General features: G+C 43.9%; 1 protein-coding gene across 1 annotated transcript; it reads right to left on the bottom strand.

The window, feature by feature from the left end:
• Nucleotides 1-2,133: 2,133 nt before the first annotated feature.
• LOC145346654 (cytochrome P450 7A1-like) lies at nucleotides 2,134-45,261 on the bottom strand. Its single transcript, XM_080194195.1, has 6 exons — nucleotides 44,893-45,261; nucleotides 30,475-30,715; nucleotides 22,250-22,860; nucleotides 20,330-20,460; nucleotides 12,179-12,357; nucleotides 2,134-7,316 (listed from the first exon to the last, which is right to left on the bottom strand). Exons 1-6 carry the CDS (start codon nucleotides 44,973-44,975, stop codon nucleotides 7,020-7,022), a joined length of 1,542 nt encoding a protein of 513 aa, XP_080050321.1. The 5' UTR covers nucleotides 44,976-45,261; the 3' UTR covers nucleotides 2,134-7,019.
• Between the last annotated feature and the right edge of the window lie 26,828 nt (nucleotides 45,262-72,089).

Genomic DNA, 72,089 nt, shown 5'->3' on the forward strand with positions numbered 1-72,089 from the left:
GGAGAAGGTGACAGGGGATAACATGGTGCAAGCAGGAGGCAGCACATATAGTCGAGGCCTGAGCAGGACTTGCCATGAACTGGAAAATTTAATTGCTATTGTTCCAACTTCCATCCTCTTTCCCTTCACCTGATCCATCTTTGTCTGTTCCCATTCTCGACTTCTCTGTTACCATTTCTGGAGATAGGCTATCTACTAAAGTTTACTACAGCTCATGGATTCCGATAGCTAACTAGACTATACTTTCTCACACCTTGCTTCCTGTAAGGACTCCATTCCATTCTCTCAAGTTGCTTTTCACCATCCCATCTGTTCCGATGATGCAACTTCCACATCAGCATTTCAGACATATATTCCTTTTTCCTCAAAGAATCCCTCCCAGTGTGGCTGATATGGCCCTCCAACATGTCCAATCCATTTCATGCACTTGTTCTCATCCTTTATCTTCCCCCACAGAACCATGATAGATTCCTCACCTTTCACGTCAACAATCACAGAATTCAATGGATCTTGCTCTGCTGTTTCCACCAGCTCTTACATGATGCAACATATCTACCTTGTCCGCTGTTCAGCATTCTGTAGCTGTCGTTACCTTCACAACAAGTCCAGTCCGTTCCTTAGTCACCCAACACCACTTCCCTTCCCTATGGAATTTTTCAGTGCATGCGCAGGAGATGGAACACCTGATTTCACCTCTCGTCTCACTGTCCAAGGTCTCAAACTCTTTCGAATTAAATAGCAATTTACTTCTCTTTCTTTCAATTGAGTGTACTGTATTCAATGTGGTTTCCTCTAAACTGGGAAAAACCAAACATAGACTGGGTAATGGTGTTTATGTTCAGTCCGCAAGCATGGCCTTGAGCTTCTTGTTCCTTGTCATTTTAATCCTCCACTTTGCTTGCACACAGATCTTTCTGTCCATGACCTATTATAATGTTCCAGTGAACCAAGGACAAACCCAAGGGACAGCACTTCATTGTCTTGGCACTCAACAGCCTACTGGATTCATAATTAAGTTCAACAACTTTAGATTATAACGAATGCCTTCATCTCGTTTGAAGTTTTGTTTTTCGTTTGTTTTGCCATTCAGTTTTTGTCTTGTTTTTTCCTTTGTGCCTTCTATTTGGCTGTTGCTTATGGAAATCCTTTGTAATTTACCTGACCTCCCTTTTATTAGACTTTTGCCTTTGATCTTCCTGCCACACCCCGTTCCCCCCACCCCCTCCCTGACTTAAAAACACTTACATCTCTATCTTTATTCAGTTCTGCTGAAAAGTTATCAACCTGAAACATGAACCCTGCTTCTTTTCACAGATGCCCTCTAATCTGTTGAGTTTTTTTCATTATTACTTCAGCTTTCCAGCATCCACAGTATTTTGCTTTTGTTTCTCATTGTTACTTTGCAAGGTTATGGTTCATGGGTTTGGGTTTCCCTTCAATACTTTGCTCAAGTATCCACTATTGATTTGTGAGCCTTGATGGAGAATATTGGTTGAGGTGAGGAATTACAGTTAAGCCCGATCCAGTCTTTGCATACACGTGAACTTTTCAGCAGGAGATGCACAATCAGGAGTAGAAACTTTGACCATTTTAACCCCTTCCAAATCTCAGCTTCTTGGAATTCAATCATTACAGCCCTAGCTAAAGATAGCTAACAAAGTGCAGCCAAGAATGAACCTGGAACTTCCAGATCTAAATATGGATACATTTGCTCAGTATAAATTTTAAAAACAGTATTTCAATAACCCCTTAAAATCAGATGCTGGAGTACAGTTATGACTTTTAGGCCTTATATAACCAACATTCATAATTAATTAATTTTCCCACATATTCAATCTTGAGAAGTATATTTTCTTGATTTATGCTGATGGGAAAACCAAAATGATTAATATTAAAAACCTTATAAACTTTGATATTCTGGAATTTTTTTTAAAGTCCAATGATTCATCCTAATATTGCAATTTATTTTAATTATGCAAATTTTTAGCTTTCATGAGTTTGCTGCATCATTATTATTTCATCCATTATTGCAATGGAATATCAAGAATTAGCTACACAATTCCAAGTTCTGCCTTTCAGCTGTCAAAGTGTTGGAGGCAACAAACAATTCAAGAAATAAATGACAAAGAAATATTTTATATCTTAAGATAATCATTTAATGATTGCCATTTTGAATTACAATGACCTTATTACATATTGAACATACCATGCATAATAATAGATACGTTTCAAAATAGAGTGTACTTGCATTGCTCCTGTGCAGTAAAAAGTGAATATGCATGAATCCCAGTGTTTCAAAGCTGGCAATACAAATATTAACAAAGCCAAATTTTCATACATTTGAATTAGTTTTCTTCCTATTTTTCCCACAACAGTTGCACATCACAATGGAACATCGTTCAGCCAAAAGAGAATCAGTGTAATGCAGTACTTGATGACCACTCTCCAGATGGTTTACAGTTCCAGGCAGGCTGCATTAATTATTGTTGTTTTTCTTCCTCAGATGAAGAATTTAGCCGTACTGTAGCATTCCATCAGCAACCAAGAATTGGTAAAACTAATTTCAAGTGCAGCATACTCCATTTACCTTAAAATCCAGTGTACCAATTTAATATCCTCTGTTTTGTCCAGATCGTTACAATGCAGAAAAGAACAAAAAAAACTAGGACCCAAAGTCATACTGCAACTTTTCTATGGTTCTGCAGTGAGATAGCTAACAGTGCCAATTAGTATTAAATTAACTTCCGAACTATGGTGTCCAGGAACTGAAGTGATGAAGGTGGCAGGTGTGTAGTGACGAATAAGAAAGCTACTGAGGAGGTGAATAGTAGGATTGTAAAGGCACCAGAAAAGGGCACAGAACAGAAGGGAAATCAGTGAGTATGGTTCATATGGATTTTCAAATCACATCTGATCACATACAACTCAGGAAACAGTTGGAAAGACAGATTTAAAGCATGGAATCAACATAGCTAGGGAAATGGTGTAAGGCAGGTGAAGGGAGATGGTGTAGGGCAGGTAACAGGATATGGGTTAAAAAACAATTCTTGTACTGTTACGAATAGTGTTCTACAAAATTCTGTTAGAACTGCTTTTATTCATTTGATACATAAATTATCTGGATTTAAGAATTGAGGACAATATTCAAACTTTCTGATGGTAGCAAATTTGAGAGTGTGGCAAATTCTGACAAAGACTGTGAAAAGTTCCAGAATATATCAATGCATTGATAAGATGGGCAAAAAGTAATAGGTGCAGATGAGTGTGGAAACATGTGAAATAATGCAAGCAACAATAAGGATGGATTTTAAAGAGAGTAGAAGGATCTTGGTGTCCAACAACAGAGATGATTACAGCTGACAGCGCAAGTAATAAAGGCTAGATTTTATGTATTAATTTATTTTGCATTTTATGCCAAGGGGATAATATTTAATTTGTTCAAGACCTCAGTTAGGCTGCAAGTTAGAGTATGGCTTAAGTTTTGCATTGAGAGCAACAATAAGGCTAACAGCACTCACCATTATTACATAGTAAATGGGACTGCAATTTCTGAAGTATACACACATCTGCAATTAGAAGTAGAAATCTGGAAGCTGTGGCATCCTGCTGATTCACAAGCTGCCCTATTATGATACCTTGCTCATAAACTTGGCAAGCATGCAAAGATGTGAAGTAGTTACCCACTAACAACAGATTAAGGCAAGTGAGGTTTTAATGGCATAGTAAGCCAAGATTATTGCCAAAACAACCTCCCTGACACTGAAAATATAATTTTACAAGTATGGAGTCTCTTAAAATTATTTTGTTTTGCTAGGTGGAATTTTCCTTTTTTTCAGTGTTAGCTCAAGCGTGAAAAGTGGTAGGTAGCTCATGGGCTGCACCGCTGGCTTTTCCTTATTAAAGAATGCCACAATCTCTGAAAAAAAAATGGACCTCCCACTTCTCCATGCACATGGAGGCCCTCCTGCACATACATGGGCAATCATTCCCCCAAAGGCTCCCCCTAAGGACACGGGGTTCCCCCTCCCTCCCAGAGGGAAGGGAAATCTACCAATGGAGCGCCACTGAGGGGTTTCTTGGCACTGCCCCCGGCACTGTATTGCACTGCACTTCTCCTCCCAGGGGTTATACTTGTTTGCCCCCAGCAAGTTACCGTCACCTGGTTCTCATTTTTAAATACTTGTTATAAATGAGGGGAACTCCTAAATGTGAGGGGGACCCCGTTAATTACATGTTGATTTATAGAGGTGGGCAGGAACCTTGTTTTGCCACTGGCGAGGAGCAAAGTTGAAAAACAAGATCTCACTGGGCATGAAAAAATACCTATTAAAATCAAGGAAAACCCAAAAGATACATGAAAAGCATGAGGAGAAGTAGAATTTATTAGTGACTAAAAGGGTATCCTGTATGTTGAGGATGAAAGCTAGGGCATGTGTCTCAGGAATACTTTCCATCAGTCTTTACAAGAGTGGGGGATGATGCAGATATCAATTAAAAAGGAGTGTTAACTATGGGATGGGTTAAATATAGGGAGAGAGAAATGTTAAAAGGTTTAACATCCTTGGAAGTAGGTAAGTTGTCAGGCCTGGATGATATGTATCCCAGATAAGGATGATGCCAGAGGACTGGAAGACAGCTAATACTGTAAAGTTGGCAAAAAAGGGAGGAAAGGATAGATCAAATAATTACCGCCAGTTAGCCCAACTTTAGTTGTGGATAAATAACTAGAAAAATTCTGAGGGATTGTATAATCTTCACTTAGAAAGGCATGGATTAGTCAAGGGCAGTCAGTATGGATTTGTAAAGGAAAGCTTACAATTCATTGGCTTGATTGAATCTTTTGAGCATTAACAAGGAGAGTCAATGAAGCAAGCTTGGTTGATGTAGTAGTCTACAATGATTTTAACAAGGCTTTTGACAAGGTCCCACATAGCAGGCTGGTCAGAAAAGTAAACACTATGAAATTCAAAAAAGTTGCAAACTAGATCCAAAATCAGTTCAGTGCTAAGAAGCAAGGGGCAATGATCACCATGTATTTTGTGACTGGAAGGCTGTTTTCATTGGAACTCAGTACTAGGTCCCTTGTTTCTCATGGCATATATCAATGATTCAGACTTAATTATAGGAGTTTTGATTTAAAAATTCACATATAATACAAAAATTGGTGGTATGGTTAGTAGTGAGGAAGAAAGCTGTAAACCACAGTAAGAAACCAGTAGATGATCAGGTGAGCAGAAAAGTAGCAAATGGAATTCAATCTATAGAAGTGTGAGGTATTTGGGAGGGCAAACAAAGCACAAGAATATTCAATAAATGGGGAGATGGGGGGTGTAGAAAACAAAGGAATCTTGAATTGCATGGCCACAGATTTCTGAAGGGAGCAGGAATGGTAGATAAGTTAGTGGAAAAAGCATATGAAACATTTTCCTTCATTAGCCTAGACATAGGCCAAAAGAGCAAAGAGGCTATGCTAGAACCATATAAAACCTTAGGCCACAGATAAGAGTGCTGCATACGGTTCTGATTGCCAGAGGGGTACAGAGGACATTTACAAGCATGTTGTCAGGAATTGTATGTTTTCACTCAGAGAAAAAGTTGTATAGGCCATAGCTGTTTTCTTTGGAACAAAGGAGACCGAGGGAAGATTTAATTGAGGTACATAAAATTATCAGAGCCCCTGATAGAGTGAGCAGGAAGAACCCATTTATCTAAGCAGAGACATTAATAACCAAGGTACATAGATTTAAAGTAATTGGAAGAAGGATTAGAAGGGAGCCGAGGAAAAATGTTTTCATTCAGAGGGTGATGAGAGTTGGGAATTCGTTAGCTAAAAGTAAGCTAAAGGCAGAACTCCTCACCATGTTTTTAAAAATCCTACGATCTGAACTTAACAGCAGGGTTATAAACAAAGGATTCGATTCTCAGGAGAATGAGAGAATCGTGTGTTGGCCATTTCGCGGGGTTTGTGCATGCATTCCCGATGCATTTGCGTCTGCCACAGCCGGAGAGCAGGCACAGTTGGGACCCTGCTGGAAACTGGTGGGAAAAGAGATAAGTCATTCAAATCTATTTTTCATGAATTTTAAATATCTTTATCGGGTCTGACCCAGAATTCTCCGAACCCAATGGCATTTCCCACCCCACCAGGTGTATTTCACTCTGGTGGGGTTTAGAGTAACTCCCCACTTGCGGGGAACTAGCAGGAGGGGGGGCAATCGGGGCCACCAAGGGGGTCAGACAGCAGGGGCTGGTGCCCCTGGGCATGGGCACAGGCACCCTGACAGCGCCAGCCTGTGTCCTCTGGCACTGCCCAAGGAGCAAAGTGCCCATGCCAAGGGGGCACTTTGGCACTGCCCACCAGGCCTCAGTCAATGCCATGGTGGCAGGGCAAGGGGTGGGGGGGATAGGGGGGGTCCCACTGCCATGCTGCATTGGGATCAGTCAGGGCTTGAGGGAGGCCAAAGATCGGGACGGCCTTCAGCAGGGAGTTGTGGGGGGGGGGTTGGTGGGGGGAGATTTTGGGGCTGGCCCAGGAATGCTTGTGGGCACCACAAATTGGGCTGTGGGGGTTGTTGAAGGGACAACACTGAGGATCCAGGGCTGACCAGCAAACTGCGATCTGACAGATTGGGGCCACTGCACATACACAGAGTTCTGAAACTGTCAGATTCCAGCGTGAAGAGGCCCCACACCCTGAGCTTTTAATCAGATTCATAATTGTGACCTCTGTATTGCACAGAGTATGGGAGATGCGAGTGTGAAGGCCCACTGAAAAAACAATTGTGATTTACATCAGTTGTCCCACGAATCAGCACTTCAAATTTCTTCTGGGAGAATTAGGGCTCAAAAGTTGAAAACTGGCATAAGGCTAGATATCTCTTCTTCATCCTCTTTCCATGACTTAAATTTTCTTTGTTTCTATGTATTATTTTTCATTTAGGCTTCAATAGGGAGACACTGATTTTTTTTAGTACTTGGCATTTTGCCAAGTTTCAACTTCTTGTGAAATCATTACGCTATTATGCTTTCATCCGGTAGCGAAATTGAACATCATGACACGGTTGCAAAATTCCAAATCCAGCCCTCGAGTTATCAAGGGCTGGTGTAGGTTCTGAGGCATCAAGCAGTTCCATGTCATAATAACAGAGCAGTAAAGTCAAACACTGTTTGATCTCATTGATAGCAAAAAAACGACCAGGACACATACTGACTCCAGAACCAAAAGGCATGAGATAGTACTTCAGCTTTCTACCATTTTTGTAGAATGTAGTCTTCTCCTTTCCATTTTCATCCAAAAATCTGTCGTACTTAAATTCCTGAATGGTAAAGAATGATAGTTTAATAAATGCACTAAAAGCATGAGAAATATTTGGAATATCTCAAGGACAAAAAACCCTCTTCATATACATTTATTTTCTGTAGAACAAGAACATTATATGGGGAAAATCTCACCTTGGCATCAAAGACGACTAAGGCTAACTTGAGCCCAGTTCACCCTGCAAATCCTCCTCACTAACCTCTGGGAACTGATCCCACAGACCAGTCAGGCAATGGCCTGACATATTTTTTCCTGCAGAATCATCTTTTAGCCAATGTGTCAACTCCTCTTTCACTATTCCTGGTACCTTTATATCCATCTCATTCACCATCAGCACACATAGCTGTAATCTGCACCATCCATAGGATGCACTGCAATAACTCACCAAGTTTTCTTTGGCAATATCTCCAAGTCGCATGAACTCTATCACTAAAATGAATCAACTGCAACATTATGGAAATACCATCATCTCTAAGCCATCCTTCAAGTCACACACCACACTGATAAGTTGCATATGTTAATTTTTCTGACAACAGTACATCATCCCTAAAGCCCTGCAGAGGACCATTACAATGCTGCATACTGATCAATCACTGAAGGTGGTTAGTAGCTTCTCCATGCTAGCACATGGAGCTACTAACCACCTTAGATAAGGAAATCAGGCAGAAAGATGAGGAAGAGGACAGTTCTCACGGCAAGTGGGTGGGACCCAAAGCAGTACGGAGACAGAAGAGGAGGTTGAGGACACCACAGAAGAGGGCATGTTAAGTTGTAAAGGCAGTGTCATTAATCCTAATACCAGACAGATCAGGCAAAAGCAAGATAGAGAGCAAGTCCAGATTAAATTGCATTTATTTCAATGCAAGAGGCCTGATGGGCAAGGCAGATGAACTCAGGGCATGGATGAGTGCGTGGGACTGGGACATTGTAACAATTACTGAAACATGGCTAAGGAAGGGACAGGAATGGCAGCTCAATGTTCCAGGTAACAGATGCTGAAGGAGAGATAGAACAGGAGGTAAGAGGAGGAGGGGAAGTTGCACTTTTGATTAGGGATAACATCACAGCAGTACTGAAAGGGGATATAGAAGGGTTCGGTCACTGAGTTTGTATGGATAGAACTGAGAAATAATAAGGGGGAAATCACTGATTGGGTTGTACTATAGGCCTACAAATAGTGGGAAATTGAGGAGCAAATATGTAAGGAAATCACAGATAGCTCCAAGAAAAATAGGATGGTAATATAGGGAATTTTAACTTTTCCAACATTGACTGGGACAGGCATAGTATGAAAAGCTTGGATGGAGAGAAATTTGTTGAGTGTATTCAGGAGGAATTTCTCATTCAGTATGTGGATGGCCTGACTAGAGAGGGTGACAAAACTTGATCTCCTCTTGGGAAATAAGGAAGGGCAGATGACAGAAGTGTAATTGAGGGATCACTTTGGGACCAGTTACCATAATTCTATTAGTTTTAAGATAACTATGGAAAATGATAGGTCTGGCCCAAAAGTTAAAATTCTAAATTGGGGCAAGGCCAATTTTGATGGTATCAGGCAGGAACTTCCAAAAGTTAATTGGGGGAGACTGTCAGAAGGAAAAGGGACGTCTGATAAGTGGCGTGCTTTCAAAAGTGTGATAACCAGAGTTCAGGGTAAGCACATTCCTTTTAGAGTGAAGGCAAGGCTGGTAGAAGTTGGGAACCTGGATGACTCAGCATATTGAGGTCCTAGTCAAGAAGAAGGAGGCACACGACATGCAGAGGCAGCTGAGATCAAGTGAAGAGTATAGGGGTGTAGGAGTAGAGTTAAGAGAGAAATCAGGAGGGCAAAAAGGGGACACGCGATTCTTTTGGCTTTATCTGCCAAATCAATATCTAGGGAGAGAGCAGGGCCTCTTAAGGATCAACAAGGTCATCTATGTGTGGATCCGCAAGTGATGGATGAGATCCTAAGTGAATATGTCTCATCAGTATTCACTGTTGAGAAAAGTATGGATGTTAGGGAACTTAGGGAAATAAATAGTGGTGTCTCGAGGAGTGTACATATAACAGAGAAAGAGGTGCTGAAGTCTTAAAGTGTTATCAAGGTAGATACATCCCCAGGACCTGATTAAGTGTATCCCAGGACATTGTGGGTCCCCTAGCAGAGATATTAGTATCATCGATAATCACAGGTAAGGTACCTGAAGATTGGAATGTGACAAATGTTGTGCCTTTGCTCATGAAGGGCTGCAGGGAAAAGCCTGGGAACTACAGGACAGTGAGCCTCCCATCTGTGGTGGGTAAGTTGTTGCATGGTATTTTTAGAGACAAGATCTACAGGCATTTAGAGAATTGATTAGGGACAGTCAGCATGGCTTTGAGAGTGGAAAATCATGTCTCAAATTTGATTCAGTTTTTCGAAGGGGTAACCAAGAAGGTAGATGAGGGCAGTGCAATTGATGTTGTCGACATGGACTTTAGCAAGGTCTTTGACAAGGTACCGCATGGTAGGTTGTTGCATAAGGTTAACTCTCACAGGATCCAGGATGAGGTATATAAGTGGATACAAAATTGGCTTCTTGACAGAAGCCAGAGGGTGGTTGTAGAGAGTTGTTCTTCAAACTGGAGGCCTGTGACCAGGGGTCAGTGCTGGGTCCACTGTTATTTGTCATTTATATTAATGATCTGGATGAGAATATAGGAGGCATGGTTAGTAAGTTTGCAGATAACAGTAAGATTGGTGGCATAGTGGACAGTGAAGAAAGTTATCTCAAATTACAACGGGATCTTGATCAATAGAGGCAGTGGACAGACGAATGGCAGATGGAGTTTAATTTTGATAAATGCAAGGTGATGCATTTTGGTAAAGTGAATCAGGGCAGGACTTATTCAGTTAATGGTAGGGCATTGGGGAGAGTTACAGAACGAAGAGATCAAGGGGTACAGGTTCATAATTCCTTGAAAGGGAAGTCACAGGTGGACAGAGTGGTGAAGAAGGCATTCGGCATGCTTGGTTTGAATGGTCAAAACACTGAATACAGGAGCTGGGACATCTTGTTGAAGTTGTAGAAGACGTTGGTAAGGCCATGCTTGGAATACTGTGTACAGTTCTCATCACCCTATTATAGAAAGGATATTATTAAACTAGAAAGAGTGCAAAAAAGACTGATTAGGATGCTACTGGGACTTGATGGTTTGAGTTATAAGGAGAGGCTGGATAGACGGAGACTTCTTTCTCTGGAGCGTAGGAGGCCGAGGGGTGATCTTATAGAGGTCTATAAAATAATGAGGGGCATAGATCAGCTAGATAGTTAACATTTTTTCCCAAAGGTACAGGAATCCAAAACTAGAGGGTGTAGGTTTAAGGTGAGAGGGGAGAGATACAAAAGGATCCAGAGGGGCAATTTTTTCACACAGAGGGCGGTGAGTGGCTGGAACAAGCTGCCAGAGGTAGTAGAGGCGGGTACAATTTTGTCTTTTAAAAAGCATTTAGACAATTACATGGGTAAGATGGATATAGAGAAATATAAGCCAAATGCAGGCAATTGGGACTAGCTTGAGTGTTTAAAAAAAAGATGGAATGAACAAGTTGGGCTGAAGGGCCTGTTACCAGGCTGTAAACCTCTGGCTCTATAACTCTCCCAGAGGTCATGGTCATGCAGGGATGTGCCTAGGCTTCAAGGACAAACTCATCAATCACTTTGATGCACCTCCTTGATCATAATTTTCTCACCTGCATGCTCCTATTGTGCACCCACTTCTACAAATCTCCAGCAGGAGCTCTCTCTCATTACACTCATCCTCTACCTCTTAGAAGATCAAGGGGAGTTCACTTTTCTCATATAGCATTGGAAGAGATTGCCCCCTGATAAGGATATCAGATTTGCAGTGACATTATAGCTTCATTGACTTCAATGAGCTATCTCTCCTTTTCTTGCCATCATTGTCCAGACCGTGATTGCATGAGCATAACATCACTTCTCATGCTCACTGGTGACTTCTGCCAATTTTCCTGGAAAGTCATTCTTGGGCCAGTGAGCAGATACTGTATTGGGCAGTCATGTTGCATTGCCTTGGAAATAGAAACCATACACATTACTACCTGATAAAGCCTTATCTCTAACATACTGCCACATTGTTGCCAACAGGCAAGATATCCCTCAGTCCCCTTTATTCAGCAACAACTGTCAAACATGAAGCATGATGGTACAATATGCCCTCTGAAAGAAGGCATTCCAACACAAACATCGTTTACATAGTAATCAAATGAATAAAATATATGTTCACATTGATATTTTCTGGAGAAATGTCCTAATAAGTACAAGATAAAAAGCTTTGACAAAAAGTATTTTTCAGTAATATTGAAGTTCTATACTATCAACCAACTACTTGAATAAAATATATTGTGATATCCAAATATACGTGCATTCTATATGAGTGTCTCAGCACCCCGTCACCACTGTGCCCTCAGCACTTTTTTCTCTTTAACTCCCTTAATTTTTCCTTTACAGTCTTGTTGCAACACTGACAGCAGCTCTTGAAGAAACAGGCTGCTGAGTGCAATTTCCCACCTTGGTGATTGAACGTGTGACATGTGCCCAACACACACTTTAAAAATATGAATTGCGATTGTAGACTTTGTAGCTTCTGACATATTAAAAAGGACATGATGCCTGTTCCATCAGGAGCAGCACTCTTCTTACTAAATTGTCTCTCATTGTGGAGGCATAAGACAGAGATGTTTTGATAAAGCCCCTAAAATTGTTCTCAAAAGATTCAAATCCATGATAATACTTAACTCGAGTATGTTTTGGAAATGTAATATTCAATATTTTTCACACTAGAATTTAATGTGCACAATTTTGGTATTTTACTTACCAAGGGATCCTCATAAATCTCTGGATCTAGATGCAATTGTTGAGGATATAAACCAATTTGGTCCCCTTTCCGAATGGCCACCTTTGTACCCTTATCCATAGTTAGCACAAAGTTGTCAGTGGCAACACGCAGCATGATTGACGCACTGGATAAGCGCAGGCTTTCATTTATCAGGCTTCCTGTTCAATTATTTCAGAAGATTGTTTAGCAGAGATTCAAAAATCATGACACAAAAGAAAGCCAGAAATTGTTTCTCTAAAAAACTGGCAAGAAATATTACAAAAAAGACTGATAAAAATGCAAGTTTATTTCTAAAATTAGTTGCACTGATAAAGGATAATACAATCTAGATCTGTAATGGGCAGAATCTAGTGAAGTTCCCCAAGGCAGAAAACAGGATAGACTGGGGCACTTAGTTGTGTGGGAGGTAAAGCGTCAGCTTCTTGATGGTGGGATGAAAGTTGGGAAGCAAAGTAGATTAAAGGTGCATCAAGGTTCCTGATGGCAAGTGGTAAAACCCTATTTTTGATGCATTATCAGATCATGCATATACATTAAAACACATGGTGACTCAATCAAATTATATCTGTGCAATTAAGTTGGTAGGAAATGAGGAACAGGTACCTCACAATTAATGACTGGTCAAAAGTGTGTAGCAGGCAAAGTTGTCTTCCTTGGGAATTTGGAGTAAGTAGGAGTTGCTTTTTTTGTGAGGGGATCTTTGCTGGTGTGGAGATGCCGACGTTGGACTGGGGTAAGCACAGTAAGAAGCCTCACAACACCAGGTTAAAATCCAATAGGTTTATTTGGTAGCAATGCCACTAGCTTTCGGGGCTCTGCCCCTTCAACAGGTGAGTGGACAGAGCCCCAAAAGCTAGTGGCGTTTGCTACCAAATAAACTTGTTGGACTTTAACCTGGTGTTGAGAGACTTCTTCCGATCTTTGCTGGACCAGGGGAGAGGAGGCTGACCTGTTGCATTGAGAATATCTATGGACGTCCTGATGTGACTGTTTGAGGGAGAGAAGATGGAAGGAGCTTTAGGGATCCAATTGTGGCAGCAGTTCTAGTTCAAAATTCTCTCCACAAACCAGCAGAATGTCTGCATAGAGTGGATGCCCATCTGGGTACCATTTAAAAATGGCACACCGGCCTTTGACTCCATTATGTAGTGGCGGGTCCTGCCCACCTGCGCTAAACAATTGGTTGGGTCCTTCGACTGTGGCTGTTTGCCACATGACTGCAGATGGCCAGCCATTCCACCTCCGAGTGGACGTCCCGCTCACTTCTAATCCTGCTGCTGAAACACCCGTTGCTGCAACAAGGTTCCGCCCAATGTTTCTAATAACATTGTTACTTTAACTAAATAAGGCATCTTGTGCTTCCAGTGACATTCACAAGATTGATCTGCTGTATTAAATTTCTTCTTCACTGCTGACACTAAGCTGGATGACACAGTAAATAGTGTAGGTGTAGAAAGTTTCAAAGGGGCATTGACAGATTAGAAGGATGAAACTGTAGCAAATGGAATTCAACGTGAGGAAAGTGTAAGATCATCCACTTGGACGCAAGAAAGGTTGGTTTGAGTATTTTTAAAATGGTGAAAAACTAGAAAGATATTGGTGTCCAAATTCAGCAATTACTAATAGCTAGTTGACAATACAAAAATAATTAAAAAAGGCTCGTGGAAAGTTGTCCTTTACCTCAAACGGGTTGGAGTACAGATGGCTGGACATTATGCTCCAGCTGTATAGGCCTCTGGTTGGACCTCAACTAGAGCATAGTGCTCAGTTCTGGGAATGACATCTTGTGGTTGGAGAAGAGCAGATTGATTGGAATGATGCAAAGGTTAAATTATGAAGACTAGTTGCATTGATTAGGCATGTATTTCTTTGAATGTAGAGGATTAAGGAGTGATCTAAATGAGGTTTTAAGGTGATTGAGAGAGTTTATAGGGTCAACAGGTAATTTTCCCTATGGGAGATTTCAAAACAAGAGGGGCATAACCTTAAAGGAAAGCTAGGCACTTCTGTGGTGATTCAGAAAGCATTTTTTCACACAAAGGAAATGGAAGTCTGAAACTCTTCCTGGAAAAGCTTGGTGTGGTCAATTGAAAATTTTAATGCTGAAACTATTGCTAATGAGGGGGGATCTGATTGAGCTATATGAAATGCTAACGGGGATTGATAAATGGATGTTGAACAGATGCTCCCCCTTGTGTCACAGTCTAGAACAGGAGGTCATAGATATAGGGCTGGGTTTTCTGGCTATACTTGTCACAAAACCCTGCCCGAGGTCAATGGAGCTTTGCAGAGTGCACCCTCCACCCACTAATAATTCACTTGGCAGGCTGGACGGGAAAATTCCCCCCGTATATAGTGAGAGGAGGAAGTTCAAAACTGGAGATGATAAACTACTTTTCGCAGAAGGTTGTGAATCCATGCAACTCACTATCCCAGATTCAAGAAAGGGATAGATATGGAGAGGTGGTTGGGGGGGGGGGGGGGGGGGTGCGGGGAGGGAGTGCGATTCTACCAAAAAAAGTTTTAACTGTCGAAATTGGGTAAAAACTGGAATAAATCCTGCTTGTTTTTTCAACGGCATTTTCAAAATGAATCTCCCACACTCTGTGCATTGCAAAGTGCTTAAGCGTGAATCAAGCTGAAATTCCCACTGAAGAGGCCGGCAGCTACACATGCGCTGATCTGTCAGTGCCATGATCAGCGCATGCGCGGTGGCCCCGCACTGCTGGCTTAGTTTGTGTCTTTGTATGCCCTGTTTGTGATCAGAACTCCCATCCACCTGATGAATGAACAGCCAGTTCCAAAAGCTTATGGCGTTTGCTACAAATAAACCTGTTGGACTTTAACCTGGCGTTGGTGAGACTTCTTACTGTGTTTTCCGATGGCTGGCCAGCTCAAACTCTAACCAGTCCTGCAATCCCTCATTGACGGCCCTTCGATTCCCTCACGACCCAATCACTGCTGACCTCCCCCCACCAGGGAGCACACCTCTCTGGCATCTGACTCTCATAAGAACATAAGAACATAAGAAATAGGAGCAGGAGTAGGCCATCTAGCCCTTCGAGCCTGCCCCGCCATTCAATAAGATCATGGCTGATCTGTCGTGGCTCAGTTCCACATTCCCGCCCTCTCCCCATAACCCTTAATCCCCTCTCTTATCAAAAACCCATCAACCCGCGTCTTAAAAATATTTAGCGAGGTAGCCTCCACCACTTCAACGGGCAGAGAATTCCAGAGATTCACCACCCTTTGAGTGAAGAATTTCCTCCTCAACTCCGTTCTAAACCGCGCCCCCCTTTATCTTGAGGCTGTGCCCCCTAGTCCTACTGTCCTTTCTGAGCGGGAAGAGTCTCTCCACCTCTATCCTATCCATCCCATTCATCATTTTATACGTCTCAATGAGATCTCCCCTCATTCTTCTAAACTCTAACAAGTACAAGCCTAGTTTATTCAGCCTCTCCTCATAGCTCAACCCCCTCAACTCCGGCATCAGCCTAGTAAACCTCCTCTGCACTCCCTCCAAGGTCAAAATATCCTTGTGTAAGTACGGCGCCCAAAACTGCACACAGTACTCCAGCTGCGGCCTCACCAATGCCCTATACAGCTGCAGCAAGACCTCCCTACTTTTATATTCAATCCCCCTCGCTATGAAGGCCAGCATCCCATTCGCCTTCCTGACCACCTGCTGCACCTGCAAGCTGGGTTTTTGCGACTCATGCACAAGGACCCCGAGGTCCCTCTGCACCGTCGCCTGCTGCAGTTTTTCGCCACGTAAGTAATAATCCTTCCTACCATTATTCCTACCAAAGTGGACCACCTCACACTTGCCAACATTAAATTCCATTTGCCAGTTCCTGGCCCATTCGCCCAGCCTATCTAGATCCTTCTGTAGACTCTCCACACCCTCCGCACAATTTGCCGTTCCACCAATCTTGGTGTCATCAGCAAATTTCAACACCCTACACTCGGTTCCCTCCTCCAGATCATCTATATAAATGGTAAATAGCTGAGGCCCCAGCACCGGCCCCTGGGGCACTCCACTAGTCACCAACCGCCAATCTGAATAGCACCCGTTGACCCCCACTCTCTGCCTCTTATTTGACAACCAATCCTCTATCCACGCTAACACCCTACCCCCAACTCCATGTCCCCTGACCTTCTGCAATAACCTCTTGTGAGGTACCTTGTCAAACGCCTTCTGAAAATCAAGAAAGACCACATCCACCGGCTCTCCTCTATCCACCGCCCTAGACACATCCTCATAGAATTCCATTAAATTTGTCAGACACGACTTAAGAACATAAGAACATAAGAAATAGGAGCAGGAGTAGGCCATCTGGCCCTTCGAGCCTGCCCCGCCATTCAATAAGATCATGGCTGATCTGTCGTGGCTCAGTTCCACTTTCCCGCCCTCTCCCCATAACCCTTAATCCCCTCTCTTATCAAAAACCCATCAACCCGCTTCTTAAAAATATTTAGCGAGGCAGCCTCCACCACTTCAACGGGCAGAGAATTCCAGAGATTCACCACCCTTTGAGTGAAGAAGTTCCTCCTCAACTCCGTTCTGAACCGCCCCCCCTCTATCTTGAGGCTGTGCCCCCTAGTCCTACTGTCTTTTTTGAGCGAAACCGTGCTGCGTCTGCTCTATCAAGCAATTCCTCTCAAGATGCCTCGCTCTTTCCTCCTTGATGACGGATTCTAACATTTTACCTACAACAGACGTTAAACTAACCGGCCTATAATTCCCTGCCTTTTGCCTGGCACCCTTCTTAAACAACGGCGTAACATTAGCCGTTTTCCAATCTTCCGGCACTTCCCCGGAATCCAGTGACGTCTGGAAAATAACCACCAAGGTATCCACTATCACCTCCGCCATGTCTTTCAGAACCCCTGGATGCATTCCATCCGGTCCTGGGGACTTGTCCACAATCAGCCCCTCCAGTCTGTCGAGCACCACCTCTCTCGTAACAGTAATGTCATTAAGACCCTCCAGTCCTACCACCTTTCCATCTCTAACACCTGGCAAATTATTCACGTCCTCCTCCGTGAAGACAGAAAAAAAAAAGTTATTCAGGACCTCAGCCATTTCCCCATCCCCTACCACTAACTCCCCCTTCTCATCCTCTAAGGGACCAACGTTCACCCTAGCCAGCCTCTTCCTTTTCATATATTTATAAAAACTCTTGCTATCCTTTTTTATATTAAGCGCTAGCCCAGCTTCATAGTTTCTCCTACCCTTCTTTCTCCTCCTCCATCTGCACCAGAAACTCCACCATACAATGATCACTCTCCCCAAGAGGATCCTTCACCGCAAGGTCCCTAATTCTACCCGCCTCATTACATAGCACCAGATCCAAGATAGCTCGCTCCCTCGTCGGCTCCAACACACACTGTTCCAGGAAACTATCCCAGCAGCATTCCAAGAACTCCTCCTCGAGCCCACCGCGTCCCACATGGGTCGACCAATCTATATGTAGATTGAAATCCCCCATAACTATGGCCGTCCCATTCCTGCACGCCGCACTTATTTGCGCGTTAACAGCCCGCCCCACCTCCAGATCATTATTCGGGGGCCTATAGACGACACCCACCAGCGTCTTCCTCCCTTTGCTGTTCCTAATCTCCACCCACAACGATTCCACTTTCTGCTCCTTGGCTCCAATATCATCCCTTGCTCCCACCCTGATGCTATCCTTAATCAGCAGAGCTACGCCCCCCGCTTTTCCCTCCCGCCTATCCTTCCTAAACACTTGATACTCCTGGACATTCAGCTCCCAGTCCCTGTCACCTTGCAGCCACGTCTCTGTAATGGCCACCAGATCATATCCATTTGTGCTGATCTGCGCCACCAACTCATCCACTTTATTCCGAATGCTTCGTGCATTCAGATAAAGTGCCTTCATCCCAGCCTTCACCTGGACCCTATTTGCCGTAACGCCACCAACCTTACTCACGCCCCCTACTCCCTCTATTACAAAGAACAAAGAACAACACAGCACGGGAAACAGGCCCTTCGGCCCAACGAGCCCGCGCCGCCGTCCCATTGTCTCAGTGACCTATTCATGATTTTAGTCTACACCTAATGTGCGAGGATTATCCAATATAGGGACAATTTGTTACCCAATCAATCAGCCTAAAAGCACATCTTTGGGATGTGGGAGGAAACCGGAGCACCCGGAGGAAACCCACGCAACCACGGGGAGAACGTGCAAACTCCCACAGACACAGGCCCAAATCCATGTGTCCGCACAGCAACAGAGATAGTCTCTGAGCTGTCATGTTGCCCTCAAGATGGTCCAGTTTAAGCACACTAACGACATGAAGCAATAGGCAACTCCCGAAGCAACGTCCAAGAGCAGCCCACTACAACCTGCCGCATGCATGCCCCTTGCTGGTCAACAAGGTGGACTTAAATGCCTGTGGAGACAAAAAATTCATTATTAAACAGGCAAAGACTGTAACATCCCTGAGGCAAAAAACGTAATCCCAAGCCTACAATGTTTAGTAAGGCCTGCTATATCCCCCTATATGTAGACCGCTCATGTGGCTGTCTAAGTGTCTCTTAAACAACCCTAGCGTGCCTGCTTCCACCACCTTACTCGGCAGTGCATTCCACACCCCCACTACCCTTTGCGTGAAAAACTGCCCTCTAATATTTGTCTTATACCTAGCCCCCCTCACCCTAAGCCCGTGACCCCTCGTTCTATCCATTTCTAATAGCGGAAAAAGCTTACCACCATTTACTCTATCTATCCCCTTCATAATCTTATAAACCTCTATTAGATCCCCCCTCAGCCGACGTCTCTCAAGGGAAAACAGCCCAAGTTCGTTCAATCTTTCCTCGTAAGACAGCCCTTCCATACCAGGCAGCATCCTGGTAAATCTCCTCTGCACTCTCTCCAGGATCTCTACATCCTTCCGGTAGTACAGCGACCAGAACTGGACGCAGTACTCCAAGTGAGGCCTAACCAACGTTCTATACAACTGCAACATCAGACTCCTACTCTTATATTCTATACCCCTTCCCTTATTGGGACATCCTCAGCCTCTTCCCTTACCTGTATCCTCTCCTTCACTTTAGACCCCGTAATGTCACCTACCCTCGCACCCTCCCCCCCCCCAATTAGTTTAAAGCCCTGTCTACAGTCCTCTTTACTCTATTCGCCAGCACTCTGGTCCCAGCACGGTTCAGACCAACCCCATCCCGCCCAAACAGGTCCCACCTACCCCAATACTGATGCCAATGCCCCATAAATTCAAACCCATTCCTCCCACACCAATCCCTGAGCCACCCATTCACTTCCTTAATCCTTATTCCTTAATCTCGGTGAAGCCTCAATGGCCTCCCTTCACTTCAGCGGGTTCGGGCCACTAGCTCCCTGCAAGTGGGGAGCTATACTTAACCCAGATGGATTGAGCCAGTTCTGGCAGGTGAGGAGGTGCTTGTGGGCCCACTAACGACTATTTTAAATGTTAAAATTAAAATTTAAATAAATTATGCAACCCCTTGCCAGAAATTGGTGCAAAGCTGATGGCACCGGAAATCTGGCTGCCAGAGACTCGCAGAGACCTTGGCGTCCAATGGGGAGCCTGCGAAACAGCCTCCACTTGAGTCTCCCAGCCCGTGTGCTACAAAAGCAGCGCAGCTGGCTGGGAGAATTGCTCCCATACCTCTGATGAAATGTGGAATAAAGGGCAATGGGGAGCAGGCAGGAAAGTGGAGTTGAAGCCAGATAAGATCAGCTATGATCATGTTAAACGACAACACAGTTCAAAGGGCTAAATTGCCTACTCCCACTCCTAATCCCTATGTTCCTATGAACCATGACACAGATAATGTACCCATTAACTATAATCTCATTGAATGATGGAATAGGCTAAAGGGGTTGAATGACTTTCCTATGTAGTGAAAAGGTTTAAGCTAATTTTTTTACCATCTTAGCTATAATAGAGTGCTTGTTATGTTAATAAAAAGGAAATAAGTAAAATCAGTTGTCAAATCCCAGGCCACTTGTCTGCTTATACAAGGTTCTGTTCGCTCTAGTACCTAGTTGTCAATATTATTTCACATTATGTGCATTACTATTGCAAAGATATATATTAGAATAACAGATGTGATCATGTTCTTACCCATCACTGCCATGCTATCTAATTGCTCTCTGGTGAAGATAATCGGATTATTAATGTCCCCAGGCTTCTGATTTGTCATACAAAGCAAATCTTCAATTTCCTTTTTCACTGCTTTCATTGCTTCAGGAGACCTGCAGATTATGTAGAACCAGATAAATGATGGTGTGAATAATGCGTCAGCAAGTATGATAATTTTCTATCCAGTTATTAAAAATCTGATGCATTCCCTGTCACCAAACCTTAGCGGTCCCAGAATTTGCTACAAAAAAAAGACATGCTAATGACACATCTCATTATTAGTGCAAATTAACCAGCATCTTGTGGCGAGAAAGAATTGCAAATCGCCACAATTTGTTGCACAAGTTGCACTGCTCCATCACCAGCTTTACAGAAATGGAATCTCCCCCTAATCTCCCTGTCACTTTCATGAAGTTGCTACATTTTCAGATCAATTGAAAATCCAGTTCAAAAGGTTCAGAAATTAAAACCTTAAGCATCATCACCAGCAGTCCCTTGTTTAACATCATGATGACTGGTAATGTCTGCAATCTATCTCTCTGGCCCAGAAACTGAACAATTAATAAACAATTGGGAGGCGGTGGTGTAGTGGTATTCTCTCTGGACTGGTAATTCAGAGACCCAGGGTAAATGCTCTGGGAAGCCCAGTTCGAATCCCACCACAGCAGATGATGAAATTAGAATTCAATAAAAATCTGGAATTCAGAATCTACTGATGACTATGAAACCATTGTTGATTGTTGTAAAAGCCATCTGGGATTAACTAATGTCCTTTAGGGAAGGAAATCTGCTATCTTTACCTGGATTGACCTACACATGACTCCAAATCCACAGCAATGTGGTTGACTCTTAAATGCCCCCACGGATGGGCAAGAAAATACTGGCCCAGCCAGCACCATTGAACAAATAAGTACAGAGTTTCATTCTTCCGTAGTGAGTTGTTTTAGGATATTTTAATAAAATTATTTTTCTTACTTTTCCTGTCCATCACTTTTTATCTCACTTAATCCAATCATTCACTCCCTTTATTTATTTTCTTTAAATATCTGATTTGTCCCCAAATTCATCCTCTCTTAACTTGCCATCCTTTTCAGACCATCCTCTGTCTAGTTCTGAATTCTTAATTCCATTGGTTAGGGAGATTCACTCAGAGAAATGCTTTGAATAACTGGCTCTCAAAAGCCATAGTTCCAGCTCTTCAGTATAACTGATCAAAGGCTTTCAGCTTGTCACTGAAAAAGCCCCTTCCATTGTACATTCACCTTGGAAACTCTGGGATGTTGCTGATAAAGCTGGAAAGGCTAGGATTCAGGCTTGAAACATTTCTTAATTGCCCTTTTAACTAGTTGAAACATTTCCATATTTCCTACCCAACAGATCCAAGGCAGGATTCCCACTCACCTTCAAATCTCCCTGGGGAGAGCCAGAATTAGGTAGAATGATGTCAGGATCTTGATCCAATGTCATTTTTTGGGACTTTACTGCTCCACACACACACACACACACACACACACACTGGAATCTACCTTTAGAAGACTGGGAAAATGGTTGTGAACTTGTGGAATACCTTAGAGTTTGTGATTGCAGCAGAAAACATGAAAAAAATCCTTGTCTTCACCACTCACACAGTATTCTGGCAGAGCAGATTGCCCATCATTATAGTACCTGCCTGATTTCACCCTCTTTACAATGGACAGGCTATCCATTGCAGCAGGTGACTGACAAGCGGTGAAGGTTAAAACAAAACATTCCTAAGTCAGCATGAATTCATTAGAAAGCTGGTTGAAGCAAAGAGGCATAAATGATTATGGCAGTAAAACAGACAGATTATGTTCTATGTTCAGGTTTAAAATTGCTACAAGTGGATCAAACTTCTATTATGAAAGTTGAGAGTAACAGTACCTTATTAAATAATAAACACTCCAAAAGGTAGCTGGAAGCGTATTAGCCTGTGAAGCCCACAGCATTACGACATGAGTCTTCCCCTTGCTAAGTTCATCAAGTGCAGGTGAACGATCAAGAACGTTCATTCTTTCCTCTATGAGGTCAGATTTATTGTCATTTTGCCGTAGGTTATTGTGCAATAATGCTTGTGCTAGGGCCATTCTTGATTGCCTGGCAGCTTTGACAAACAGTAATGGAATGCCACTAGCTAAAACAGGAAATAAGTTGTCAAACACTGTAAAATTCTTCATGATAGACTGAATGGCAGCATGCTGTGCCTTTACCTTTTCAGTATTGTTTTCTTTCATTGCTTTTTCATTTTTTCCAAAGAGTGTTAAATACCCAGCTTCAAACATTAACCTGTATGAAAATGCGTAAAGGCTTTCGGTGGTCCATTTGCTGGCATCTAATGATTTCGTGTTTTGTAACATTACAAACTGAAGATTTTCCATCATACTGGAAGTCAGAGGGCCCAAGGAGAATCCCTGTAGGGTCCTGTTGAAAATTTGATGTATCTCTTCATAGTTGACCCCATATTTAGCATCAGTAAAATCTACATGACCAAATACCTGTGGAAGACAAAATGGAATATTGTTTTGTATTATACAGGGAATTTCAGTGAAATCAATATTTACCATTAGCATTCTTGCTTATCGTAGCTCAGAAAGAACTGCATTTATCTCAGTATAAGCAAAAATACCACTTTTGCGAGCAATGCATACAGAATGGGAGCTGTCTTTAACACATTACTGTTTTGTGCTGCATGCAGTCTACACTTCCTGCTACCTCAGAAAAACAGCCAGCATAATCAAGGACCCCACACACACTGGACATACTCTTTTCTGCTTCTTCCATCAAGAAAAGGATACAAAAGCCTGAGGTCATGTACCAACTGACTCGAGAATGCCTTCTTCTCTGCTGCCGTCAGACTTTTGAATGGATTTACCTTGCATTAAGTTGGTTTTTCTCTATACCCCAGCTATGACTGTAACACTACATTCTATACTCCCTCCGTTCCTTCCCAATGTACGGTATGTTTTGTTTGTATAGCACGCAAGCAATAATACTTTACATGTGACAATAATAAAATCAAAACAAAATCAGGGAAGAATAGCTAAAATCAACTATTCTGAGCCTCTCAATGCTTAGCTCACAATGTTACCTCATGTCACACATGCTAAACTGCTTTTCTTCTGTTTCCAATTAAAAATTTACCAAATGTTAATTTACAATGAAGAAGTCAAAAGATTTCTTTTGAACTAACAGTGTTTGGTTCACTGATTTAAAACACTAATCGCTGCGAGGTTGGAAATCACAGGAGTTTCCTGTGAGTTGAATAAACTAATTCTATACTAAGAAACAACAAATTTATTTAAAAAGAACAGCTGAAAGCAGATTACAAGGCAAAAAGGGGAAGGCATGAAAATGGAGGCATTTATAGGCTGTGCGAGACAAACAGCACATTTGAAAAAATGACTTTGTAGGAGGTTTCTGAAACTAGGAAGAGGTTAACTGGTGAAAGTGTTTTTGTAAAACCCCTACAGTGCAGAAGGAGGGTATTCGGCCCATCAAGTCTGCACTGACTCTCCAACAGAGCACTTTACCCAGGCCCACCCCGCTCTATCCCTGTAACCCCCCTGCTAAACCCCCTAACGAACAGATCCTTTCCCAAAGAGAATTTCAGAAAGAATTTTACTACAACAGTAAGGTTGTCCTCTGATGGTGGAGTGGAAGGAATGAGAACAAGCAGTAATCCACACTCAGTGAAACTGAGGGTGGTTCCCAACCTTTTCAGTAACATGGCACACTTCAATGAGCCAAACAATTCCAACCCACACCCTTTATTTTCAGCTGAACTGATTACTCATGAATGTCACATTTACTAAGGTTACGGTCTTACTAGAAATGTTTGCAATTCTGCTACAAGCTTAGCCGCCAGGTAAATAACCTCTTGAGCTCACACTCGTACACTCCATCAGACGTTGGGTCTGTTTCATGTTTTGTTCTTTAAAGCACTTGAAGTACTGAATATCTTTGTTTGCAAGATAGATGTTTTGTCTGCAAATGGCATTTTAACTTGCTTGTTACCGCCACAGTGTTTGCCAACTTCCCTCTGCAGGTGAGACATTCAGGTAAGGGGCAAGCGGCGTCTCCCATCCATGAAAATCCAAAGGCCAGGTAGCTCTCATTATACTGTCTCTTGACATTTTTTCCTTTTTATTTTGGGGTTCAGATGTTTAAACAATGACTGAATAAGCAAGAGAATCAAACGTATTCATTTCTTCTTAGATTAGGGGACATAAAGTAGATATAGCAAAGAAATGCAGTTAGTCAATTTTGCTGCATCCGCTAACTTGTTTTGTTTTATGAAAAAGGCATGCAAATGCCATTGCTTGGTTTCTATGGTGGCCAGTAAAAACTATCACATCACCTCAATTTCACCCTTTGGCCACCTGCGTTTAGAATGTTCACATTTTGAAATCGAAAGACTGATAACCTCACTTTTAAAATATTTGATAATTAATATTCACAAGTTTTATGAGTTGTAATTTTGGATGGATTGAATATTGTTTAAGATGAAACATAGGGGACGATCTTGCCAAAACAATTCTAAGTATCGAATGAGCATGTTAATGGGAGAGAATCACACTGTTTTTTTAGACAAGTTAAAAATTGAATCTTACCTCATTCTGTGAAAAAATAATGGCAGGTCTGTTTCCCACCAGCAGGGAGAGGAGCCTAGGCTCACCAAAATTTGGCAGCTTGCAACAGAGGGCACAATTGCACATGTACCAATCTCTGTCTTGTGAACATCGTCACACCTCCCCTTTTCTTTTGTTCCTAAAATACAGGTACTTTTCTCTTAAACTAAGTTTCAGCTACTCATCTGTTAAATTTCATCTCATTGGTATAATTAATTAATCTTAAACTATCAAACCATGCTTAAGTTTTGGTGATGAAAATTTATTTAGTATATATCATTTTTATGTTAGAGTAAACTTTTAAGTGCCAGATGCCATGTAACTTTAGGGGGGAGGGGGGGCGAAAAAAAACAGGAGTGAACTGAGGTTGTAGTTAGGACAATTTGCACATTTGGGCTCAGTGAGCCTACCATTAGATGTAAATAGAAACGAAGGCTGAATTGCCCCAGGGCTACATAAGAACATAAGAACATAAGAAATAGGAGCAGGAGTAGGCCATCCAGCCCTTCGAGCCTGTCCCGCCATTCAATAAGATCATGGCTGATCTGTCGCTGCTCAGTTCCACATTCCCGCCCTCTCCCCATAACCCTTAATCCCCTCTCCTATCAAAAACCCATCAACCCGCGTCTTAAAAATATTTAGCGAGGCAGCCTCCACCACTTCAACGGGCAGAGAATTCCAGAGATTCACCACCCTTTGAGTGAAGAAGTTCCTCCTCAACTCCGTTCTAAACCGCCCCCCTTTTATCTTGAGGCTGTGCCCCCAAGTCCTACTGTCTTTTTTGAGCGGGAAGAGTCTTTCCACCTCTATCCTATCCATCCCATTCATCATCTTATACGTCTCAATGAGATCTCCCCTCATTCTTCTAAACTCTAACGAGTACAAGCCCAGTTTATTCAGTCTCTCCTCATAGCTCAACCCCCTCAACTCCGGTATCAGCCTAGTAAACCTCCTCTGCACTCCCTCCAAGGCCAAAATATCTTTGCGCAGGTGCGGCGCCCAAAACTGCACACAGTACTCCAGCTGCGGCCTCACCAATGCCCTATACTGCTGCAGCAAGACTTTTATATTCAATCCCCTTCGCTATGAAGGCCAGCATCCCATTCGCCTTCCTGACCACCTGCAAGATGGCTTTTTGCGACTCATGCACAAGGACCCCGAGGTCCCTCTGCACTGTCGCCTGCTGCAGTTTTTCGCCCCGTAAGTAATAGTCCTTCCTACCATTCTTCCTACCAAAGTGGACCACCTCACACTTGCCAACATTAAATTCCATTTGCCATTTCCTGGCCCATTCGCCCAGCCTATCTAGATCCTTCTGCAGACTCTCCACACCCTCCGCACAATTTGCCGTTCCACCAATCTTGGTGTCATCAGCAAATTTCTACACCCTACACTCGGTTCCCTCCTCCAGATCATCTATATAAATGGTAAAAAGCTGAGGCCCCAGCACCGACCCCTGGGGCACTCCACTAGTCACCATCCGCCAATCCGAATAGCACCCGTTGACCCCCACTCTCTGCCTCCTATTTGACAACCAATCCTCTATCCACTCTAACACCCTACCCCCAACTCCATGTCCCTCGACCTTCTGCAATAACCTCTTGTGAGGTACTTTGTCAAACGCCTTCTGAAAATCTAGAAAGACCACATCCACCGGCTCTCCTCTATCCACCGCCCTAGACACATCCTCATAGAACTCCAGTAAATTTGTCAGACACGACTTCCCTTTAATGAAACCGTGCTGCGTCTGCTCTATCAAGCAATTCCCTTCAAGATGCCTCGCAATTTCCTCCTTAATGACAGATTCTAACATTTTACCTACCACAGACGTTAAACTAACCGGCCTATAATTCCCCGCCTTTTGCCTGGCACCCTTCTTAAACAACGGCGTAACATTAGCCGTTTTCCAATCATCCAGCACTTCCCCAGAATCCAGCGACGTCTGGAAAATAACCACCAAGGCATCCACTATCACCTCCGACATTTCTTTCAGAACCCTCGGATGCATTCCATCCGGTCCTGGGGACTTGTCCACAATCAGCCCCTCCAGTCTGTCGAGCACCGCCTCTCTAGTAACAGTAATGTCATTAAGACCCTCCAGTCCTACCACCTTTCCATCGCTAACACCCGGCAAATTATTCACGTCCTCCTCCGTGAAGACAGAAACAAAAAAGTTATTCAATACCTTAGCCATATCCCCATCCCCTACCACTAGCTCCCCTTTCTCATCCTCTAAAGGACCAACATTCACCCTAGCCAGCCTCTTCCTTTTTATATATTTATAAAAACTCTTGCTATCCTTTTTTATATTAAGCGCTAGCCCAGCTTCATAGTTTCTCCTACCCTTCTTTATCAACTTCTTTGTCAATCTTTGTTGACATTTAAACCTCTCCCAATCCTCTTCTCGCCCACTACTCTTAGCTACTCTAAATTCCTCCGCTTTTAGTTTAACACTTTCCTTCACCTCCTTCGTTATCCACGGCTTATTACCTCTCCTCCTACTATCCTTTTTGACCATCGGAATAAATTTCCGCTGAGCACCAAGAAAGATCTCCTTAAAGATCCTCCACTGCTCCTCAACAGACCCTCCCTCCAACACGCTCCCCCAGTCCACATTTGCCAATTCTTCTCTCATCCTACCGTACTCCCCTCTATACAAACAAAGGACGCGTGTCCGGGAACCCACTTTCTCCTCCTCCATCTACACCAGAAACTCCACCATACAATGATCACTCTCCCCAAGAGGATCCTTCACCACAAGGTCCCTAATTCTACCCGCCTCATTACATAGCACCAGATCCAAGATAGCTCGCTCCCTCGTCGGCTCCAACACACACTGTTCGAGGAAACTATCCCGGCAGCATTCCAAGAACTCTTCCTCGAGCCCCCCGCGTCCAACATGGGTCGACCAATCAATATGCAGATTGAAATCCCCCATAACTACGGCCGTCCCATTCCTGCACGCCGCACTTATTTGCGCGTTAACAGCTCGCCCCACCTCCAGATCATTATTCGGGGGCCTATAGACGACACCCACCAGCGTCTTCCTCCCTTTGCTGTTCCTAATCTCCACCCACAACGATTCCACCCTCTGCTCCTTGGCTCCAATATCATCCCTTGCTACCACCGTGATGCTATCCTTAATCAGCAGAGCTACGCCCCCCGCTTTTCCCTCCTGCCTATCCTTCCTAAACACTTGATAGCCCTGTACATTCAGCTCCCAGTCCCTGTCACCCTGCAGCCACGTCTCTGTAATGGCCACCAGATCGTATCCATTTGTGTCGATCTGCGCCACCAGCTCATCCACTTTATTCCGAATGCTTCGTGCATTCAGATAAAGTGCTTTCATCCCAGCCTTCACCTGGACCCTATTTGCCGCAACGCCACCAACTATACTCACGCCCCCTACTCCCTCTATTATTGGGACATCCTCGGCCTCTTCCCTTACCTGTACCCTCTCCTTAACTTTAGACCTCGTAACATCACCTACCCTCGCACCCTCCCCCCCCCAATTAGTTTAAAGCCCTGTCTACAGTCCTCTTTACTCGATTCGCCAGCACTCTGGTCCCAGCACGGTTCAGACCAACCCCATCCCGCCCGAACAGGTCCCACCTACCCCAATACTGGTGCCAATGCCCCATAAATTCAAACCCATTCCTCCCACACCAATCCCTGAGCCACCCATTCACTTCCTTAATCCTGTCAACCCTACGCCCGTCTGCACTCGGTTCAGGCAGTAGCCCAGAGATAACCACCTTGTCGGTTCTACTTTTTAATTCCATTCCCAGCTTTTCATACTCCCTCCCCAGATCCTCAGTCTGCATTTTGCTTACATCGCCGGCACCCACATGTACCACAACGACCGGATTCTCACCCTCCCACTCCATGTTCCTCTGCAGCCCAGCTGCGACATCCTGGACCCGAGCACCAGGCAGACAACACACCCTTCTGTGCACTTTGTCATTGTGACAAAGGACAGTGTCAATACCCTTCACCCCACTATCCCCAATCACTACTACGTTCCTCTTCCCCCTCTCTTTGCCTATGTCCTGCTGCAGCACTGTACCGTGTGCAGTTTGCTCACCAACCTCACCTGCCTCGTTCTTGTCCAGCCTGGAAGCAAGAACCTCAAACCTGTTATGCAGATTAAGAGGCTGAGGCCTCCGCTCCTCACCCCCCTTCCTCCTCCCAGCAGCCCCCTCTTGTCCCTGACCCTTAGAGTTAGCCAGTCTAGGGGGGGTGGATGTCACTTGCACCCCATTGACAATGGCACCCTCTCTCCCCTTGATGAGCCTCAGTGTCTGTAGCTCAGAGGCCAGCTCATCCACCTTGAGCTGGAGCTCCTCCAGCAACCTGCACTTACTGCAGACACGGTCACTGGGATGGACCCTGGGGTCCACCAGTTCCCACATCATACAGAAACCACACATCACATGCCCCTCCATTATTCACTGTAGTAGTTTTGAAAAAATTTTTTTTTTGTTTTTTTTGTTTTTCAAACGAACTCACCTGGCCTTTTTTCCTTCCAGCCCTTTTTGATATTAAGCCCTAGTAGCTCACTCTGCTTCCCACTCATTCCGCTGCCCGCTCAGACGCTGCCCGCTGTCTACACCAGGCCTCCTTTTAAACCTGGTGCTGATTTAAAGCTGATGGCCCACAACTGCCTGTTAACCACTCCCTCAGAATTCTTAAAGCAGTAAATACAATAAATAAATGCTTTAAACAGTTCTACAAAGAACAAAGTGCTTTAAACTTATTTTAAACAGGTTTTTAACAGGTAAAATCTTAGGTCTCTCTCTGCTCCTTCACTCGTCTGCTCCAGCAAACAATGGATGGATGCCAGGGCTTCTGCTTAGGTTCTTGAGGAGAAATCGGAGGAACTCTTACCATTGGTCAAGAGTTGCAAATATTAGGTAGGAAGTATTTTAGTTGTGTTGATTCTAGGTGTATCTACTGGAGTTAAATGTTGCAAATGCTACTTGCTAAAGGGATATACTGTTGGTGTGCACAGTGAGGACTCGCACAGGACACTTACTTCAGTGAGTGAGGGGTGTTGGGGCAGGGGAGGCAGCTGTTAGGAGAGTGAGCTAGGAGTAGGTAATTGCTCGGAAGTTAGTGATTACATAGGTTATTGTCAGTTAATTGTCAGTTTGAAGAGTTGCTGTAAGAACTAGTATCAGGTTTAGTTAGTGGCTAATATAATTGTCACAAGGTTGATGTTTGCCATGAGAGAGAGAGCGGAATTCTCCCATCTAGGGACTTAAACCTGTGGTAGGGGTGTGAACGTGGAGTGTTTCCCACTGCGGAGGCCAGTGTTGGAGTCACGAGATTGCTTGCTACAGCTCGTAATAAAGGCTGATTTAAAACACTGAAACCCACATCTCTCAAGGGGAGCAAAGAGCAGAGTTTGCTTTTTGCACAGTTTCTTTTTCTCCCTAACATACTTAGGCAATGCTTCAGAAAACAAGCAGGATCCCTTACCCTTCTTGAAATCTTTATTGCAATGGTCTGGAAATCAAGATCTTTTCCGTGTCGAGTTACAGAGCTGTATGAGAAGGGGTCAGTGATGAAAGTGATGAAATTTCCAGCTATTTTACATGTAAAAGCATCACCGTATTTCTTCTGGCGAATTTGCAGAAATTTCAGAGGATTTGTACCAAACTCTAAAGCGCAACCGAAGTATGGAATCCAGCCATTTTCAACTGGAGGCTCTCCCTCTCGTCTGTGAAAAGGAAACATTGAAATAAAACAAGAGAAATGCATACTCACTGCACATCTTTCAACTTAGGAGACAGGTAGGTAAACACACAAGAAAATTCACCTCAATTGGAGTATTTAGGAAGGCTGCTGCTAATTTTTTAATGTTAAAAAATGTGCAATCCAACCAGCTTTAGGTTGCTAAGTGTGCCAACAGAAATTTGTTCAAACAAACTATTGCACAAGGCATTCATAAGTTTGAGCCACTGGCTGAAAGCTGCCACATCAGGGCAGCACGGTGGCACAGTGGTTAGCAAAACTGCCTTTCAGCTCCAGGGACCCGGGTTTGATTCCTAGTTTGGGTCACTGTCTGTGTGGAGTTTGCATGTTCTCCTCCAGGTGCTCCGGTTTCTTCCCACAGTCCATTTTGTGTATGAAAAAGAAATGAACAAGTGAATGAACAGAACAGTGTCAGTGTGCTGCTGAGGGCTATCTTTTGAAGATCTCATGCTTTTTTTGAAATTGGTAAGACTTGTTGAATGCAATCTACTGGGGAAGGCAATGAGACAAGACTGTGCATTCGGTTCCTGAGTTTGTCATTGTTCCTCAAATCAAAAGTTCTCTTCCTCTTGTCATCTAAATACAGAATCCATGATTGGAGAAGCAAAGATAGGGAAACCTATGACTGGATGGGCTAGATGAGTTATTCTAGTCATTCCCATTCATCACTATACAAGAATCTTTCAACTGCACATAACTCTTTATGAATAACATCTCCCAAGAGGCCAAGAAGAAGAAATAGAAAATTAAAGGACAGGAGTGTGTCTCTGCTGATAAAGAGACCAGAGCAGGCCTGAGGAAGCTTTCACTTAGCTTCACACTGGCTCAGACCCAGCCAAGCCACTTCCAGGGAACTGGAATGTTCTTTTAGCGGTAGAGTTATCTTGATCGAGGTGAGTACTGTGTACGGGGTCAGGAGAGAAGGAAGCTCAGACAATGGCAAGTGAATGGGATTCTCCTCCTTCTCTGTCTCTGTCTCTCTTCCCCCGCCCACACACACACACACACACACAACCCTGTACTCTTTCCATTTCACAACAATGAAACAATGTGAGCTGCAGCATGGAGGTGGTTTTTTTTTAATATATAGAATGGGTAGTCAAAATATGTAAAACAAAACCTGAAAGGTGCCTTTGAAAGCTGGATTGAGGCAACTGAATGTTTCCTTCAAACATGTATTTATTGTCATTCCGTACATATGCAAGACATCTGAGCCACTCACCAGAGTCAATGTCACCATTGTCAGTGTTATAAATAACTGAGGAGATCAAATTAACAATATAGCATGATAATGTTAAAATAAAATCTGTACTGTGCCTTATTTAATAATCATGGTTACCTATGGGGTGCACTCAAACTAAAACTCCTTTCTATTGTTGCTGCTCTCAATACTAATGACTCACCAGACTGCATATATATTATTTGTAAGCAGATGTCAAGAATGGGCATTATCATTTTACTATGATCTTTGTGATTGTTGGGTAAATTGACTGGTAAATCTCAAAAGGACAAAGGTAATATGTATGATTGAGGGGGGAGGGAGAAAGTTAAAGGGAAAGTTTTGTGGGGATAGGTAAGGGGCCTAGAAAAAGGAGAGCTCCAGGGCCTGTGATTTCTTTCTCTGGCCCTTGATTGAAGTGGCACCTGGAACTGATCAAATGGTCCCAACTGCAGTGTTAAAGAAGTTCTTAAACCTCTCGCACTTAGTGTTGAATATGAGGGTGGATACTCCTGGAATAGTGGAAAGTTTTAGCAAATGTGTAAATACTTAAGCAGATGCTTAACCACAGACGTTAAATTCCATCTGATACTTTTTAAGCCATTGCCCACCTTGTCAATATTCCCTTTGCTGTTTCTTTGGAACTATTAACTACACTCTCTATTTTGATATAATTTGCCAATGACAATTGCCGTCCCCTGGGTTTTTGTCCAAATCATTAGAACACACTGAACAGAATCTTCCCAGTATGCTATCCTGTGGACATCACAACCCTATTTCAATTACTTTGTAAACTGCTTTAACTCCTCTGCTTTCTTCCGTCTAACCAACTTTAATCCCGTTTGCAAACACTTACTTCCAAATGACTTAATCTTCTATGATAATCTTGCATGTGGTAACTTGCAAAATACTTCTGTAAAGTCCATGTATGTTCCAGTCACTGTACTTACACTGTCTATTACGTCAAAATCTCTTTGGATCTGTGTACATTGATAATTGTTAAAGCTGAAGGTTTTATTTACCTTGAATTTCTACACCTTCCCTTGTGATTTAGATGGTTTCTAATTTACAATATATCTTAATTTTGCTATTTCTGTTCTAGTTCATTTGTCAATATTGCTGCAAACTATTTCAGTTCTCTGTAACTTCTAGGCCAAGTGGCTCAAATGTTGAAGAATTTAAAAAGGGACATTTAATGAATTTTGTGACTCATTTTTAACTTTGTCATTATAACAGTGTAAATGATAGAAAAGAGAAAGAAAAAACTTGCAAAATATCCTTATGCAGCTCGACGAGGGAGCGAGCTATCTTGGATCTGGTGTTATGTAATGAGGCGGGTAAAATTAGGGACCTTGTGGTGAAGGATCCTCTTGGGAAGAGTGATCATTGTATGGTGGAGTTTCTGATGCAGATGGAGGAGGAGAAAGTGGGCTCCCGGACATGTGTCCTTTGTTTGAACAGAGGGGAGTATGGTAGGATGAGAGAGGAATTGGCGAATGTTGATTGGGGGAGTGCGTTGGAAGGTAGGTCTGCTGAGGAACAGTGGAGGATCTTTAAGAAGATCGTTCTTGGTGCTCAGCAGAAATTTATTCCGATGGTTAAAAAGGATCAGAGGAGGAGAGGTAATCAGCCGTGGATAACGAAGGAGGTGAAGGAAAGTGTTAAATTAAAAGCGGATGCGTTTAGAGTAGCTAAGAGTAGTGGGCGAGAAGAAGATTGGGAGAGGTTTAAATGTCAACAAAGAATGACAAAGAAATTGATAAAGAAGGGTAGGATAAACTACGAAGCTGGGCTAGCGCTTAATATAAAAAAAGAATAGCAAGAATTTTTATAAATACATAAAAAGGAAGAGGCTGGCTAGGGTGAACGTTGGACCCTTAGAGGATGAGAGGGGGGACCTAGCGGTAGGGGATGGGGAAATGGCTGAGGTCTTGAATAACTTTTTTGTTTCGGTCTTCACGGAGGAGGATGTGAGTAATTTGCCAGGTGTTAGCGATGGAAGGATGGTAGGAGTGGAGGGCCTGAATGACATTGTTACTAGAGAGGCGGTGCTCGACAGACTGGAGGGACTGATTGTGGACAAGTCCCCAGGACCGGATGGAATGCATCCAAGGGTTCTGAAGGAAATGGCGGAGGTTATAGTGGATGCCTTGGTGATTATTTTCCAAGCATCGCTGGATTCCGGGGAAGTGCCGGAAGATTGGAAAACGGCTAATGTTACGCCGTTGTTTAAGAAGGGTGGCAGGCAAAAGGCGGGAAATTATAGGCCGGTTAGTTTAACGTCTGTTGTAGGAAAAATGGTAGAATCCGTGATCAAGGAGAAAATAGCGAGGCATCTTGAGGAGAATTGTTTGGTAGAGCAGACGCAGCACGGTTTCGTTAAGGGGAAGTTGTGTCTGACGAACTTATTGGAGTTTTATGAGGATGTGTCTAGGGCGGTGGATAGAGGAAAGCCGGTGGATGTGGTCTTTCTTGATTTTCAGAAGGCGTTTGACAAGGTACCTCACAAGAGGTTATTGCAGAAGGTCAGGGGTCATGGTAGGGTGTTAGCGTGGATAGAGGATTGGCTGTCAAATAGGAGGCAGAGAGTGGGGGTTAATGGGTGCTATTCGGATTGGCGGTTGGTGACTAGTGGAGTGCCCCAGGGGTCGGTGCTGGGGCCTCAGCTATTCACCATTTATATAGATGATCTGGAGGAGGGAACCAAGTGTATGGTGTCGAAATTTGCTGATGACACCAAGATTGGTGGAACGGCAAATTGTGCGGAGGGTGTGGAGAGTCTGCAGAAGGATCTAGATAGGCTGGGCGAATGGGCCAGGAAATGGCAAATGGAATTTAATGTTGGCAAATGTGAGGTGGTCCACTTTGGTAGGAAGAATGGTAGGAAGGACTATTACTTAGGTGGCGAAAAACTGCAGCATGCAACGGTGCAGAGGGACCTCGGGGTCCTTGTGCATGAGTCGCAAAAACCCAGCCTGCAGGTGCAGCAGGTGGTCAGGAAGGCTAATGGGATGCTGGCCTTCATAACGAGGGGGATTGAATATAAAAGTAGGGAGGTCTTGCTGCAGTTGTATAGGGCGCTGGTGAGGCCGCAGCTCGAGTACTGTGTGCAGTTTTGGTCGCTGCACTTACGCAAGGATATTTTGGCCTTGGAAGGAGTGCAGAGGAGGTTTACTAGGCTGATTCCGGAGTTGAGGGGGTTGAACTATGAGGAGAGGCTGAATAAACTAGGCTTGTAGTCGTTAGAGTTTAGAAGAATGAGGGGAGATCTCATTGAGACGTATAAGTTGTTGAATGGGATGGATAAGATAGAGGTGGAGAGGCTCTTCCCGCTCAGAAAGGACAGTAGGACTAGAGGGCACAGCCTCAGGATAAAGGGGGGCGGTTTAGAACGGAGTTGAGGAGGAACTTCTTCACTCAAAGGTTGGTGAATCTCTGGAATTCTCTGCCCGCTGAAGTGGTGGAGACTGCCCTGCTAAATATTTTTAAGACGCGGCTTGATAGGTTTTTGATAGGCAAGGGGATTAAGGGTTACGGGGAGAGGGCGGGAATGTGGAACTGAGCCACGACAGATCAGCCATGATATTACTGAATGGCGGGGCAGGCTCGAGGGGCTAGATGGCCTACTCCTGCTCCTATTTCTTATGTTATGTTCTTATGTTCTTACAGAGAACAGATTACTTAATGATTTTGATTGGACCTTATCCGTTATGCAAGTCAAATTAATCTGAAAATAGGCTTTCTTTAAAATAAATGAAGTCCTGTGACTCGTCATAGCTTTTTTGGTCATCGGCGGTGGAACATTAATTAAATCAAACTTAAATAGGTGCATTAGGTTAATGAGAAAATGGACTTGCCTCAATAAATCATAAATCATATGACACAAGGAAAGAAAATAAGGTCATCCCAATACTACCTTTAGGAAATAAGGTTTCAGAATAACATACAAGGGTAGTTAGATGGATTGAAAGATGACAGATGGAATTCAAAGTGGATGCACTTCGGAAGGACAAACATGATATCGTGCAAATGGCAAGTGTTTGGAAAGTGTAGGTGAGCAGAGAGAACTTGGTGCCCATATACAAATCCTTAAAAGGTGACACAGCAAGTTGATAAGGTGGTTAAAAAAGTGTATTGACAACTTATGTTTGTAAATAGAGTATAGAAATAAACAGGTAATGTGAGAATTTTGTAGGACACTGGCTTGGCCTCAGCCAGAGTATAGTGGACAATTCTGAACACCACACAGCAGGGAAGGTGAAAATACCTTAAAAAGGGCAGAGAGGAGATTTAGTTTAGTTTATTTGTGTCACAAGTAGGCTTATATTAACACTGCAATGAAGTTACTGTGAAAATCCCCTAGTCGCCACACTCTGGCGCCTATTTGGGTACACAGAGAGAATTTAGCATGGCCAATGCACCTAACCAGCACATCTTTTGGGCTGTGGGAGGAAACTGGAGCACCCAAAGGAAACCCTTGCAGACATGGGGAGAACAAATGGACTCTGCACAGACAGTGACCCAAGCCGGGAACTGAACCTAGGTCCCTGCCGCTGTGAGGTAGCAATCTAACCACTGTGCCACCATTTACTAATAATGAGGAAAGTTTTCAAAAGTTACATATATTTCCTTTGGAACAGAAAGGCTAAAAGGTGGCTTAATAAAGATCTTTAAGAAGATGAGGGGTTTTGACAGAGCAGGGAGATACAAAAATCAGTCTCCCTGTTGAATGGGTGATGTATTTAAGAACACAAGAACATAAGACATAGGAGCAGGAGTAGGCCATCTAGCCCTTCGAGCCTGCCCCGCCATTCAATAAGATCATGGCTGATCTGTCGTGGCTCAGTTCCACATTCCCGCCCTCTCCCCATAACCCTTAATCCCCTCTCTTATCAAGAACCCATCAACCCGCGTCTTAAAAATATTTAGCGAGGCAGCCTCCACCACTTCAACGGGCAGAGAATTCCAGAGATTCACCACCCTTTGAGTGAAGAAGTTCCTCCTCAACTCCGTTCTAAACCACCCCCCTTTTATCTTGAGGCTGTGCCCCCTAGTCCTACTACTAGTAATAAATCTAGGAGATCAAAAAGGAAATTTTCTTTTTCACACAGAGTTCTCAGGATTTGGAATGCTGTATCTGAAAGGTGGCAATAATTGTTTCCATAAATAATTTTAAGAGTGTTGGACAGGTAATTAAGAATGAAAAGCCGGCAGTTAGGCACAAAAAGCTGGGATGTGGGACTAAACTTGGCTGCTCTTTCAAAAGACCAGTACGGACATGACAGACTGAATGGCTTTCTTCTGTGTCATAAATTCCCATGAATCCACAAGTACGTTGCAGCATATCAGGAATTCTTAAAGGCATTTCCCTCCAAGTTTTCCCCTGTCCGTGAAGACAGACAGAGAAGATGGCTCCTGGGTTGGCAGCTCCCTCAAAAGTTATTTACTGTCTACCCGTATCCATGGACAACTGCTGTCATCCTTTGCCCTTTCTTCTCCAATTTCTTTGTTTATTCTGTTTCAGTTGTTCTTTGTTCGAACAGTCGTTGCATTTTAGCTATAACTAGAAAGTGGTTGCTCCTTTCCCTTTCTTGTCCTTCTGAAATGTCAAATACCCTTGAATAACAAAGTCCCAACCATGGTCACTTTGCACCATGTCTCTGTAATGGATATCATATCAAAGAACATAAGCACTAGGAACAGGAGTAGGCAATTCTGCTCCTAGTGCCTGTTCCACTATTCAATACTGTGATAATCATAAGAACATAAGAAATAGGAGCAGGAGTAGGCCATCTGGCCCTTCGAGCCTGCCCCGCCATTCAATAAGATCATGGCTGATCTGTCGTGGCTCAGTTCCACTTTCCCGCCCTCTCCCCATAACCCTTAATCCCCTCTTATCAAAAACCCATCAACCCGCTTCTTAAAAATATTTAGCGAGGCAGCCTCCACCACTTCAACGGGCAGAGAATTCCAGATATTCACCACCCTTTGAGTGAAGAAGTTCCTCCTCAACTCCGTTCTAAACCGCCCCCCCTTTATCTTGAGGCTGTGCCCCCTAGTCCTACTGTCTTTTTTGAGCGGGAAGAGTCTCTCCACCTCTATCCTATCCATCCCATTCATCATCTTATACGTCTCAATGAGATCTCCCCTCATTCTTCTAAACTCTAACGAGTACAAGCCTAGTTTATTCAGCCTCTCCTCATAGCTCAACCCCCTCAACTCCAGTATCAGCCTAGTAAACCTCCTCTGCACTCCCTCCAAGGCCAAAATATCCTTGCGCAGGTGCGGCGTCCAAAACTGCACACAGTACTCCAGCTGCGGCCTCACCAATGCCCTATACAGCTGCAGCAAGACCTCCCTACTTTTATATTCAATCCCCCTCGCTATGAAGGCCAGCATCCCATTCGCCTTCCTGACCACCTGCTGCACCTGCAGGCTGGGTTTTTGCGACTCATGCACAAGGACCCCGAGGTCCCTCTGCACCGTCGCCTGCTGCAGTTTTTCGCCACGTAAGTAATAGTCCTTCCTACCATTCTTCCTACCAAAGTGGACCACCTCACACTTGCCAACATTAAATTCCATTTGCCATTTCCTGGCCCATTCGCCCAGCCTATCTAGATCCTTCTGCAGACTCTCCACACCCTCCGCACAATTTGCCTTTCCCCCAATCTTGGTGTCATCAGCAAATTTCGACACCCTACACTCAGTTCCCTCCTCCAGATCATCTATATAAATGGTAAATAGCTGAGGCCCCAGCACCGACCCCTGGGGCACCCCACTAGTCACCAACCGCCAATCCGAATAGCACCCATTGACCCCCACTCTCTGCCTCCTATTTGACAACCAATCCTCTATCCATGCTAACACCCTACCCCCAACTCCATGTCCTCTGACCTTCTGCAGTAACCTCTTGTGAGGTACCTTATCAAACGCCTTCTGAAAATCCAGAAAGACCACATCCACCGGCTCTCCTCTATCCACCGCCCTAGACACATCCTCATAGAACTCCAGTAAATTTGTCAGACACGACTTTCCTTTAATGAAACCGTGTTGCGTCTGCCCTATCAAGCAATTCCCTTCAAGATGCCTCGCAATTTCCTCCTTAATGACGGATTCTAACATTTTACCTACCACAGACGTTAAACTAACCGGCCTATAATTCCCCGCCTTTTGCCTGGCACCCTTCTTAAACAACGGCGTAACATTAGCCGTTTTCCAATCTTCCGGCACTTCCCCGGAATCCAGCGACGTCTGGAAAATAACCACCAAGGCATCCACTATAACCTCCGCCATTTCTTTCAGAACCCTCGGATGCATTCCATCCGGTCCTGGGGACTTGTCCACAATCAGCCCCTCCAGTCTGTGGCGCACCACCTCTCTAGTAACAGTAATGTCATTAAGACCCTCCAGTCCTACCACCTTTCCATCGCTAACACCCGGCAAATTATTCACGTCCTCCTCCGTGAAGACAGAAACAAAAAAGTTATTCAAGACCTTAGCCATATCCCCATCCCCTACCACTAGGTCCCCTTTCTCATCCTCTAAGGGACCAACGTTCACCCTAGCCAGCCTCTTCCTTTTTATATATTTATAAAAACTCTTGCTATCCTTTTTTATATTAAGCGCTAGCCCAGCTTCATAGCTTCTTCTACCCTCCTTTATCAACTTTTTTGTCAATCTTTGTTGACATTTAAACCTTTCCCAATCCTCTTCTCGCCCACTGCTCTTAGCTACTCTAAATTCCTCCGCTTTTAATTTAACACTTTCCTTCACCTCCTTCGTTATCCACGGCTTATTACATCTCCTCCTACGGTCCTTTTTGACCATCGGAATAAATTTCTGCTGAGCACCAAGAAAGATCTCCTTAAAGATCCTCCACTGCTCCTCAACAGACCTACCTTCCAACGCGCTCCCCCAGTCCACATTCGCCAATTCTTCTCTCATCCTACCATACTCCCCTCTATTCAAACAAAGGACGCGTGTCCGGGAACCCACTTTCTCCTCCTCCATCTGCAACAGAAACTCCACCATACAATGATCACTCTCTCCAAGAGGATCCTTCACCGCAAGGTCCCTAATTCTACCCGCCTCATTACATAGCACCAGATCCAAGATAGCTCGCTCCCTCGTCGGCTCCAACACACACTGTTCCAGGAAACCATCCTGGCAGCATTCCAAGAACTCCTCCTCGAGCCCACCTCGTCCAACATGGGTCGACCAATCAATATGCAGATTGAAATCCCCCATAACTACTGCCGTCCCATTCCTGCACGCCGCACTTATTTGCGCGTTAACAGCCCGCCCCACCTCCAGATCATTATTCGGGGGCCTATAGACGACACCCACCAGCGTCTTCCTCCCTTTGCTGTTCCTAATCTCCACCCACAACGATTCCACTTTCTGCTCTTTGGCTCCGATATCATCCCTTGCTACCACCTTGATGCTGTCCTTAATCAGCAGAGCTACGCCACCCCCTCTTTCCTCCTGCCTATCCTTCCTAAACACTTGATAGCCCTGTACATTCATCTCCCAGTCCCTGTCACCTTGCAGCCACGTCTCTGTAATGGCCACCAGATCGTATCCATTTGTGTCGATCTGCGCCACCAGCTCATCCACTTTATTCCGAATGCTTCGTGCATTCAGATAAAGCGCTTTCATCCCAGCCTTCTTCTGGACCCTATTTGCCGTAATGCCACCACTTGGGACATCCTCAGCCTCTTCCCTTACCTGTACCCTATCCTTAACTGTAGACCTCCTAACATCACCTACCCTCGCACCCTCCCCCCCCAATTAGTTTAAAGCCCTGTCTACAGTCCTCTTTATTCGATTCGCCAGCACTCTGGTCCCAGCACGATTCAGACCAACCCCATCCCGCCCGAACAAGTCCCACCTACCCCAATACTGGTGCCAATGCCCCATAAATTCGATCCCATTCCTCCCACACCAATCTCTGAGCCACCCATTCACTTCCTTTATCCTGTCAACCCTACGCCCGTCTGCACTCGGTTCAGGCAGTAGCCCAGAGAAGACCACCTTGTCAGTTCTACTTTTTAATTCCATTCCCAGCTTCTCATACTCCCTCCCCAGATCCTCAGTCCGCACTTTGCCTACGTCGCCGGCACCCACATGTACCACCACAACCGGGTTCTCACCCTCCCACTCCAGATTCCTCTGCAGCCCAGCTGCGACATCCTGGACCCGAGCACCAGGCAGACAACACACCCTTCTGTGCACTTTGTCATTGTGACAAAGGACAGTGTCAATACCCTTCACCCCACTATCCCCAATCACTACTACGTTCCTTTTCCCCTTCTCTTTGCCTATGTCCTGCTGCATCACTGTACCGTGTGCAGTTTGCTCACCAACCTCACCTGCCTTGTCCTCTTTGCTAATTGACCTCCCTGAATACAAGTTCCCTTGCTAACATGTCATATAGTATGCCTTAATTTTTGTCGACTCATTTATTTCCATTTGTTCTATCAGTCCACCAATCGTGTGTCGAACATTGCATGCATTCAGTTAGGGTGGCATGGTAGCACAGTGGTTAGCACTGCTGCCTCAATGCCAGGGACCTGGGTTCAATTCCCGACTTGGGTCACTGTCTGTGCAGAGTCTGCATGCTCTCCCCATGTCTCTGGGTTTCCTCCAAGTATTTTGATTTCCTCCCACAGTCCTAAAGATGTGCTGGTTAGGTGCATTGGCCATGCTAAATTCCCCCTCAGTGTACCCGAATAGGTGCCAGAGTGTGGCAACCAGGATATTTTCACAGTACCTTTATTGCAGTGTCAAAATAAACCTACTTATGACACTAACAAATAAACTTTAACTTAGATGACGAGCTTTTAATCCTGTCCTTTTATAATTTTCCCCTTCTTTTGGGCTCCCAGTCTCGAGAAACAATCAGTACACGCCAAAGGATCATTGAAGCGACCTCTGCATGGCTGGGTGGCACATACATATATATGGGGTCTGGGTTGCCCAAGCCTCAGAAGCCCCTTATCAGCCACACTGATGGCCATGTCTTTGGACATCCATTTTACCCTGTCCTCATGTTACTTTAGTTAGCATTACCCACATTGATACCCTCCTTGTAGTTAAACCTTTGGAGTCCAAGCATCATTCTGATAAACCCCAAGCTGCACATACTCCGCAGCCTATTTATCCTTCCTAGGATGTGGTGCCCAGAACTGTTCATTTTGTACAGTAGTAAATTAAATATATTTGGATATATTATGACTACAAGTACCCTTGCATCTAAACCAGCCTTGATTTTAAGAGCTTCTTCATGGACACATAAACTAGCAGAATTAGTGGAAACTGGTTATGGAGATTAATTTGGGAGTATTATCTGTTTGTGGATAAAACCAGCTTCCAACTTGATGTATTACCTTAAAGATAAGCAAAAAGAACTTGATTTGTGCTGGTTCTACTTTCCATTCAAAACTGCTCAAATCTTTGCATCAATTTTGGCCAAATTGCACAGGGAAAAAACAATGCAAATTCTACTGTATTGTGCCAAAGTTGCTGTCTTCCTCTTTAAATATCCTCCAGCCTGAAGTTGAAATGTAGAAACCCACAGCACCTAGCTCCCACATAGGTTCTACACAAGTATTTTCCCAGCATTAGCTACACAAAATGATGCAGAAGCAATTGGGACATTGATCATTTCAATCCTCCCAAGAACTGTTGCTGACCCTTTGAACCCCTAAATATGCATATTACCAGGTCTGTACTCATATTTCTTTTCCATAACACCCTGTAACACTATATTCTGCAGTCTTTCCTTTCATTGCCCCCTATGTATTCTATGAACAGTACATTTTGTCTGTATAGCATGCAAGAAGCAATACTTTTCACTGTATCCCAATACATACAACAGTAATAAATTAAATCTAAACTGGCAGAGAGTATAGTGATGATGTGGAGATAGCAGCGTTGGACTGGGGTAAACACAGTAACAAGTCTCACAACACCAGCTTAAATTGGTAGCAAAAGCCACTAACTTTCACAGCATTGCTCCTTCGTCAGGTAAGTGAGAGTTCTGTTCACAAACAGAGCATGTAATGACACAAACTCAATTTACAAAATAATGGTTGGAATGCGAGTCTTTATAGGTAATCAAGTCTTAAAGGTACAGACAATGTGAGTGGAGCGAGCGTTAAGCACAGGCTAAAGAGATGTGTATTGTCTCCAGACAGGACAGTTACTGAGATTTTGTAAGCCCAGGCAAGTCATTATGGGGGTTATAGATAACGTGACATGAACCCAAGGTTGAGGCTGTCCTCATGTGTGCAGAACTTGGTTATCAGTGGCTGCCTGGGCTTGCAAAATCTCACTAACTGTCCTGTCTGGTGACAATACACATCTCTTCAACTTCTGCTTAACGCTCTCTGCACTCATGAAGACAGCGTTAAGCACAGGTTGAAGAGATGTGTACTGGCACCAGACAGGACAGTTAGTGAGATTTTGCAAGCCCAGGCAGCCACTGAAAGCCAAATTCCGCAAACGAGGACAGCCTCAACCTTGGGTTCATGTCACATTATCTGTAACCCCCACGACTTGCCTGGGCTTGCACAATCTCACTAACTGTCCTGTCTGGAGACAATGGACATCTCTTTAACCTGTGCTTAATGCTCTCTCCACTCACATTGTCTGTACCTTTAAGACTTGATTACCTGTAAAGACGTGCATTCCAACCATTATTTTGTAAATTGATTTTGTGTCTTTATGTGCCCTGTTTGTGAACACAACTCACACTTACCTGATGAAGGAGCAGCACTCCAAAAGCTAGTGGATTTTGCTACAAAATAAACCTGTTGGACCTTAACCTGGTGTTTTGAGACTTCTTACAGAGTATAGCGGCCAGACGAATCATCCCTGGAGAGCTCTGTCAGAAACACTAATGGGAGCAGAATTCCTAATAGCATTTAAAAGGAAAGTGGATAAGGATATGGAAATAAAATATGAGGAAAGGACATGGGAATGAGACTAAATGACCGCTTAGCTTGGGTAGCATGGGTTCTTTAGTCCCTTCCTGTGAAGTAAATTTCTATTATTCTAAGATTTACTGATGGATCGTTCTTTGACACAGTAAAAAGTCTGACAACACCAGGTTTTAGTCCAACCTATTTATTTGATAATATACTCACAAGCTTTCGGGGTTAGCCCCTTCGTCAGGTGAATGGAGAGTTCTGGCCTCAGACAGAGCATATAAAGCACAGACAGTTTACAGATTACTGATTAGAATGCGAATCCTTACACCTAACCTGCTGTTCAAGACCTGAAGTGGCTGATAATGTGAGTGGAAGGAGCACTGATCACAGGTTAAAGAGATGTGTATTGTCTCCAGACAGTACAGTAAGTGAGGTTTTGCAAACCCAGGCAAGTCACGGGGGTTACAGATAGTGCGACATGAACCCAAGATCCCTGTTGAGACCGTCCTCATGTATGCGGAACTTGGCTATCAGTCTCTGCTCAGCGACTCTGCGCTGTCGTGTGTCGTGAAGGCCGCCTTGGAGAACGCTTACCCGAAGGTCAGCGGCTGAATGCCCGTGACCACTGAAGTGTTCGCCAACAGGAAGGGAACAGTATTATCAGCCACTTCAGGTCTTGAACAGCAGGTTAGGTGTAAGGATTTACATTCTAATCAGTAATCTCTAAACTGTCTGTGCTTTATATGCTCTGTCTGAGGCCAGAACTCTCCATTCGCCTGACGAAGGGGCTAACCCTGAAAGCTTGTGAGTATACTATCAAATAAATAGGTTGGACTAAAACCTGGTGTTGTCAGACTTTTTACTGTGTTTACGCCAGTCCAACGCCGGCATACCCAAATCTTTCTTTGACGGCAAAGGGACTACTTCGACTGCTACAAAAGGTTTTGCCAAGAATCTAAAACAGAGACAGTAACTAAAATATGCACTCGCCTTCTCCTGATCCTTAGCAGCAGGAACAAGCCGAGTGACAATCCCGCCAGCACAGACACAATCCAGAGACTCAGATCTGCCATTGTTCGATAATGTGTCAGGAACAACAGGAGGGTGACAGACAGCAAGCAGACCGACTTGCAAAAAAAAGCCGTCCCTTCGAAGCTCCCCGGTCCGCCAAAGTTTACTGATCTACTTCTCTGAAATGAACCTGGCAGCCACACGAAACAGCAGTGCAAATCGAACGAGGGTAAAGTCCTTTCGCGGGTCGGAGCAAAGCACAATCCACATGCAGCGAGTGAACTTTGCACGGCAAGTTCCGCAGCGAGGGGGAAAAGATGCCGAACGTGCGGATTCAACAGTGCAGCATCTTCGCAGCCAAATCGTTTTAAATAATGGGGCGTGGAGAGGGAGGGGATGGAGGGACGTCAGCAGCTTCTGGTGTGATCTGTCACACTTTTCAAAATTTACCAATTCAAAACATAATTGAAAAAATGTTTTCTGAATCCTTTTAAAACACTTTTTTAAACTTTATATCGATACATTTTTAATAAGGGAAATTTACATCGATTTCACGAGATTGGTTATACAAAAATTCAGGATGGGGGAAGCCCGTGAAATTACCATAAGAAATAGGACTAGGTCGTTCTGCTCCTTTTTGAGATCATGGGTGATCCGACATCCCTCACGTCCACTTTCCTGCACGCTCCCTGTAACCCTTGATTCCCTGACAGATCAAAAAGCTACCTATCTCAGCCTTAAATATACACAATGGGTGGGATTATCCGGCCACACTCACCCAAGGCCAGAAATTCCCTTCCAAGGTCAATGGACCTTTGCATGGTCTATGATTCCCATAGCAGGCAGGACGGGAAAAGTCCACCAAATGACTCTGCCCCCCCCACAGCCCTGTATGTCAAGGAATTGCATATACTCACAGCCCTCAGACAAGAAATTCCTGCTCATCAGTCTTAAATTGATGCCACTTATTCTGAGACTATGCCATCTGGTCTTAGATTCTTTCATGAGGAGAAACATCCTGTTAGCATTTAAGGATTCTATATGTTTCAATGAGATCACCTCACCCTTTCTGCTTGTGGAGTCTTAGTCTGCAGTGTAACCATCTCTCTATACATGCTATTCAGGATACTAAGCACATCATGGATGCTCCACAGTGTCCCAAGCCACTGCTCCAGCTCCAAAACCCAGGCTTCCAGGAGCTGCAACTGGAGACATTGCCTGCACACTTGCTGACTCAGGCACTGGAAACATGTCTGGGTTCCCACAAAGAGCAGGAGGAGCAGACCAAAGCTTTGAATTATTCTGCATAACTTACCCTTTACATTAAATCTTTTAAAGATCTCTTGAAATTGAATAATACCAATTACTTTAGGGATCTTCTTCCCTTGACTTTGTTAATACAGAATATAGCTCTTACAAACTATAAACCACAAAATAAAGACTGCTAAGTGATTGTAGTATTACAAGTACTCAATATTATCCACGATTTACAAGGCACAAGTCAGGAGTGTGATAGAATACTCCTTGCCTAGATGTATGCAGCTCCAGCAACACTCAAGAAGCTTGACACCATCCAAGACAAAGCAGCCCACTTGATTGGCACCACATCTATAAATATTCAATCCCTCCACCACCAATGCTTAGTAGCAGCAATGTGTGCTATATACAAGATGCACTGCAGCAATTCAAAGATCCGTAGACAGCACCTTCCAAACCCACAACTACTTCCATCTAGAAGGACAAGGGCAGCAGATGGGAACAACACCACTTGCAAGTTACCCTCCAAGCCATTCATCATCCTGACTTGGAAATATATCACTGTTCTTTTGCAGTTGCTGGGTCAAAATCCTGGAATTTCCTCCCTAACAGCATTGTGGGAAAACCCATAGCACATGGACTGCAGCGATTCAAGAAGGCAGCTCACTACCACCTTCTCAAGGGCAACTAGGATTGAGCAATAAATGCTGGCCAGCCAGCGATGCCCACGTCCCATAAATGAATTTTAAAAAGTCTGTACTCACCCAATTAAGAGTTTCTGTTTGCCCTTCGTCTCTTTTGAATCTTGACTTTACTTCAGGAGCTTTGCCTCAGGGCTGCATACAAGGGAAGGTTCGTGGGTTGCTCTTTTTAAAGTTTTCCCATTGCTCTGCTCAGCCACTCCTAACCGGATTTACTCTCTAACCTTCAGTGCTCTGTATTGTAGGAGCTACTTCAAGTCCTCCTTTCTCCTCATGATCCAAATTCCCTAAGACCTTTTATCTTAAAGAACAGGACTCACCAATTAGAGAAAAGAAGGGATCATCATCTCCCTCTTTCACCCAACTCCCTGTTTCACCAAACTCCAGCTGCACTCTAATATAGCAAGGCAACACTGAAGGAGCCCTCCTTTTTATGGCCCTAATTCAAGTTTTTATTTTATTCACTATTTTATTTATTATTAGTGTTATAAGTAGGCTTATATTAACATTGCAGTGAAGTTACTGTGAAAATCCTGTAGTCGCCACACTCCGGCACCTGCTTGGGTACACAGAGGGAGAATTTAGCATGGCCAATGCAGCTAACCAGCATATCTTTCAAACTGTGAGAGGAAAGCAGTGCACCCGGAGGATTTCAAGGCTTCTGAAACTGAGTTAAACCAGTTGAATAATTAACTAACTTCATTTGAGAATCTGTAAATTCCTATTTTAAAGCTGCAATTGAACTTCGCCCAATCAAAAGAGCAACTTTTAGTTAGTTGTTAAAGTAAACAAGCTAGAATTTAGATTGAAATTAGCTCTTAAATTAAATTATTCCTTAAAATTACTCCTTGAGACTTCTTGTTTCACCAAAGATCAGCTGCACTCTAATCCAACGTGGCACACCTTCATTCATCTATCAGAATGTTCCTAAATCCCCTTTATATTAAATTGTCCAGTTGTCCACTAAATGATTTCCTGATATTTTGTCACATTACTCCAACACCGTGTCTATTCATGAGTCACAATTTGTGTACAAAATAACTTCTGAAATTTATCCTTTACTGCTATATGTATTTCCTTTTGATACTTTTGCAATCAAATTTAAAGGAATTCAATTGCTTTAACAAGCTTATCTCACTGGTAATTGAAGTGCCCATTGAAGTGGTGGAGGCTATCTCATTGATTATGTTTAAGAACATAAGAACATAAGAAATAGGAGCAGGAGTAGGCCATCTAGCCCTTCGAGCCTGCCCCGCCATTCAATAAGATCATGGCTGATCTGTCGTGGCTCAGTTCCACATTCCCGCCCTCTCCCCATAACCCTTAATCCCCTCTCTTATCAAAAACCCAAAAACCCGCATCTTAAAAATATTTAGTGAGGTAGCCTCCACCACTTTAACGGGCAGAGAATTCCAGAGATTCACCACCCTTTGAGTGAAGAAGTTCCTCCTCAACTCGGTTCTAAACCGCCCCCCCTTTATCTTGAGGCTGTGCCCCCTAGTCCTACTGTCCTTTCTGAGCAGGAAGAGTCTCTCCACCGCTATCCTATCCATCCCATTCATCATCTTATATGTCTCAATGAGATCTCCCCTCATTCTTCTAAACTCTAACGAGTACAAGCCTAGTTTATTCAGCCTCTCCTCATAGCTCAACCCCCTCAACTCCGGTATCAGCCTAGTAAACCTCCTCTGCACTCCCTCCAAGGCCAAAATATCCTTGCGTAAGTACGGCGCCCAAAACTGCACACAGTACTCCAGCTGCGGCCTCACCAATGCCCTATACAGCTGCAGCAAGACCTCCCTACTTTTATATTCAATCCCCCTTGCTATGAAGGCCAGCATCCCATTAGTCTTCCTGACCACCTGCTGCACCTGCAGGCTGGGTTTTTGCGACTCATGCACAAGGACCCTGTGGTCCCTCTGCATCGTCGCCTGCTGCAGTTTTTTGCCACGTAAGTAATAGTCCTTCCTACCATTATTCTTACCAAAGTGGACCACCTCGCACTTGCCAACATTAAATTCCATTTGCCAGTTCCTGGCCCATTCGCCCAGCCTATCTAGATCCTTCTGCAGACACTCCACACCCTCCGCGCAATTTGCCGTTCCACCAATCTTGGTGTCATCAGCAAATTTTGACACCATACACTCGGTTCCCTCCTCCAGATCATCTATATAAATGGTAAATAGCTGAGGCCCCAGCACCGACCCCTGGGGCACTCCACTAGTCACCAACCGCCAATCCGAATAGCACCCATTAACCCCCACTCTCTGCCTCCTATTTGACAACCTCTATCCACGCTAACACCCTATCCCCAACTCCATGCCCCCTTACCTTCTGCAGTAACCTCTTGTGAGGTACCTTGTTAAACGCCTTCTGAAAATCAAGAAAGACCACATCCACCGGCTCTCCTCTATCCACCGCCCTAGACACATCCTCATAGAACTCCAATAAATTTGTCAGACACGACTTCCCCTTAACAAAACCATGCTGCATCTGCTCTATCAAGCAATTCCCCTCATGATGCCTCGCTATTTCCTCCTTGATGACGGATTCTAACATTTTACCTACAACAGATGTTAAACTAACCAGCCTATAATTCCCCACCTTTTGCCTGCCACCCTTCTTAAACAACGGCGTAACATTAGCCGTTTTCCAATCTTCTGGCACTTCCCCGGAATCCAGCGATGTTTGGAAAATAACCACCAAGGCATCCACTATCACCTCCGCCATTTCTTTCAGAACCCTTGGATGCATTCCATCCGGTCCTGGGGACTTGTCCACAATCAGTCCCTCCAGTCTGTCGAGCACTGCCTCTCTAGTAACAATAATGTCATTGAGACCCTCCGGTCCTACCACCTTTCCATTGCTAACACCCGGCAAATTATTCACGTCCTCCTCCGTGAAGACCGAAACAAAAAAGTTATTCAAGACCTCAGCCATTTCCCCATCCCCTACCACTAAGTCCCCCCTCTCATCCTCTAAGGGTCCAACGTTCACCCTAGCCAGCCTCTTCCTTTTTATATATTACACTTGACATCTTTGGAATATAGGTACACATTGGCATGCAAGGTTATGAGGACATAGGAATTTTAATAATCAGGAGAGCTCACCATTTTTCATTGCATTAGTTTGAAATTTCTTACAATGGGCTTCGGTTTCCAGAATACCAGCTGCTGTGCTTCCACTGGGACTGCAGCATTGTTTAAACACTTTTTGAATTCAGTCCATTTCTGATTAAATCCCACCCAGGACCTGATGGTGACTCAATAACAATGAGCTCTTTGTGCAGTTTTCTTCTTCGGGATGACACAATAGACATAGTTCACATGAGTCTACATCATCATGAGCATGTGAATCAGAGGTTGCTGCTACCTTATAAAGCTGCTTCAGTGAATTAAAATAACTAGTTAATGACTCATAAATGGGGGTATCTGTTTGAGAAGCTGATAAATCAACTGTGATGTAAATGCAATTCAAGCAAGTATGTCCAAGTGGAGTTTGCACATTCTCCCCATGTCTGTGTTTGCTCCTGATTGCTCCCGCAGTCCAGAGATGTACGGGTTAGGTGGATTGGCCATGCTAAATTGTCCCTTAGTGTCAGGGGGTTAGCTAAGCTAAATGCATGGGGTTATGGGCATAGGGCCTGGGTGGGATTGTGGTTGGTGCAGACTCGATGGGCTGAATGGCCTTGAAGGTAAACTAATATGTTTACATTTATGTTTGTCCCCACCCCAAAGGAAGGCATATTGCCATAGAAATAGTGTTTAGGGTGTCCTAAAGTTGGTTAGAATGTCCTTTTGTTTGATCTATCTTGTGTGTTTGCTGACAGAAGCAAGCAACTCAGTGGGGGAACAGATGGAGCCAGTGGCAGATTTGGCCCTGTGTAGTTCTATGATCACAGCAGATGCAAATTGCCAGGCAAACTAAATCCCAGTGGGAAACTTGACATACGGGCCAAACTTTTTAGATGTTTTCTGAAAATGTACTGATCTCAGCAGCAAGAAGTCCAGTAGCACTTTCAGGATTATAAAAATTAAAAGGTTTATTAGTAAGAAGGTAAGAAAATTCAAGCACACAAGAATACAGTTACACAGCACCTACATTTCCTGCCACCTCAGAAAAGCAGTCAGCATAATTAAGGATCCCACACACCCCGGACATGCTCTCTTCCACCTTCTTCCGCTGGGACAAAGTGTACCAACCGACTCAAGAACAGCTTCTTCCCTGCTGCAATCAGACTTTTGAAAGGACCTACTTTGCATTAAATTAATCTTTCGCTACACCCTAGCTTTGACTCTAACATTTCATTCTGCACTCTCTCCTTTCCTATGTATGGCATGCTTTGTCTGTGTAGTGCTCAAGAAACAATACTTTTCACTGTGTACTAATATGTATGACAATAATAAATCAAATCAAATTAAAATTAAAATTAATCTTTCAAAACATTCTCCTCAAAAGATTCCATGCTTGGTGAGCTCACAAGGCCTCTTATTTAAAATTGTTGCAAAGATAGCTCCAGTTATTACCGGCCAGTCAGTTTAACATCAGTAGTGGGCAAACTTCCAGAAACATAGGAAAATGCGGATGGGTTAGGAAGAGCCAGCATGAATTTCTAAAGCAGAAATCATGTTTAACTAACTTCTTGGAGTTTTTGAGGAGGTAACAGAAAAGGCGAATGAGGGAAATGCTGTTGATAAGATGCACTTGAACTTTCAGAAGGCTTTCGATATAATGCCACACAATAGACTCATAGAAAAGTTTTGGCTCATAGAATAAACAGGACAGTAGCAATGTGGATGCCAAATTGGCTGAATAATAGGAAGCAGACAGCAAAGATCAATGGATAATTTTTGGGCTGGAGTTATGATGTTTGTTTGGAGAGCTGGCGCAGACTAAGCTGATAGCCAAGTTCCGCACACATGAGGATGGCCTCAACCAGGATCTGGGGTTCATGTCGCACTATCTGTAACCCTCATGACTTGCCTGGGTTTGTAAAATCTCACTTACTGTCCTGTCTGGAGATAATACACATCTCTTTAACCTGTGCTTGATGCTATCTCCACTCACATTGTCTGCATTTTTAAGACTTGAATAGCAGGTTAGCTGCAAAGACTTGCATTCTAATCAGTATTCTGTAAACTGTGCGTGTCTTTATATGCCTTTCTCTGATCAGAACCTTCCACACACCTGATGAAGGGACATTGTTTCCGAAAGTTTGTGGGATTACTATCAAATAAACTGGTTGGACTTAAACCTGGTATTGTGAGACTTCTTGCTGTGTTTACCCCAGTCCAACGCTGGCATCTCTACATCACAGTTATGCCTATGCAGACCTATAATGTGAGGAGAGATCTGATTCTGTTGTCAACCAGCCATTCCAGCAGATTTCATGCATGTTTCACAAACTTGGTCTACAAATGTCCACTGAATACAGGTACTAATCATCCTCAATTGAATATGAGTAAGCAGTATGTCTCACTAGCTTTATTGAAGGATCAGGCAACTAACTTGCACTTGGGGTGCTTTTGATTTACTTTTGCTTTCTACTCTGACAGTGTTCGTGGTCATGTTGTGGCTTGATCTTGGAGATTTTTGGTGAGCTACCACATACATTCAGGGAGGCTCAAGGATCTGGTGACTCAACACTATTCAAGATACTTAAGGCTGTGGTTGCAATGCTTCTGGATTTGTCCCAAAATCCTGGTCTTCTATTCCATCCCACATCTTCCACCCTTGTTCCAATTATATAATTCTGTACACTTCTACCTTGATTCAGTTCTGTGGAAGGATCATTTAGTCCCGAAACACTAATTCCGTTTCTTGCTACTGATGCTGCCAGACCTGCCAATCCAATCCAAACATTGGATTGTTTTTATCCAATGTTTGAAACTGATTAATGATTCCCCAAGGTCATTAATGTTCAAACTGAGTTTGCATGGAGTTTGACTCATGAAGTAGTGCATTGAACCAAAGTTTCCTGGGTTACTGGAACCTAAAGCTAACAATAATATTCAACCTATCTGCCATTAGTTGAATGTATTGGTCTAAATCTACCAGATTAGGAGCAGAATACTTATTTCTGACTCTGATCAGACATAAAAAAAACACTTACTTTCCTCTGATTTTTCAGGGAAGGCTTCCAATGGAGGATCCTGCAGAGCTCAGTCAGCGTGGGAAACCTCAGAGACACCAGCAAAGGGAATCCGTACAGAAACCACACACACCCCTCTTACGGCATGAGATGTTGTATTCTGTGAGTAAAGTTGCCATAGTCCCAGATGACCATAGCCTGATCTCCCCTTTGAAGAGGGAGAGCTAACGGCTGGTGATTTTGACTTGGGTATCACCACACCTCAGGTGAGGGGCAAGGTTGAGAAGGCAGGTCTTTCATGAATAACCTCAGTCGGAATGGGAATTGGATCCACGCTATTGGCATCAATCTGCATCCAGCCAACGACCTACCTGGCTCTCCCAAGTCGAGATTAAATGTTTCAATGTTTCTTTGAAAAGTTGTGGCGAGAAGTTAAGTGTGTAAGAGGGTGGGGAGATTAAGGAGGGAAAGTGGGTGAGGTAATTGGGTAAAGTGAAAGGATAGCAGCTGGGCAGGGTAGCAGGATGAAAGCGCAGTATGGTGATAGGTGGGAAGCATGCCAGGTGCTTAGGTAGTAGATGGATGAGGTGGGTAGGGTGCTAGGTGGATGAGGTGAGTAGGTGTGTGGAGTGGTAGGTGAGTGAGGTGGCAGGGTAGCATGTGATAGTGTGGTGAGTGGGCAGTGTGGTAGGTCACTGGGAAAGCGGCAGGTGGTAAAGTGACAGGGTGATAGGTGGGTGAGGTGGTAGAATAGCCGCGGATGGGTTGAGTGGCAGGGAGGCTGATTTGTGAAGTGGTAGGATGATGTGCATAGGTAGTTAAGGTAATAAAATGGGAGTGTGTAGGGTGGGAGCTGGGGAATGTGGGCTGGGGGTATTCAGGCCAGTTGGGAGGGTGATGGGGACTAGTCAGGTTGAGTCAGGGAGAGTGAGATGGTGAGATTGTGTCAGGCCAGGCTGAGGGTCAGCATGGAAGCGGGTGATGGGGCTAGTCAGGTGGGGTTGGGGCTAGTCAGGTCAGGTCAGTGGGAAAGGGGGGGGTGTGGGTGTGTGGGGGGTGGGGGGGGGGTGTGGTGGTGATGGTCAGGGCTCTTGGGAGCAGGAAGTCAAGGCACATCCAGTCTCTGACTCTCTGGTAATCGGAAGGTCTAGACCATTCTTTCATATACCGCCTTGCTTGAGGTAAACTTGAGAGTTTAAGAGAGTGCCTCAAAAAATGCATGAACTTTGTAACTTTACTGCAAGTACTTTCCTAATATTGTTTATATACAAATGTTCCCTAATCTCTTACTGAATCCACACAGTCTGTGTCCTTTCTGAATAATAGTCATCTGAGGTGTCACCAAAATAGCCATTATTCAATTGTGGCCCTTAATAGTGAGAACTAGCATGTTATGCAATTCTGGACAGTATTGCAGCCAGACGCAAAACACAAACACTTACAGCACCAGTTGCTAAGCAACAAGTGGTTACCTTGGGTTATTTTCCTCTTCCTAATATAGGAATATCCAGAGGCCAATTAAATGCCCTACAATAACTCCCAGCTAAAACTGACCACAAACCAGGAATCAAACTTAGAACTCTTTAATATGCATACCAAAGGTACTCATAAAATAAGCTTCTGAATTGTCAAATAACCACATTTCTAATATTAATACTTAAATAGTAATTCTTTTCCTTGAAGTTGTGAAGTGCATAGATTTTATGGCAGTTTCTTTTTACTTTTTTCTCCTTCATAAACCCTTCCATAGAATGTATTATTATCTTAATTGTGATGCTGAGTTTAATTGACGCCATGGAGTGATGAACCTGAAAGTGAACACTGGAGCTGATTGAGTTGATTTCCAACTTTATTGTTTCCTTCTGGCCAAGTGTGGTGTTAATTGCTTGCCCCAGGCAGTAAAATCAATTTAGAAACTCACAGGGGAAATTACAGGTACAACAGTGCATTTTCCAAATCCTGGCAGATAGAATATATTTATAGTTTGTCTATCCTGCCCTCGTTAAACATACAGCTTTCTCTCTTTCAGCTTCACTGTAGCTGGTTTTCCTTCATTAAATGACATTGATCTTAACTATCCTTAAACTTGCCAATCAAACAAAGCTTTATAGACAGTTAATTATAAAAATGCTTGATGATCTTCAAATATGTGACAGAGGGATTTTATTGTGGTAAATTGAACGGTAGACATTTAAGGGCAGGTAACAGCGAAGCGTATTATATTAAGAGCTTTTACTTTAACATGGGTCCGTGGGAACTGTTAAATTCAGTGAAGCACATAACTTAGCAGTATTTAAGAAACACGTCCTGCGTAAGTTCTGGTGCTGTGAAACTTTTAGAAAGGTTGGGTCATCCAAAATAGATTTTAAAAATTAAAAATAATTGAAATAGTAAAGGTTTAATGAACAATTGTAACTAGAAAAGCAAGAATATCCAAGTGTCACTGAAGAAAACCAGTGACCTGTAAATTGTGATTCTGAAGTGTCATCTGGGTGTGACCAACATGTAGCAATAAGTCAAATGAATCCCAACTAATGGCCTGACATATTGCAGACCTGTGGATGAAACAGGAGCAGGCGCAAATCTTGGAGGAGATTCACCAATTAGTTCACCTAAAACACACTGTCACAAACGCCATATATGCTGCGGCTGAAAAAAACTCAGGATTTGAAGTAATCCATGAACATTCTCTGAAAGTAGGAGATAGTTATCATGAGGTTAATGTGATGTGTTGGCCACCTGGAAGATATGAGATTAAAGACAGAATAATCAATGTTGATATTTTTGAGGCCAATAGTGAGAGCAGTTCTCAAGTATACCAAGTGGTTTGGTCATATTACCTCAGCTAAATTCAACCCCATAAAATGTTTGGGACATGTGGACATCACTGTAAAGGCCAACATTTATTGCCCATCCCTAATTGCCCTTGAGAAGGTAGTGAGGAACTGCCTTCTTGAACCGCTGCAGTCAGTGTGGAGTAGGTACACTCACCGTGCTATTAGGGAAGGAATTCCAGGATATTGACCCAGTGACAATGAAGGAACGACGATGTATTTCCAAGTCAGGATAGTGAGTAATTTGGAGGGGAACCTCCAGGTGGTGGTGTTCCCATGTACCTACTGCTCTTGTCCTTCTAAGTGGTAGCAGTCCTGGGTTTGGAAGGTGCTACCTGAGGAGCTTTGGTGAGTCCTTGCAGTGCATCTTGTAGATGGTACACACTGCTGTCAGTTTATCGATGGCGATGGGAATGAATGTGGAAGAGGTAGTAATCAGACTGCTTTGTCCTGGATAACGTCAAGCTTCCTGAGTGTTGATGCAGCTGCACTCATCCAGGCAAGTGTCAAGTATTTCATCACTCTCCTAACTTGTGCCTTGTGCCCTTATTTCTAACATTCACTCAGAAGGAAGTCCTGCATCAGAGCACTGCCAGCTATTTGATTTGATTTGATTTATTATTATCTCATGTATCAACGTACAGTGAAAAGTATTGTTTCTTGCGCACTATATAGACAAACCTTACTGTACATAAAGAAGGAAAGGAGACAGTGCAGAATGCAGTGTTACAGTCATAGCTAGAGTGTAGAGAAAGATCAACTCAATGTGAGGTAGGTCCATCCAAAATTCTGATGGCAGTAGGGAAGAAACTGGTCTTGAGTCGGTTGGTACGTATTCTCAGACTTTTGTATCTTTTTCCCTATGGAAGAAGGTGGAAGAGAGTCTGTCCAGGATGTGTGGGGTCCTTGATTATGCTGGCTTCTTTTCCAAGGCAGTGGGAAGTGTAGACAGTGTCAATGGATGTGCAGACTAATTTGCATGATGGACTGGGCTTTGTTCACAGCCCTTTGTAGTTTTTTGTGGTCTTGGGCAGAGCAGGACCCATACCAAGCTGTGATACAACCAGAAATATCACTTTTTATGGTGCATCTGTAAAAGTTGGTGAGAGTCATAGTGGACAGGCCAAATTTTCTTAGCCTCCTGAGAAAGTAGATGCTTTGGTGAACTTTCTTAACTTTAGCGTGAGCGTGGAGGGACTAGGACAGGATTGTTGGTGATCTGGACACCTAAAAACTTGAAGCTCTCGACCATTTCCACTTCTTCCCTGTTGATGTAGACAGGGGCATGTCTTCCCCTATGCTTCCTGAAGTTGATGACTATCACTTCATTTTGTTGACACTGGGGGAGAGATTATTGTCATCACACCAGATTCTCTGTCTCTTTCCTGTACTCCGTCTCATCATTGTTTGAGATCCGATCCACTTGGGTGGTGTTGTCATCAAACTTGAAAATTGAGATGGAGCGGAATTTGGCCACACAGTCATAAGGAGTATAGGAAGGGGCCAAGGACACATTCCTGTGTGGCACCGATGTTGAGGGTGATCGTGGATGATGTGTTCTTACTATCCATACTACTTGTGGTTTGTGGGTTAGGAAGCCTTGGATCCAGTCACAAAGGGAGGAGCCAAGCCCCAGACTACAGATTTGGAGATGAGTTTTGTAAGAATAATGGTGTTAAAGGCTGAGCTGTAGTCAATTCTGGCCATTCTGATTGATCAGCAGATGTCGCGTCCCAGTAACAGCAGAAGCTGCAATGGACAAAGATGGGACTAATATCTCTCACCATGATCTAAGTCCTGGAGTCCAGGACCAGGTAAATATGGAGGTCTCAGGTCATGGAGGGGATGTTGAAAGGAGGCTGTTGATGGAGGCCAAGACCTGAACAGGATGACTTTCTGTGTTTCCCCACAGAACTCCCACCATTCTCAAAATTGAGGCCACCTGGAAAATGGTCTTTAAGTGGTTATTAAATGGCCACTTAATGGCAAGTGGAGCAAGGATGGTGTGCAAGTCTAGGCCTCACTCTTTCTGCTGTAAAATTGCAGAGAAGTCTGGGTGGACGGGAGGCTGGGAGGAAGGCAAACTGAGGAATTATTAGAACCTTTCCACCTGTAAACTTTCATTGAATGAACATGAAATTCTGACTTTTTTTTGGAAAATGAACAAATGACTACAAAACATAAAATATCCATAAACTGAAAGCAAGCTTATACATTAAAAGAAAACACTTTGAGACAATAGTGAACATATGGGTTCCCACATAATATAATTAAATACGTGTTGGTTAGGTGCATCAACCATGATAAATTTTCTCTGTGTACCTGATCAGGCCCCTGAATGTAGCGATTAGGGAATTTTCACAGTAACTTAATTGCAGTGTTAATGCAAGCCTACTTGTGACACTAATAAATAAATTAAACTAAAAACTGGTGTTAAGTATAAACAGGCTTGAGGGAGTGAACACTGGTGCTATGTGCAGGAACACATACAACTACAATACAACGTCATCATATGTCTTAAGGTATTGTCAAACCTGGACGTCACACCTCCTCATTATCGATGGTGATGGGAGTGAATGTTTGTGGAAGAAGTAGTAATCAGTCTGCTTTGTCCTGGATAATGTCAAGTAGATTATTGTGATGACTTCAGCCAGGCTAATAAGGTTGGCTTGCTAGAGTATGAACTGTCTCCCTAAAGTAATTTGAGTTAGTTTGTTTGGTTGGAGGAAAAGAAATGTCTTAATTGATGGTTAAATCAGGAAGTCTTATGCTCCCTATTTAAAGCAGGTGTGTCAGCCTCCCAGCCTGCATTCAGCATGGACCAGTTGGAGAACTGGCTGTGTACAGATGTACGGTGTAAATAAAGTAACATGGTGATGGGACTTTTGCCTCTGTGGAGTTAGTACAGTTATCTAGTTTGAATAATCCTTCCATAAAACTGTGCCTGGTGTTGTCATGAAGACACTTGCCTCTCACTGACTGAAAATGTCAGTTGCCAAATCCAGCCTGGTGTGCACAGGTTTGTATCACTGATGTTATTAATTTTATATCCTGCAGCAAGATTGCACAGACAGCAGAACTTTGGAAATTCAACACTCATAAACAAATTTAATTAAGATCCGTATTTTGAATGATAACACATGCTCATGCTGCAGCTAGATTTAAGATTTTTAAAACACGGATGCACTTAATCTTTCTAGTATATCAAAATGTTTTGAATTAAACGCTTTGCACCAGCTCAAGCTGTCAGAAGTGAAGAACAACTTACATTTATGGGTTATGGTCTTTGAGGACATCATTTCTTAATAAATCATTTAGATCTTGGCGGAGAATTTTTCTCAAAATATGTATCCTTAACATTGATTCAAGCAAAAGAAAGAGAGTAAAAAAATACTTTAGAGTCTGTTTTTTCTCAAGTTAATTAATATTCAGCAATTATAATCATTGATGCATTTGCTAAATTGATCATGATCTTTCAAAATTATCACCCATGGTTTTTTTTGTCATTTTCCTATCTTTTTAAAGGCAGACATTTCCCCCTAAATCAGGCTTTATGAAATTGTGACACAAATATTAACACTCTGGCACTGGTAACAGAGATGCAAGTTGGTGAAAGAGTGAAACTGGTCATAAAATATATAATTTTCATAAATGTCAAGTTTCCTTACAGTAGTGAGTCACTTTCTGCGAGGAAACTAGCCTTTAAAAATTGGGTGGGCCGCTCTTTCATCTTCTTGCAAACATTGTAAACTTGTTTCATGAAAGCTTACGTTATGTTAGGACATCAAAGGTGAGACTGGCAAGAGTTCCATTTGGTGACATCCTTCAGCCAGTCCTGCCTCTTTCCATGATGTCAGCCTGAGAAAGAGCTGATGCAGGAATGGTGATTTTCCCCTCCCACACATTGGGGCAGAGGCCCAAGGAAATTAGATTATGTTCCAAAATTTACCACATCCACCCAAATTACACCATGAAACTACATATAAATTAAACAAAATAATAATACAAATAAAATCATAGCTGATGTGATTGTAAAAATAATCAAAGACTCTTCTTCCACTGTTTTTGGAATAGTTCCAAATACCCATGACCTTCTGAGAGAAAAAAATCCTCATCTCAGTCTTAAATAGGTGATCCCTTATTTTTAAACTGTGACACCTAATTCTAAATTCACCCACAAGAGAAAACATCCTCTTCACAAATACCTTGTCAAGAAGCTCTGACAAAAGGTTATCTAGATTTGAAATGTTGCCTCTGTTTTCTCTCTCCACAGAAGCTCTGACAAAAGGTTATCTTGATTTGAAATGTTGCCTCTGTTTTCTCTCTCCGTAGATGCTGTTGGACCCGCTGGAATTTTCTGTTTTTGGCCCCATGGGATCTTATGTTTCAATCAAGTTGTCTCTCCAGTATATATAAGCCTAGCCTGCCCAACTTTCCTCACAAAGCAGTGATGGTTTAAACTGACACTTAACATGAAAACAGGACTAAAAATGCACCCAGTATTAAAGTCAAGGAAACTTGAACAGTGTAAGAGAGGAGATTGGGAGAATGATAGTTAATGACCAAGCATTGAGATGAACAATGAGGTTAATTGACAGACATTCAGGAAGGCGGTGAGCAGGAATAGTCGGGGGCATGACAGTGATGGCACCCAGTATTAGAGTCAAGGAAACGTGAATAGTGTAAGAGAGGAGATTGGGAGAATGATAGTTCATGACCAAGCATTGAGATGAACAATGAGGTTAATTGACAGACTTAGGGTGTTGGTTGCCTGAAACCCTCTTGAATACCAACTGCTCAATTCCAAAGTAAGATGCTATTCAAGGGAGCATTGTGTGATTAACATACTAACATGACAAAAGGATAGCCTCATGTATGGAGATCAACTAGTGATATGTGAAATATAGATTGCAATTTGAATTTAAATCTACTTTAAGTTTGAAAATCAGACTAGCCATATTGTCAAGTAAACTCAGCTTTGACTAACATATAGTGTTATATTTCAGTTGTTGTAGTACTTTTCTTAAAGTTTCTGTTGATTGAATTTTGAATTCTGTTGAATGAATTTGTGCAAGAGCATTGCAAACCTTATCTGTTTGTGCAGGCTTGTGTGCTAACTAAACATAGCTAAACAGCTGCAGATGCTGAAGTGCGATAATGGCTGTTTGAAAGGAGGAATCATGCTGAGACAAGAGGAACTGCAGTCGTGACAGGAGCAGGGATCTGCGATTGTGACTGGAGTCAGAAGAACTGCGATCGTGACTGAAGCCAGGGATCGTGTCGTGACTGGGACTGGGAACCATAATGTATAAATATCCACACTTATTTGTATTCAGGGAGAAGTCTGGCAGACCGCTTTAGGAACCTCTTCTCCCAAAAGCTTTTGTAATAAAGCCACTGTACTTTGACTCACTAACAGTCTTAGAGGTATTATTTTACCTACAACAGGTACTAAGGTTGAAAGATCTAACTTTGCTGTAATCATCAATTTGTAACTTTGTGAGATTCTACTAAGGCAGCATTAGATAAAGCATTTCCCAGTCAGTTAAATCAAAACGTGGTCAAGAAAGGAAATGGTGAAATCCCTGGAATCATTTCAGAGACAATTGGATGCTGTGTTGGGGGAGCTTTTAAGGTCATTCTGTATGAATGAGATGAGCTGGGTCTTTATCATCCACAGTCATCTTGCAGACAGTAGAATCATGGCTGGAATTCTGTTTATTTTATTGCCGATGAAACTTTATTGTGAGCCTGCTTTGTGTGGCAAAATTGCCAGGGATTTGGCCACGAGCTGCTATCCATCTATTTTCTCCCAATCCCCTCTTACACAAGTTAAGCTGTTTACTTTCCCTGAGCTCCAATCTGAGTGCATTTTTAGCCTTAACTTCATGTTAACTGCTAGCCTAAACCATCACTGTCAATCCCTTGACTATTCCTGCTCATTGCCTTCCCAACTGTCTATCAATTTTTTGTCCCTGGCAAAAGAGTTATGTTACGCTCCATGTCATTTTGAAATCTCGCTGTGTACAGGCTTTGGCTAACATTCAATAGAACCAATAGTCATCCAGTGTGTGAAATGCACTGACATTCTGTATCTAAAAGACTTCAAAAATGGGTGAAAAGTAATTCCATCAACATTTCTCCTTCATTCTGCTGCATAAGTATTTAAGAAACCCCAGTCTGTACCTCAGAGGCATTGCAATGTGAATAATGTGCAAATAGGGGCAATCAACATCCAAATAATAAATGCTGCATTGATTACTGACTGTCCTTTTAGTGGAGTAGCCACAACAAATAACAACAAGTGGAAATTCTATATTCATGGACAGAATTAATCACTTTTGTAATTCCTTCATTGCAAGATAAACATCAGAAATATTTATTGTAATCTACATAATAAAATATTACACAACATATTCCAATATATCAAAGTATAAATTAACAAGCAATATAACTTATATGGTATATAAACTATGAGGCTTGTAAATATAAACAAAATAAATAATTCATAAATTAAGGAATATGTTAACATAGACTTAGAAATCGGAACAATCATTACCTTTTAGAAGTAGGCTTGAGACACACCAAATACAACAACTTGAACCTCATTGCGTTGGACCTGCCAACCTCAGCTCCTTGGCAAAGAGCATTGAATTTCAGCCATTGCATTGCCCTTTAAGTAGGGGGATCAAACAGGGTGTAGGGAAAGGGGGTGCCCAAGATGGAAAACACAAGGTCCTGGGCTCATTGTCATAAGTGGTGTCTTGCTGTTGTCCAGACTGAGCAGCCAGCCTAGAACATGACCCATCCACCTCCTCAAACTGCCAGAGGTATGGAAAGCTTCAAGCTATTCTCTCAGTAACAACCCTGAAATGACCCAATCAGACGTGTCTCTAAAATAGAGTCAAGCAAAAATAATTACCATCTGTTATCAACTGTCCAAGAGTCTGTAATGAAACACACCATCAACATGTATAATACAATGTGGTGTTTGCATTTCTCAAGAGAATGTGTTAAATATTGGTGTAAATTCCAAGTCAGATAATAAAGTATTGGATTTATATAGCACCTTCCATGATCACAACACATTCCAAAGCATTTTGCAGTCGGTGACCAACTCTTGAAATGTCAGTCACTGCAGTTAAACTGACAGTTCCAATCTTTTTAAAAGCCAGTCAACTACAAATCTGTACAAAGCTCCTCCCTGCTCCAAGCAACTGTGTATTTTTAAAAAAGCTGTCAAATGCTCAGAGCAGGAACTGAGCAGAGCGCCGATTAGAGGAAAAGCAGGTGTTGGAACGACAGAGATTCTCCTCCAAACACAGAGTCTGTCTCTTACACACTGGATAGAGACAAGTTCTTCCTTTTGTTCTTTGATTTCAGGTAGTCTGCTTGGCAAGATGATTTTCTTGCCAAAATGATTTTCCAGTTGCTACACGTGATGCTATCTTTGCCAGTTCCTCTCTCCCTCATCCAGCACTGCTGTAGATGTTCATGTACTGCTGAGGGCTATCATTTGAGGGTCTCATGCTAGCATCTCTTGAAGTTAAGACTTGTTGCATGCAATCTACTGGAGAAAAGGAGACAAGATTATGCAGACGGTTCCCGAGTTTGTCATTGCTCCAGTTCCTTGAATCACAGGTTCTCTCTTTTTGCTCTTGCCACTCATCCAGAGACAGGGGCCACAGTTCTCCCATCCTGCTGCACTAATTTTCTAGCGCAGCAAGCAGAAGATTGTCACGTCAGAAGATAGGCCCCCCCCTAAAGAGATTGGGTGATGGAAGGGTGGCTCCTGGGCATTGGCACTTTGCCCCTGTGCAGTTCCAGGAACATAGGTTGGCACTACCAAGGTGCCAATGCCCAGGACACATAGGCACTGCCCATTGGACAGTGGGGATATAGGGGCAGTGCCTAGTGGGGCAGGGCCAAGGGGGTGATCAGTAGGGGGAGGGAAGCCAGCATTTGGGGGGGGGGCACTCAGCACTCCAGGGGAGCTGGGGGTGGGATCGTTGGGGACAGCAGGAGCAGTAGCTGTTGGCAGGGGTGGGGGCAGGCTGAAGAGAGGGCTGGAGCAGACTGGGAACATAGAGGTTGAGGCTGAGCCTGGGAATGGTTGGGGGACAGCAATCGGGCCATGGGGTGGGAGATAGACAGCCAGCATTGCAGTGGGCACAGGGCTCGCGGCAGTCAGGGCCGTTAGTGCATGGCCACTATACATGCACTGATCTTAACACTGACAGATCAGCATGCACAGTGGCCCGCTCAGCACACTAATTTCATCTTCTCCAGTAGGAACAGGCTTCGCCCCTTGGAAGTTAATTATATTCACACTGGTGGCTTCCGCATTGCACAGAGTGTGGGAGATTCTTCTCTGAATTCCCACTGAAAAATCCAGCATGAATTACTCCAGTTTTCATGCGAATTCAACACTTGGAATTCTCCCAAAAAAATTCTACCCAGAATCTATGATTGGAGGGGCAGCAAGGAGAGGGGGAAACCCACAATCAAATGGATTGGAAAGGTTATGCTGTTTGTTCCCACTGACCACCACACGAGTCTTTCAACTGCACTTAACTCTGTGGCCACATCTTCTGGGAGGCTAAGGAAAAGAAAGAGAAAATCAAAAGACAGGAGGGGGTGTGCTGCTAATGAGGCTGGAGCACATGGTGGTGACATCATCCAGTCTCATGCCAGGTCAGAACTGGCTGTCCTACTAGCAGGGAATTGGAATGTTCTTTTAGTGATTGTTATCTTTAACAAGGTGAAAGCAGTATCAGATTTCCAGAAAGCGCAAAGAAAGCTCAGGCAGCAGCAAGTAATGGGACTCTCCTCCTCCCGCACTCATTTTTTCTACAGAACTGGTAGCCAAAACATGTAAAACATCTGGAAAGTTTTCTGCAGTTTGAGTATTGAATGTTTCCCCAAATATAATTTGATAAATGGGATATGAAACAGGTGTTCTGCATATGCTACAAGTCCTATTAGGAAAACAAAGGTAGTTTTAAGGAATTTATATTTGTATGGATAAACATTAGAAATAAGGTACAGGTTTAATATTTCTGTGCCTGGAAGAGAAAACTTATAGTTAGATTCATGCCGGACAAAGGTATTAGCATGTGCGTGGGGGTCGGTTCAATTCCAACTATGTTTCTATTATGCTTAGATTTGGCTATGGCATTAAAAGTAAAAAGTTTATTTACTAGTCACAAGTAGGCTTCCACTAACACTGCAATGGAGTAACTGTGAAAACCCCCTAGGTGCCACACTCTGGTGCCTGTGTGGGTACACTGAGGGAGAATTTATCATGGCCAATCCACCTAACATGCACATCTTTGGACTGTGGGGGAAACCGGAGCATCCAGAGGAAACCCACGCAGACACGGGGAGAACGTGCAAACTCCTCACAGACAATGACCCAAGCTGGGAATTGAACCCAGATCCTTGGGTCTGCGAAGCAGCAGTGCAAACCACTGTGCCGCCCCATGAATAAACTGCTTAACAACTGAGGGTCTTAAATTAGAAAAGCTTTTAAATTTTAGCTGGATGTATTGCAGTTGAATAAAGACTCCAAGTAGTGACCAAATCTCAACTCTGCCAGGAGAAAGACTGGACAGGACAGGAGCTACAAAGAGGCAGGTTTCCCAAGGAACTAGTTACTGTCCAGATGACCAGGGGAATTGGGACAGAAAGAATGTCTTAAGACAACTGATGCGGACAGAGACCAAAGTATTGTTCAGAGGAATTCAAGATAGAGTAAGAAGTGTTCTTAGTCAAAAAGACAACAGCATTAACCAGATTTAAAGTGGGAAAGCAGACTTCATGAATAAATAAAAAATCTGATGTCTTTTAAACAGTCTGGGGATAGAGAGTTAAAGCAATCGTGAACAGTTTGTACAGCAGTCCAGACAAAGTATTCCTAAAGGGGGTGGTGTAAAACCTGGTGTAGCCAAACAGGCCAACTAAAATGGCGTTTTGTAAAGCACTCTGGGATAACTGGGCAAGAAACTAAACCGACAGGCTGCAGTTTAAAGACAGACAAACAGGCTGCAACCCTGATGAGTGAATACACAGGATATGGGCCATCTCCAGGATGAAAGAGACTTTCTGATCACACTGGGTTGTGTGCCAGACGTAAAGGCGCCATAAGAACATAAGAACATAAGAAATAGGAGCAGAAGTAGGCCATCTGGCCCTTCGAGCCTGCCCCGCCATTCAATAAGATCATGGCTGATCTGTCGTGGCTCAGTTCCACTTTCCCGCCCTCTCCCCATAACCCTTAATCCCTTCTCTTATCAAAAACCCATCAACCCGCTTCTTAAAAATATTTAGCGAGGCAGCCTCCACCACTTCAACGGGCAGAGAATTCCAGAGATTCACCACCCTTTGAGTGAAGAAGTTCCTCCTCAACTCCGTTCTGAACCGCCCCCCCTTTATCTTGAGGCTGTGCCCCCTAGTCCTACTGTCTTTTTTGAGCGGGAAGAGTCTTTCCACCTCTATCCTATCCATCCCATTCATCATCTTATACGTCTCAATGAGATCTCCCCTCATTCTTCTAAACTCTAACGAGTACAAGCCTAGTTTATTCAGCCTCTCCTCATAGCTCAACCCCCTCAACTCCGGTATCAGCCTAGTAAACCTCCTCTGCACTCCCTCCAAGGCCAAAATATCCTTGCGCAGGTGCGGCGCCCAAAACTGCACACAGTACTCCAGCTGCGGCCTCACCAATGCCCTATACAGCTGCAGCAAGACCTCCCTACTTTTATATTCAATCCCCCTCGCTATGAAGGCCAGCATCCCATTCGCCTTCCTGACCACCTGCTGCACCCTTATTTAGGAGGAAGGTATGTGACCTACGTGCCTACAACACATACAGGCATGGCCGCCAGGGACACGATGTGGGTATGCCGGCGTTGGACTGGCGTAAACACAGTAAAAAGTCTGACAACACCAGGTTTTAGTCCAACCTATTTATTTGATAATATACTCACAAGCTTTTGAGGGACACCCTCTTCGTCAGGTGAATGGAGAGTTCTGGCCTCAGACAGAGCATATAAAGCACAGACAGTTTAGAGATTACTGATTAGAATGCGAATCTTTACACCTAACCTGCTGTTCAAGACCTGAAGTGGCTGATAATGTGAGTGGAAGGAGCACTGATCACAGTTTAAAGAGATGTGTATTGTCTCCAGACAGTACAGTAAGTGAGGTTTTGCAAACCCAGGCAAGTCACGGGGGTTACAGATAGTGCGACATGAACCCAAGATCCCTATCTGTAACCCCCGTGACTTGCCTGGGTTTGCAAAACCTCACTTACTGTACTGTCTGGAGACAATACACATCTCTTTAAACTGTGATCAGTGCTCCTTCCACTCACATTATCAGCCACTTCAGGTCTTGAACAGCAGGTTAGGTGTAAAGATTCGCATTCTAATCAGTAATCTCTAAACTGTCTGTGCTTTATATGCTCTGTCTGAGGCCAGAACTCTCCATTCACCTGACGAAGAGGGTGTCCCTCGAAAGCTTGTGAGTATATTATCAAATAAATAGGTTGGACTAAAACCTGGTGTTGTCAGACTTTTTACTGTGTTTATGCCAGTCCAATGCCGGCATACCCACATCATGACTACTATCGACACCGCAAACTGCCGGATCCAAGTGGAGATGATCTCCAAGAAGATTGCGCATATCGACACAGACATCAAGTTTTTACAGAGATGCAAGAAAGCAGACAAGATACCAAAAGGACTACAGATCACGAACCCACTCAGGGCAACCTATAACACAGACTACGCTGAGAGACTTTGCCGTCGCACCTCTCTCACACTTCTCAACCACCTCATACACCAGCTTTACAGCAAACGCCGCACCCTGGAAACTAAAATGGAATACATTTTCTCAACTTGTGCTCAGGATGCAGACCAACTGCCAAACTCTGCCAAGCAGATGAGACAAAGAAACTACACCACCTACATGCACACCAAGAATAGGAAACTTGAGAAACTCGGCATCGCCGCCAGCAACAACCAAGCCTCCCCCGGCACCACAGTAGAAAACAGCACTACCGCAGGGAGGTCTATTGTCAACTTGTCGGACTACACACTTCAACCAGATGAAATCGAAGTTCTCAGCCGAGGGCTCAATTTCTGCCCCACCACCAAAATGGACCCCATCAGTCTCGCAGCGGACACAGAGGAATTCATCAGGCAAATGAGGCTGCGGGAGTTTTTCCACAAACCCCAAGAGGCCAGCAGCGAACACAATGAGACAGTCGATGAACCAGAACAGCCGACAGAGAGATCCGCAGTGCAACAGCCTAAGAGGAAGGAATCCAATTGGACTCCTCCGGAAGGCCGCTGCCCTCGACTGGACTTGTATGCCCAAACCATCAGGAGGTGCGTTAACACCAGATTCATCAGCCGCACTCACAAGACAGCCCCGAACATCACCCAAGCACAACGCAACGCCATCCACGCTCTCAAGACAAACCGCAACATTGTCATCAAACCAGCAGACAAAGGAGGGGCCATCGTCATACTGAACAGAACGGATTACTGTAAAGAAGTGTACCGACAACTAAACAATGAGGAACACTACAGACAATTACCCACAGATCCGACCAAAGAACACACTCGTCAACTCAACAATCTGATCAAGACCTTTGATCCGGACCTTCAGAGCACCTTCCGTGCTCTCATTCCACGTACTCCCCGCATTGGAGATCTCTACTGCCTCCCAAAGATACACAAGGCAAACACACCTGGCCGTCCCATTGTATCGGGCAATGGGACTCTGTGTGAGAACCTCTCCGGCTACGTCGAGGGCATCCTGAAACCCATTGTACAAAGAACCCCCAGCTTTTGTCGTGACACTACGGACTTCCTACTGAAACTCAGCACACACAGAGCAGTTGAACCAGGGACACTCCTCGTCACAATGGATGTGTCAGCGCTCTACACCAACATCCCCCACAACGATGGCATTGCTGCGACTGCCTCAGTACTCAATGCTGACAACTGCCAGTTTCCAGATGCAATTTTACAACTCATCTGCTTTATCCTGGACCACAATGTCTTCACCTTCAACAACCAGTTTTTCATCCAGACACATGGAACAGCCATGTGGACCAAATTTAAGAACATAAGAACATAAGAACATAAGAAATAGGAGCAGGAGTAGGCCATCTAGCCCTTCGAGCCTGCCCCGCCATTCAATAAGATCATGGCTGATCTGTTGTGGCTCAGTTCCACTTTCCCGCCCTCTCCCCATAACCCTTAATCCCCTCTCTTATCAAGAACCCATCAACCCGCTTCTTAAAAATATTTAGCGAGGCAGCCTCCACCACTTCAACGGGCAGAGAATTCCAGAGATTCACCACCCTTTGAGTGAAGAAGTTCCTCCTCAACTCCGTTCTAAACCGCCTCCCCTTTATCTTGAGGCTGTGCCCCCTAGTCCTACTGTCTTTTTTGAGCGGGAAGAGTCTCTCCACCTCTATCCTATCCATCCCATTCATCATCTTATACGTCTCAATGAGATCTCCCCTCATTCTTCTAAACTCTAACGAGTACAAGCCTAGTTTATTCAGCCTCTCCTCATAGCTCAATCCCCTCAACTCCGGCATCAGCCTAGTAAACCTCCTCTGCACCCCCTCCAGGGCCAAAATATCCTTGCGCAGGTGCGGCGCCCAAAACTGCACACAGTACTCCAGCTGCGGCCTCACCAATGCCCTATACAGCTGCAGCAAGACCTCCCTACTTTTATATTCAATCCCCCTCGCTATGAAGGCCAGCATCCCATTCGCCTTCCTGACCACCTGCTGCACCTGCAGGCTGGGTTTTTGCGACTCATGCACAAGGACCCCGAGGTCCCTCTGCACCGTCGCCTGCTGCAGTTTTTCGCCACGTAAGTAATAGTCCTTCCTACCATTCTTCCTACCAAAGTGGACCACCTCACACTTGCCAACATTAAATTCCATTTGCCATTTCCTGGCCCATTCGCCCAGCCTATCTAGATCCTTCTGCAGACTCTCCACACCCTCCGCACAATTTGCCTTTCCCCCAATCTTGGTGTCATCAGCAAATTTCGACACCCTGCACTCGGTTCCCTCCTCCAGATCATCTATATAAATGGTAAATAGCTGAGGCCCCAGCACCGACCCCTGGGGCACCCCACTAGTCACCAACCGCCAATCCGAATAGCACCCATTGACCCCCACTCTCTGCCTCCTATTTGACAACCAATCCTCTATCCACGCTAACACCCTACCCCCAACTCCATGTCCCCTGACCTTCTGCAATAACCTCTTGTGAGGTACCTTGTCAAACGCCTTCTGAAAATCCAGAAAGACCACATCCACCGGCTCTCCTCTATCCACTGCCCTAGACACATCCTCATAGAACTCCAGTAAATTTGTCAGACACGACTTCCCTTTAATGAAACCGTGTTGCGTCCGCCCTATCAAGCAATTCCCTTCAAGATGCCTCGCAATTTCCTGCTTAATGACGGATTCTAACATTTTACCTACCACAGACGTTAAACTAACCGGCCTATAATTCCCCGCCTTTTGCCTGGCACCCTTCTTAAACAACGGCGTAACATTAGCCGTTTTCCAATCTTCCGGCACTTCCCCGGAATCCAGCGACGTCTGGAAAATAACCACCAAGGCATCCACTATCACCTCCGCCATTTCTTTCAGAACCCTCGGATGCATTCCATCCGGTCCTGGGGACTTGTCCACAATCAGCCCCTCCAGTCTGTCGAGCACCACCTCTCTAGTAACAGTAATGTCATTAAGACCCTCCATTCCTACCACCTTTCCATCGCTAACACCCGGCAAATTATTCACGTCCTCCTCCGTGAAGACAGAAACAAAAAAGTTATTCAAGACCTTAGCCATATCCCCATCCCCTACCACTAGCTCCCCTTTCTCATCCTCTAAAGGACCAACGTTCACCCTAGCCAGCCTCTTCCTTTTTATATATTTATAAAAACTCTTGCTATCCTTTTTTATATTAAGTGCTAGCCCAGCCTCATAGCTTCTCCTACCCTCCTTTATCAACTTCTTTGTCAATCTTTGTTGACATTTAAACCTTTCCCAATCCTCTTCTCGCCCACTGCTCTTAGCTACTCTAAATTCCTCCGCTTTTAATTTAACACTTTCCTTCACCTCCTTCGTTATCCACGGCTTATTACCTCTCTTCCTACTGTCCTTTTTAACCATCGGAATAAATTTCTGCTGAGCACCAAGAAAGATCTCCTTAAAGATCCTCCACTGCTCCTCAGCAGACCTACCTTCCAACGCGCTCCCCCAGTCCACATTCGCCAATTCTTCTCTCATCCTACCATACTCCCCTCTATTCAAACAAAGGACGCGTGTCCGGGAACCCACTTTCTCCTCCTCCATCTGCACCAGAAACTCCACCATACAATGATCACTCTCTCCAAGAGGATCCTTCACCGCAAGGTCCCTAATTCTACCCGCCTCATTACATAGCACCAGATCCAAGATAGCTCGCTCCCTCGTCGGCTCCAACACACACTGTTCAAGGAAATTATCCCGGCAGCATTCCAAGAACTCCTCCTCGAGCCCACCTCGTCCAAAATGGGTCGACCAATCAATATGCAGATTGAAATCTCCCATAACTACTGCCGTCCCATTCCTGCACGCCGCACTTATTTGCGTGTTAACAGCCCGCCCCACCTCCAGATCATTATTCGGGGGCCTATAGACGACACCCACCAGCGTCTTCCTCCCTTTGCTGTTCCTAAACTCCACCCACAACGATTCCACGTTCTGCTCTTTGGCTCCGATATCATCCCTTGCTACCACCTTGATACTATCCTTAATCAGCAGAGCTACGCCACCCCCTCTTTCCTCCTGCCTATCCTTCCTAAACACTTGATAGCCCTGTACATTCATCTCCCAGTCCCTGTCACCTTGCAGCCACGTCTCTGTAATGGCCACCAGATCGTATCCATTTGTGTCGATTGCACCTCAATATGCCAACATCTTCATGCACAGGTTCGAACAAGACTTCTTCACTGCACAGAATCTTCAACCGATGCTGTACACTAGATACATCGATGACATTTTCTTCCTTTGGCCTCATGGTGAACAATCACTGAAACAACTATATGATGATATCAACAAATTCCACCCCACCATCAGACTCACCATGGACTATTCCCCAGAATCAGTTGCATTCTTGGACACACGCATCTCCATTAAGGACAGTCACCTCAGCACCTCACTGTACCGCAAGCCCACAGACAATCTCACAATGCTCCACTTCTCCA

The sequence above is a fragment of the Carcharhinus amblyrhynchos genome, chromosome 8, assembly GCF_965287045.1.
Source record: "Carcharhinus amblyrhynchos chromosome 8, sCarAmb.v2.hapA, whole genome shotgun sequence".
In the NCBI taxonomy this organism is placed as follows: Eukaryota; Metazoa; Chordata; class Chondrichthyes; order Carcharhiniformes; family Carcharhinidae; genus Carcharhinus; species Carcharhinus amblyrhynchos.

Bases quoted from the DNA above. Each gene is read 5' to 3' on its own strand.
- LOC145346654 (XM_080194195.1), bottom strand. From the start codon at position 44,975: ATGGCAGATCTGAGTCTCTGGATTGTGTCTGTGCTGGCGGGATTGTCA. The intron at 22,861-30,474 runs GTAAGGGATCCT...TGTCTTCCACAG, and splicing joins CAATAAAGATTTCAAGAAGG to GTATTTGGTCATGTAGATTT. The intron at 20,461-22,249 runs GTACTGTTACTC...CATAATCTGCAG, and splicing joins AGTGTTTATTATTTAATAAG to GTCTCCTGAAGCAATGAAAG.